General features: G+C 33.4%; 2 protein-coding genes across 2 annotated transcripts in view; one reads left to right on the forward strand and one right to left on the reverse strand.

Moving 5' to 3' along the window:
* Positions 1–14,796, forward strand: part of LOC105327153 (cathepsin Z) — a 16,449-nt gene extending 1,653 nt beyond the window's left edge. Inside the window, exons 2-7 of the mRNA XM_034481740.2 lie at positions 2,655–2,773; positions 4,804–5,028; positions 5,360–5,510; positions 11,842–11,917; positions 13,717–13,809; positions 14,183–14,796. Of these exons, the coding sequence (XP_034337631.2) occupies positions 2,655–2,773; positions 4,804–5,028; positions 5,360–5,510; positions 11,842–11,917; positions 13,717–13,809; positions 14,183–14,305 (787 nt within the window). The 3' untranslated portion in view covers positions 14,306–14,796. The remainder of the gene's footprint in view (positions 1–2,654; positions 2,774–4,803; positions 5,029–5,359; positions 5,511–11,841; positions 11,918–13,716; positions 13,810–14,182) is intronic.
* Positions 14,797–18,138: 3,342 nt separating this feature from the next.
* LOC105327154 (C-Maf-inducing protein) lies at positions 18,139–48,214 on the reverse strand. Its single transcript, XM_011427467.4, has 19 exons — positions 47,614–48,214; positions 43,945–44,073; positions 40,003–40,053; positions 33,572–33,643; positions 32,942–33,031; positions 30,743–30,850; positions 30,302–30,382; positions 30,011–30,114; positions 28,955–29,056; positions 28,325–28,411; positions 27,967–28,032; positions 27,475–27,501; positions 27,226–27,382; positions 26,632–26,745; positions 26,306–26,446; positions 25,906–26,100; positions 25,444–25,549; positions 24,329–24,399; positions 18,139–24,036 (listed from the first exon to the last, which is right to left on the reverse strand). The coding sequence occupies exons 1-19, from the start codon at positions 47,971–47,973 to the stop codon at positions 23,983–23,985; spliced, it is 2,115 nt and encodes a 704-aa protein (XP_011425769.1). The 5' UTR covers positions 47,974–48,214; the 3' UTR covers positions 18,139–23,982.
* Between the last annotated feature and the right edge of the window lie 23,875 nt (positions 48,215–72,089).

The raw sequence follows: 72,089 nt of genomic DNA on the forward strand, positions 1-72,089 counted from the left end.
CTTTATAAAGCTATTCAGAATAGCGTGATAAAGTTATTTAAGTTTTTCACGAAAATGTTTATTATATAAGAAATAAAAAAAATCACAATTTACTTACTACTCCCATTAGAACCCTCCCTGGACCATTAAAAAAGTAACCATACTTAAACTGTTAAAGATAGATCTAAGATTGCAGCTTTTAATCACGTTTAAGCAAAAGATATATTTCCATTGTTTGGGTAACTGTCCTCCACTATGTGCATTGAGGCATGGAATGGACACACTTTGATTTAGTAATCTTTTACATGCATTGTTTACAGAACAGTTCAAAGTTGAAAACTATCACTGCACTAAAGTGCGATTTTATTATACATGGTGAAAAAATTACTCATTAAGAAATATGTATGACAAAATAACTAAATCAAGCTACTCTGAATAGCTGAATAAAGCTATATTTCTATAGTCTAGCTGTCCAAAGCTATATATTGATCTATAGACTGTCCCAAGCTATATATCTATAGTCTGTCCAAAGACATTTGGACAATTTTTAATAAAAATACACATACCTGTGATAGTAGCTGCAATAATGTAGCCCTCTCCGATTTTTTATATCTGATGTTTACTGGAGAGGGCTACAATTCCACAGGATCTCCGTAATGGTGCAAAATTATTTTTTTAATGCGGCTGACTTCGGTCTGAAAAGATCGAATTTATATTTGACTTCCTTTAGATAAAATGATTTTTTAATTCAGGTTGAACAAATTAACCGTATATAAATCAAAACCAGATAAAACACATCAGCATGTTTACTAGTCGTCTTTTTCAGCAGCCATGACAGTTCTCGCGTGATTTTGTGGGATGTACGCTTGGACTTTTGAAGGGCTTGATAACGTGAATGTCAGTGTAAATAATTGATCTTACCTCGTTATATCACTAAAACATCATTTAAGGAAATGGTATGTAATGGAAAATTCATATTTACCGCGTTAAATACGTTTAAAATAGGGGAATTCCTGTATTCAGTTTAAGATCCGCTCCTGAATTCTCATTGGCTGTCCCAAAACCGGTCAAGGTCAGTAAACATGGCGGACAAATTCAACTTTCGTTGTTGACATACACGAAAAATAACCGATATATGGACTGTACTTGATATTTTTGGATTAATTTAAGCCATAGACATCTACAACGTTTGAGTTCAGGTAAAAAATACAAATGTTATTGTCATTTATAAACGATTTGAGACGAAATCGTTGCGGGAGTGAATCACTCCCGCACTTGCACCATTACGGAGATCCTATGGAGTTGTAGCCCTCTCCCAAAAAAAAAAAAAAAAAAAATCGGGAGAGGGCTACATTATTGCAGCTACTGTGATAGTAATGCAATTAAAATACATGAAAGGGAAAATACCCAAGATAAAATCATTCACATAGTATCACTTTTCACTCTGAAAAATTCACAAGAACATAAACAAATTTCTTACAGAGAATGAGAAGGGGAATGTTGATATCTTTTCTCCATTCGGAAGTCACTCGAAATACCTAGCACAAATTTTCAACATTATCATCTGGGTCTGTAGCGATGCAAAATCCCAATAGACATCACACTTTTTAGCTGTGTATTAAAACCTGATAAGCTAGAGAGGGCAACTCAAAGGAGAAATCTTCAAAATTTTTCCTACTTTTGAATGAACATCATTTACTTGAAACAGGGAGGTATTTACAAATATTGAGTAATTAAGCAAAATGTGAATCAAGGATATCTTTGGATAGAGTTTAATTCAAGCTATGTAGCTAAATGAAGAGATTGTGATAATGTACAGGACTGATAGAGATCTGAAATTATTCATATTTTAAAACAATTAATGCTATAAATATAATTATCATTTCTTCTTTCTTGCAGTCTAATGAGCAATGAATCTGTCCAGTCATATATTTACATTGTTTATAGGCTTAATCCTTTCCTAATACGGTTTACTTTTAAGTTAGAGAAGATATATACTGTGCTGTTTTCAACCCTGTGCAGTATAAACTGAAATCTCCCCTACCCATGTAATAGAAACCTCAAGAATGTAATGTAACTGAAAAGGAGAAATGATGATGGACCATACACAAATTTTAGAACCCGGGCCTGCTGGATCTCTAGTCAGGTGCTCAACCAAGCTGATTGAACTTGGCTCTGAGGTTGATGCAGCAATTTAGGGCTAGTATAGGATAAATATATATATGACTAATTTTTTGCGAGGGATGCTTTAGGACATTCAGGAATCTAATATTTTTTCATGCAAATTTGATTGATTAATTTTGATATAATCCATGTGAATTTAAGTATCAATTATCAATTGTACATATAGACAAAAAAAAAAAAGAAAAAAATAATAAAGAAATTAAAAAAGCTGATCAGGAACCTCGTCACTGAAATGAGGAAAAATCACATCAGGAAATCTTGAATTGTACCGGTATATGATCTTTGAAGTACTGGTACATCTATTTCCTCCATCTGACAAAAGTTCAATTTTGAGATTCTAGATATGTCAGCAAAAGGAAGTCATAAACAGGAAAGTTTTATTCACATGATCAAATAAAATAAGTTTTTTTTCTTTCATCGAGGTTTACTGTACAGTTCCTATGTATACAATTTATTCCTGTTATCTGATGATCAACACTGTGTTCTTGTAGCATGAGCCCACGCCCACATGAGTACATGGATTTGAGCACCCTACCCGAAAGCTGGGACTGGAGAAACATCAATGGGACCAATTACTGTAGCACCACCCGAAACCAACACATACCCCAGTGTAAGTCAAAAATCAGTCACAGGGGAAGATACCCCATCCCAATATCTATAGGGATGATGCATTGATGACTGTCAGTTTGGTTGACTACAAAAAAAAACAAAACATCTTTATGTACAAGCACAGAAGGTACATATACATGTTTTAAAAATTGGAAGATAAAATTTGGAAATTGTGACAATGCCAGTTTTAGATGATAATTTATGTGTGAAGTGCCCCTCACGCAATAAAGATGCCACAGTTTTCATCTGTGCCAGGCACGGGATGGTTCTAAACAAACACTTCTTCAAAAAATTAAAGTTTCATTGTAAGATAAAGAGGAAATTTATTGAAATCTGAATAAAATTTATGGATGTGCATGCTTTTGGAATATGAATAAAATTAACTTATGCAATTAAATCTAACTTTGAGATTCTTGTGAACTCACTAAAACAGTTTTAATTTCATGGAAAAATGTTGCAAATCATAATTTAAAGAAGTTTGCAATGTATTAGTATACATTCTCCTAATTTTTAGATAGATTTATACAATAAGTTTATTTCTGACTCTTAATTTAAAGGTTTTTTTGCTCACTGAGATTAAGTCACAGGGAGCTATTATGCTATACCCTCGGTGTTGATGTCAGCGTCGTGTCCAGACCTGGTAAAAGTTTTTAGAGCAGGTCCTGTATCTAAGTTATTACTTTTCCTACCTTTACCAAACTTGCATGGATGATGCACCTGGACCTACTTATGGACTTGAAAGACTTGGATGCTAAATCTGAGACATGAATTTCAGATGCTGGAGGAGGTTGAGGTTTTTGGAGCATGTTAAGTTTTTGGGGCAGATGCCCTTTGATGACCATATCAAACTTCTAGTCCTTACTTCACCAATCTTGTATGGATAGTGTGTCTTTTGAAACTTATGCATTTGACAGGCTTGAATACTGAATCAGAGACATAGGTTTTGGATGCTGGAGGAGGTTAAGATTTTTGAACTTGGTTAAATATTTTGGAGCAGGTGCCTTTTGATGACTATATCTTACTTACTACTGGTCCCAACTTTACCATGCTTGCATGGATGGTGTGTTTTATGATAATGATGCACTTGAAAGGCTTGAAAGCTGAATCTGAGCCAAAGGATTTGGATGCTGGAGGAGCTTAAGGTTTTTAGTGCAGGTGCCCTTTGATGGCCATAGCTTAGGCCACACCGATATAATTTCTTGTTCATTGGATCCCGCACGCTTGTATTCAAATAAAACTGTACAAATAATATTATATATAATATATATAATATCATATTAAATTAATTTTCCTCTTTTAGGAAATTCTGCTCTGTTTTCTGTTCCATTTCCGGTCTATTTTTCGTATTTTAAAATAGTTTTATTTTATAAATGAAAAACAAGTAGAAAAAATATAATAGTCCGCACAAATTTATTATTTGTTTGCTGCCTAAAAACTTAAAAATTTAATTTTATTATTAAATCCCTCGCCCGTTTGTATTATTTAAGGAATGAATTTAATATTTATTTGTTTTATACGATATAAAATGGTTTTGGGCAGTTTATGCTTTATAAACCGATAAGCGGTTCATAAAAAAGCGTAAACTGTTTCAAACCATTTAATATCGTATAAAACTAATAAATATTGAAATCATTGCTTAGAATTTAATTTTTTTTACTCTTCATTGTAGATAAAAACGGTCATTCGACCTTTAAATGACGTAAAATTGTACAAAATTCAAACGTAACGTCAAGCGTATTGATACGTTTTTGGCGTTAGTCTTACTATGACATAGTCAACATTCTACAATATAAAATAATTTTTTAGCCAATCAGAAAGCGCATTACAACCAGAATTAAATTATTTTTCATTTGATGCTTGACGAACAAGAAATTATATTGGTGTGGCCTTAGTTACTACTGGTCCAATCTTCATCATACTTGCATAATTGGTGCATCTAATATTGTCTCAGACATTACCTTGGGGCAATGAAATTATCAAAACATCCATAATAACATGAGTATAAGTAACTTCAACGCTTGACTATTGCAGACTGTGGTTCTTGCTGGGGAATGGGGTCCACTAGTGCCCTGGCTGACAGAATCAACATCAAGCGGAAAGGGGCGTGGCCCTCCGCCTACCTCTCGGTGCAGAATGTGATAGACTGTGGGAATGCTGGAAGCTGCGAGGGTGGTGACGATGTAGGAGTGTGGAAGTACGCTCACTCCCACGGAATCCCCGACGAAACCTGCAACAATTATCAGGCCAAAGATCAAAGTAAAAAGACTCAATTAATATCTGACAGCTGTCAAATTTGATCAAGGAAATGTCTTGCTACAATAATTTGGTATTCTAAAGGTGTTCTACAAAGTAATGTGTAACCTACTTGTAGAGGTAGCTTTAAATGAGGGTCTGATTTTGATATTTAGGGTGTTAGGGCAGGTTTGAGGGTTTTTTTTTGTAGTTTAAAGTGTGTCATATTTGATTTTCTTTGTGTAAATCTTTCAAATAGACTCACTTTCAGTGGCACTATAGTCTGAAATTATGGGCTTCTGAATTTTTTGGCCAAGATCAGCTAAGTATAAGAGCAATGTTTATTGAATTGTAGAATGTGATACATTCAACCAGTGTGGAACGTGTGTCACATTCGGCAAGTGTTTCCAGCTGAGCAACTACACCTTGTGGAAAGTGTCAGACTACGGAACTGTGAAAGGCAGGGATAAAATGATGGCAGAGATTTATAAAAATGGGCCAATCAGGTAAGGGAAGAAAAGTGCTGTAAACAACAAGTGTGGGAAAAACCTGAACAAAAACAAAACCCCTGCAGACTTAATCAAATGATGTAAATATCTAGCACTTCAACCTGCACTTGTTTGTGTAATTTATTTAATGACATTTCAATTTGTGCAAAGTCACTTTTGTTTATAGATATCGTATATCCTATGAATGTTAACAAGTGCAAAAATCTGATGATTACTCATGAACATAATAAAAATGGTGTCACATCAAATTTTATACGATATTGTATTGTAATCGGGTTTTTAGCTCACCTGAACCGAAGGTTCAAGTGAGCTTTTCTGATCACCCGTTGTCCGTCGTCCGTCCGTCCGTCCGTCCGTCTGTCTGTCTGTCCGTCCGTCTGTAAACTTTTCACATTTTCAACTTCTTCTCAAAAACCACCAGGCCAAATTTAACCAAATTTGGTACAAAGCATCCTTATGGAAAGGGGGTTATAAATTGTTAAAATAAAGGGCACAGCCCTTTTCAAAAGGGAGATAATTGCGAAACAGTAAGTATAGGGTGCATGTCTTTAAAAATCTTCTTCTCAAGAACCACTGCACCAGAAATGCCAATATTTACACAAAAGCTTGTATATATAGTGAAGATTCTAAATTGTAACAATCGTGACCCTCGGACCAAAACTGGGGCCCCAGGCGGGGTTCAAAGTTTAACATAGAAATACATAGGAAAATGTTTTAAAAATCTTCTTCTCAAGAACCACTGCACCAGAAATGCCAATATTTACACAAAAGCTTTTATATATAGTGAAGATTCTAAATTGTAACAATCGTGACCCTCGGACTAAAACTGGGGCCCCAGGCGGGGTTCAAAGTTTAACATAGAACTACATATGGAAAATGTTTAAAAAATCTTCTTCTCAAGAACCACTGCACCAGAAATGCCAATATTTACACAAAAGCTTTTATATATAGAGAAGATTCTAAATTGTTAAAATCGTGACCCTCGGACCAAAACTGGGGCCCAAGGTGGGGTTCAAAGTTTAACATAGAAATACATAGGAAAATGTTTAAAAAATCTTCTTCTCAAGAACCACTGCACCAGAAATGCCAATATTTACACAAAAGCTTTTATATATAGTGAAGATTCTAAATTGTAACAATCGTGACCCTCGGACTAAAACTGGGGCCCCAGGCGGGGTTCAAAGTTTAACATAGAACTACATATGGAAAATGTTAAAAAATCTTCTTCTCAAGAACCACTGCACCAGAAATGCCAATATTTACACAAAAGCTTGTATATATAGTGAAGATTCTAAATTGTAAAAATCGTGACCCTCGGACCAAAACTGGGGCCCCAGGCGGGGTTCAAAGTTTAACATAGAAATACATAGGAAAATGTTTAAAAAATCTTCTTCTCAAGAACCACTGCACCAGAAATGCCAATATTTACACAAAAGCTTTTATATATAGAGAAGATTCTAAATTGTTAAAATCGTGACCCTCGGACCAAAACTGGGGCCCAAGGTGGGGTTCAAAGTTTAACATAGAAATACATAGGAAAATGTTTAAAAAATCTTCTTCTCAAGAACCACTGCACCAGAAATGCCAATATTTACACATAAGCTTGTATACATAGTGAAGATTCTAAATTGTAAAAATCGTGACCCTCGGACCAAAAATGGGGCCCCAGGCGGGGTTCAAAGTTTAACATAGAAATACATAGGAAAATGTTTTAAAAATCTTCTTCTCAAGAACCACTTCACCAGAAATGCCAATATTTACACAAAAGCTTGTATATATAGTGAAGATTCTAAATTGTAACAATCGTGACCCTCGGACCAAAACTGGGGCCCCAGGCGGGGTTCAAAGTTTAAAATAGAAATACCTTAGGAAAATGTTTTAAAAATCTTCTTCTCAAGAACCACTGCACCAGAAATGCCAATATTTACACAAAAGCTTGTATGTATAATGAAGATTCTAAATTGTAGAAATCGTGACCCTCAGACCAAAACTGCAGCCCCAGGCGGGGTTCAAAGTTTAAATAGAACTACATATGAAAAATGTTTAAAAATTTTCTTCTCAAAAACCACTTCACCAAAAATGCCAATACATACACAAAAGGTTGTATATATAGTGAAGATTGTAAAAATTGTGACCCCCGAACAAAAAGTGGGGCCCCAGTAGGGGTTTAGATTTTAACATATATAGGAAAATGTTTTAAAATCTTCTTCTCAAGAACTATAGTGCAACTGTTTGGGATATTACTATGCATACATGTACATCCTTAAATAATGAAGATTCAAAAAATTGTACAGACCCTGAAACGTACTACTACACCACACGCTCGCTGCACGCTCGCTACACGCTCGCTAAACGGTTCACACGAAACGCTGAACGGTTTACACGAAACGCTGCACGCTTTGCCCGAAACGCTAAACGATTTACACGAAACGCTGAACGGTTTACACGAAACGATTCTCGCACGAAACGATTTGCTCGCTTTTCACACGCTTTGGACACGCTTTTATCCTGATCGATTCGGGTCCTCTCGGATTTTTACCCTGACTCTGTTAGTAAGAATTAATTTTAAGAAAACACGAAATAATAGAAATACTGATATTAGAAACATATATGTACATAAGTATTGAATTGATTTATTTAATTAATTTGGTACTTATATTTAAAGCAAAAAATTATTTATTCACAGAATTAGCCAAAATTATTACTTCTATAAATATTTTTATTGCTCAAAAGAAATATCGATGATTCTTGTTAGTACCGTAAATAATAAATATTTCAGAGAAAAAAGTTACCGTAACACAATATTCAATACCAAAAATAAAATCTGTATGATTACAAACTGATATCGGTTTTTTCAGTATTCAACGGGATTTGTTTTTTCTTCTCACATTAATATTTTTATTGGTTTCAGAGAATACAATGTAAAAATACTAACTGTAAATAAACCTGTGATTATTTACATTGATAATTTGGTTTCCCAGTATTCGGCGGGATTTGTTTTTTCTTCTCACATTAATATTTTTATTGGTTTCAGAGAATACGATGTAAAAATAATTACTGTAAATAAACCTGTAATTATTTACATTGATAATTTTGAAAGTTGTGTAAAATCTAATTAGTCACATAAGTTAGAAAAATGCTATAAAACAACCGACTAATTTTTTTTTATGTCGAATCATTCGCGTAAATAAATGTTCCGTAAATAATATCACAGAGAAAAAGCAATAGATTAAACACTAAAGAAAGTTGTCATTTCTATTTCGGATTTCGAAAAGAACAAAAAATAAAAAATGATTTAGATTTTTGTCTTAATATTCGTATACATAACCGGCACCCCGCATAACGGCGTAGAATATATCTATCATAATCTATTTGAATTTAGTACCATGCATATAGATTCCCATAATAATTAATTGCATGTGTACATTTTAGGAAAATTTCAGTGTGTTAATAACTTGTTGTTTTCCGTTATCAGTGTTTAAATAATTAAAATAATAACTTGTAGAAATATTTTTAATCGGGATTCAAAAGAATTTACTTCCCGCATTTCATAGAAATGAACGGTATATTTTCTTTCTACATGTATGTTTACATTTAATTTTGTTCAAATTAATGTTACATGTAAATAATCGATCATTGACATTGTGTGCATCAACAAATACTGATTCTGACTACCTTGAAGTCATTAAATTTCTATTGGCTATTGACAAAAAAAAAGAGACGCGTGACCATCCAATGAAAACGAATACACAGAGTTTGATTGACAGGTTCAGCCAGGTGCAGGTCTTACCCGATGTCCGAGGTTATGTGTACTGGTTGTACACAGCCGAATAGTCTCAGTGACTAGTCTTCTTTCAATACGCGTACTTTTCTTTTGTTTGTTATTTCAATTTTGTAAAAAGATAAGTATATCATTTCTTATAGATTTTTTTCACGAGAATATCTCAAAGGAGTTTTGCCAATCAGTTTAAAGTAATGTTTAACACGAGCGCTATTTTAAAACAATTAAATTTTCAGAGAGTTCCGAATGAAATCTGATGAACGTTTCACACGGTTCTCGCACGCTTTGCCCGAAACGATTTACACGCTTTGCCCGAAACGCTGCACGCTTTGCCCGAAACGCTAAACGGTTTACACGAAACGCTTCACGATTCACACGAAACGCTAAACGGTTTACACGAAACGTTTCTCGCACGAAAGTCGCACGCTTTTTTGGTGTAGTAGTACGTTTCAGGGTCTGTAACTCCCGGACAATTGATGGGCACCAAGAGGGGTTCAAAATTTAAACATTTTAAAAAACATAAAGGAAAAGTTTAAAAATTTTCTTCTCAAGAACTACAATGTTTTAGTTTGTGGAATTTCTATGCCTTCGCTTATGTAGATTCCTAATTGGTAAAATCGTGACCCCCGGACCAATACTGGGGCCCCAAGATGGGGTCAAAGTTTATTATAGAAATATAAAGGTAACATGTTAAAAAAATCTTCTTCTCGAGAACTACAATGCTTCAATTTGTGAGATAACTATCATGCATACAACCTTGGATAATGAAGGTTCAACAGTTTTAAAATAGTGACCCCTGGACTAATACTAGGGACCCAAGATGGGTTTAAAGTTAAATGTAGAAGTACCGGTATATATGGAAAATGTTTAAAAATCTTCTTTTCGAGAACTACAATGCATCAATTTGTCAGATAACTACGTAAGCACCCTCAAATGTGTAGATTCGAAATCATAAAAGCCATGACCTCAATCTGATACTGGGGCCCCAAGAGGTGTTCAAAGTTTAGCATAGAAATATAGAGGGAAAATATTGAAAGAACTATAATGCTTCAGCTTGTGAGATAACTATGCAAGCATCCTTAATAATGTAGATTCCAAATAATTAAAACTTTAGCCCTTGACTAATACTGTGGCCCCAAGAGGGGTTCAAAGTTTAACATAGAAAGATATATTGAAAATGTTTTTAATAAGTTTTTCTCGAGAACTATAATGCTACAGTTTGTGAGATTACTATGCAAGGATCCTCAAATTGTGTAAACTCTAATGTAGTGGAACCAAGAGTTATCTTTCTTGATGTTCTGTACAGTCTGAGAGTTATTCCTCTTGAAGTGGAACTCTGCTACATTCAGTTTTTCAGGTTGTGTACGTGCGGTCCCACCGCAGTGCTACACATTTTCATTCCTATGTTACTATTTATGTTGTTCAAGCCAACCATAAACCTCGGACCATAACTGGGTCCCCAGAAAGGGGTTCAATGTTTAAAATAGAAAAAGCATATGCTACGAAATGTAATGTTACAAGGAACTGCTGTTCAGGTGAGCGATGTGGCCCATGGGCCTCTTGTTTGCATTATCGGGTTCAAAGTCATGAATAATCTATTAAGTGGGATATCCCATGAATTTTCGAATTGTTTAGCTCACCAGAGCTGTTTGTCAGCCTGAGGAGTCTCTCTGTGTGTCTGTTCCTAAACATTTGACACTTTTAGCCTCTTCTTTAGAATCACTTGGCCATGCAATATTAACATAACTCGGCATAAAGCATCCTTCATTAAAATATTAGGCCAGTCCTCTTTAAAGGGGAGGTAATGGGGGGAGTTACCGTAATAAAGCGTGAGAGTTTAAATTTTTTTCTCACACCAAATAGCTTGCTGTCATATTAAAGCTTCTTCTTGATACTTGATATGGTAGAATTAAGTTCTTTCAAATTTTTATCCCAAATGGTTTAGAAGAGGAGGAGCCCTATTGGGGGGGGGGGGGGTGTTATACAAGAGATAATGAGAAAATTACTATTAAACTAAGAAACAAAACATTCACATATCTGTTAACTTTTCAAGCTGCATTGTGAGAAGTAGGAAATAGGTTTAATGTGGGAGATTTTAATTTTTTAAGCCATTTTGGCATGACTCTTCCGCAAGATGTGGGAAGGTTAACTGGAATGCATTGATTGTAATAATAAGTAAACCTACTTTTTGAAATTTAATCAATAGAAGTGGCATACTTAGAAAATACTAAGTGAATGTTGTAGCGAGATAGCAAGCAACGGCTATATCATTCGGACATCAATTTCAGCAATTGACAAACAAAATTTATATATGGAATTTATCGATCATGTATAAACCATATTAGGTCAACTACAAACCATGTAACTTATAATCCCATGACAAAGGGGCCATTTCAAAAGTAGATAAAAATTTGAAGCATTACATTTTCATGTCATGATTTTTTATTCTTTATTTTTTGCTGTTATTTTATTATTTGATTTATGATGTTTATACAATTGTGCTTTTTACTTCCACATAATTATAAACAGTGTTTTGCTTCATTGAAGTTGTGGCATTGATGCAACAGAAAAACTAGAGGCATATCAAGGTGGAATATACACAGAAAAGAAAATGCTCCCAGAGGTAAGAGAACTTTGAAATATGTTCCGGTTTATTTAATAATTTTATGCAAATACTTTCATATTCTATTATTTTATGTTTCATTTCCTTGCCCAAAAAGGGAACTTGAATGTGTTAAATTTGCCCTAATTTTTTTTTAAAGAAAGTATTTCAAGTATGATACTGTATATTATTTTGCTTTATTTAAAATAAGTTTAAATAAGACAATAGTATATACCAGTAGATGCAGCTTTTCTTGAAATTCATTTAAAGTTTACAAAAGTGTTACAGTACTTTTGCTTGAATATTTTATCATAAAAATCAATAAGCCCATCTTCAGTAATACTTGCCTAAGTTATGTACTGGTAGACCAAAAATTCACCTAAAATATGCCACTTTATAGCCAAATGAAAATATTAGGAAAAGGCAAGGTAACTTTATGATAGTTTTTAGTAAACTCAGGTGACGTATTGCTATTCGTTTTCGTCCGTCGTCATGCGACGTTCGTCGTTCTTCGTGCGCTAACAATTTTAACTTCTTAAAAACTACAAGGCTGATTGTTACCATTTTTAATGTGAGGCATCTCTTTGGTAAGAGGAATCTAATTGTGAGATCCGTGGCTCTACCACCCCCGGGGCACCACAAGTGGGGCCAAATATGCAAAAAAAGCCAAAATTTTCAAAAATCTTCTTCTCTACTCCCAAACATGTGAGGAAAAAACTGGTTGCATGGTTATGATGTCCATGAAGCCTTCTACCAAAATTGTGAAAATCATGGCCCCTGGGTCAGGGCTTTTGGCTCTAGGGTGGGGCCAATATGGCCATATAGTAAAAATGTATTAACTCTTAGAAAATCTTCTTCTCAACTCCCATATTTATTTGTTAAAAACTAAATGCATGATTATGATGTCCATGAAGCCCTCTACCAAAATTGTGAAATTCATGACCCCTGTGTCAGGGGTTCAGACTCTGGGGTGGGGCCAATATGGCCATAGAGTAAAAATGTATTAAATCTTAAAAAATCTTTTCTTTACTCCCAAACAAGTGGGCAAAAAACTAAATACATGGTTATGATGTCCACTAACTCCTCTACCTAAATTATGAAATTCATGACCCCTGGGTCAGGGGTTCAGGACAAGGGGGGGGGGGGGGGCAATATGGTTATATAGTGTTAATGCATATTATGTTTTAAAATCTTCTTCCCCATTCTCATACATCTGTATGAAAAACTGACTTCATAATTATGTTTACCAGGAAGTCCTCAACTAAAATTTTAAATTTCATGTTCTCTGGAGTATGGGTTTTGACTCTAGGGCAGGGCCAAAATGGATGTATAATTGTTAATGCATATAATGTTTAAACATTTTAAAAATTTTCTTTACTCCAACACCTGAAAGGAAAACTGAATTCATGATTTTGTAGACCAGATCTTTAAGTTTTTTGCGAAAATTATAGGTTTTATAGATTTTTTTTAAAGATTTCAGGCAGGGAGGTGGTCGTCATTACAAATTTATAATTTTTCTACTCCAGAATGAAACCAAATTAAATGAATATATGAGACTCCTAGACAAGTTTGTGCATGGGTTATGCTACTGGCCTCTTGTTTAGTAATTTAGGGTAGATGGATCAATTGAGAATCATGATATAACTTCACTATTATTTATACAAAGTATGATGTTGAATTATGACAGTCTTTATTAAGAGCAATTTTATGCCCCTGTCTTATAAAATCATGAAAGAAATTACCGGTAGTGAAAAGCCTGTTGTTTCATAAATAATACATGTACAATATGTCATCAGATATTTATTTTTTCTGTTTCCAAGGTAAATCATATTGTGTCAGTAGCTGGATGGGGAGTGGATCCCGCCACAAAAACCGAGTTTTGGATCGTGAGAAACTCCTGGGGAGATCCTTGGGTGAGTGAATCACTGATGTGATGTACCGTATGTGCATCATGTGAATAAATGAGCAAATCGGTGTAGTCAAGTGAGCACATGTAATTGACAAAGTGTAGTCAAGTAAATACCCATGTGAATCACTAAAAGTGTGTAGTCTTGTGAATAATAGGGTGAAATCAAGTGAAAAAATTAACCATATGTAGTCAGTTAATTAACTATGTAAAATCAAATGAATGCCGAGAAATGCCATTTCTCGACCTCGGAGGTTATTCTGCAGCATTCACGAAAAAATCGTACTTTATTTCTTTAAGTGAATACCAATTTTATGTTATCTATTTTAAAATTTTTGCTTGTGCTAATAACAACTGTTAAGGTTTTCTTTTTTGTGTAGGGAGAGCATGGATGGTTGAGAATTGTCACGAGTGCCTACAATGGAGGGAAAGGCAATGACTACAATCTGGCCATTGAGTCCAGGTGTGCCTATGGAGATCCCATCATTCCACCAGGATATTGAACCAGCAGAAAAACTTCCTCAATTATCTCTCAACAAGGAAAATGACTTGCAATTTTATCTCACTATTTGTCCAATTTCTAGTTTTTGTACTTTGCTATTTTTCTATACTTACAAAATCTGATAATTTATACCGGAACATTTTGATTTTTGGATTATGGATGTAACATGTTTATGGTGAATTTGTTTTAGTCTACATCCATGAAAAAAAAGCAAAATTGAAGTTATAGTACATAGAAATGCTTTTCATGGTACATGTACTCTTTTGTTTTTGTTTCATTACACGGTTGTACACATGCTAGATGCTTTTTAGTACACAGTTTGTGATGTAGATTATACCGGTTTACTCCATGGTAAGGTGAAGATTGTTAACCAGAAATTTATTTTCAAACTTTTGTCTGATCATTGCAAAATGAAAAATTATTGGTAAATTGTAAAAAGTATTTTATATACCGGTATATGTAAAAGTTAAAAATAAAGTTGGTATTTTTCAATGGTTCTTTGTTGTACATGCATTTCCAAAGTTTTTTAAGCCAGCTACTGTGTCATTTTAATCAAATTGCCAAAGAGCTATAGATCTGTACCTCTTCAGGAAAATTTTCTTATAGAGCTATAGATCTGCAGCGAATTGCCATACTGTCTGCTTATTTTTCCTTTCTTCTCCAAAACACAAAGCCAGTAAACTAAAATCACAGAAGTACATTACCCATAAAACAAATCAATTTTGCTCAGTCACTTACCAATTGCACAATAACTTGCCCACTTTATATAGTCATGTATATATGTATCTTTGAATGCAAGATTCAATTTTGTTCAATGGAAAGGGCCATACTCTTCTATGTGTCATACCTCTTGTTTTGTAAAAAAAAAATATTAACCTTTGTAAATCTTGGAGCCAATATCAAACTAAAACATAACATTTATTATAAGAAGTCTTTTCTGATGAGTAGTTTGTTTTAACTGCAACTAATATGTATTGAGTAAGTAATATAAGAGAAATACAGATATAGGCAAATTTTTGAAAATAACAATTACTCTTTACACCCCCCCCCCCCCCCCCCCCATATGAATTGGTAAATAAATTGTTTAATTAATCATAGGGAATCGAGTACCGATATTTCAAAGCTCACCGAGACGAGGCATCACCTTTCTGAGACTTGGAAGTATTTCATAAACAAGAGGCCCACGGGCCACATCGCTCACCTGAGCAACAATATGTATAATAAAATCAGCTTCATGGAGTCAAAATACAAAATATCTGAACAATGTGGTATAATACTTGTAGATCCTATACAAAAAATCTGTTTCCCCCTGGATACTCTTATTTTTATAATCAAGTCCCTTTTCTAACAGGATGATTTTATAGTCATATCACATTCAGCTTTGCAGTTCTCAAAAAGACCATTTACAATTGTTTATACACAGGATATAAACCTACATCAAACTCTGAACCCCTTGTGGGCCCCAATAATCGTCCAGGGGCCAAAGTTTAAACAATTTTAAAGAATCAGCAATATATAAAAATGCTTGCATATAAGTAAAAGCATATATAATGTTTCAGTTTTTGTGAATAATTAAAATGTTTTCCTTTGTACAACTGAATCCCCAATGTGGCCCCAAAGTACTCCTAAAGATTGTGAATTTAACAAATTTCAATCTACACTATCTGAAGTTGCATTACCTAAAGTTACAGCTTTTCTAGGCAAATGTTTTTTAGAAAAAGATTTAAAGATATTTTTCTATATATTCCTGTGTAAAAATTTGTCTCCCCCCCCCCCCCCCCCCCCCCCCCTTGTGACCCATCCTACCCCCCGGGAATCATGATTTGAATAAACTTGAAATCTCACTACCTGATGATGCTTCCAAACAAGTTTCAGCTTTCCTGCCCAAATGGTTCTTGAGAAGATTTTTAAAGATTTACACTATTCTGATGTGAAAAGTCCACCACCCCCCCCCCCCCCCCCAAATTGTTGCCCCACCGAACCCCTGAGGGTCATGATTTCACAACTTTGAATTTTCACTACCCGAGCATGCTTCCATACAAGTTTCAGCTTTCCTCAGCCAGGCCTAATGGTTTCTGAGAAGATTTTTAAAGATTTACTCTACATATTCCTGTTGTAAAAATTTGCCCTCTCCCCTCGTTGTGGCCCAACCCCACCCCTAAGGGTCATGATTTCCACACCTTTGAACCCTCACTACCTGAGAATGCTTCCACACAAGTTTCACCTTTCCTGGCCTAATGGTTTCTGAGAAGAAGATTTTTAAAGATTTACTTGTGTGGAAGCATCCTCGGATAGTTTAGATTCAAAGTTGTGAAAATCATGACCCTCGGGGGTAGGGTGGGGCTACAATGTGTGTGTGGGGGGGGGGGGGGGTCAACTTTTTACATATGAATATATAGAGTAAATTTTTAAAAATCTTCTTCTCAAGAACCATTTGGCAAAGAAAGTTGAAACTTATGTGGAAGCATCCTTAGCTGGCATAAATTCAAGGTTGTAAAAATCATGACCCTTGGGGGGTAGTGTGGGGCCACAATTGGTGGGGGGGGGGGGTCAAATATAATTATTTAAAAATCTTCTTCTTAAGAACCATTTGGCCAGGAAAGCTGAAACTTATATGGAAGCAACCTCAGGTAGATTTAAGGTTGTGAAAATCATGATTTTCCCTCCCTTGCATAAGTTTGTGACTCCCGAGGATAGGGTGGGGCCACAATGGGGGTCGAATTTTTACATAGGAATATATAGAGTAAATCTGTAAAAATCTTCTCAGAAACTTTTAGCAAGGGAAGCTGAAACTTGTGTGGAGGCATCCTCAGGTAGTGTAGATTCAAAGTTGTGAAAATCATGACCCCCAGGGGTAGGATGGGGCCACAATGAGGGATCAAATTTTTTACACTGGAATATATAGAGTAAATCTTTAGAAATCTTCTCAAAAACTTATCCGTATCAGCCGGGGGATTCTTTTAAATTGTGTTGACTTTGGCCCCTGTACAATTCTTGGGCTACAAAAGGGGTTCAAAGTTTGATGTAGGTTTATATCCCATATACATTAACAATTGTTTAAGATCTTTTTGAGCACTGCCTTGCTCAACATGTGTTATTACTATAAAATTATCCTGTTAGAAAAGGAACTAGTGATAATAAGAATTAGAAATGGATTTTTATTTACATAGGATCTACATGTATTATACAAAATTGTCCAGATAGTTTGTATTATAATTCCATTTATCTGATTTTATCATAGCTATTGTTTCTCAGGTTAGCAATGTGGCCCATGGGCCTCTTGTTATCATGTGATACACTATTCATCATAATATACAACAGGATATTGTAATCTGATTCAATAAAATATAGTATCATATGATATCATGGTAGCCTATATTATAATATTATATTAAACAATTATTTTCATAATTTTTAGTGGCTGAAAGTACATTCATGTGGTGTTCATCCTTTTCCAATATTGATGTGAAAGTGCATCTGTGGAATGTGATATCACATGACTCTGCAGTATCAACTAAATAGGTGTTGTAAAGACAAAATGCCAAGGGGAATTACTTAATTGCACCATACTGAAATTAATAATGAACAAAATGATGGCCATCAAAGGGCACCTGCTCCAAAAACTTTAACCTACTCCCAAAACCTTACCCCCCTCCAGAATCTGAAGTTCATGGCTCAGATTCAGCATCCAAGTCTTTTAAGTCCATAAGTAGGTCAAGATGCATCATACATGCAAGTTTGGTGAAGATAGAACAAGTTGTAACTTAGATACAGGACCTATTCCACGAGCTAAAAAGGCCAGTCTTTTGAAAATGAAAAAAGAAAATCACAAACTAAAGTTTTAACATTTATTATCAGATTTGACAATTAACATATGAAAAAGCACGCAACATTCAAGTAAAGCAAAGTAGCTATGACAATTCTATGTGGATTCTTATGTCTTAACTGCCTTTACTTGGTAACAATGACATGAAATTAAATATACTTGTTGAAAATTTAGAATCCTTGTAATTGAATATATTCTATGAATTGATTAGGCATGGTTAAACTGACCAATGTGTACTTTGCAGATGACCATTCCAACATACTCAAATGCTTCAGCAAAGATTAAAGCTATCAAATTATACTGTTATAGCCATTTCTAATATTTAAAAAAAAAAGACCAAAAAAAAAAATTCTGTCAAAAAGATATTACAAATGCATTGTTGGAGAAGGAAAAACTTCACGGCAACTATGTGTACTTACATATAGAAAATCTGCTTGTTGTGAAGAACATTACAGTCCATTTTAAAATTTGTTCATGAAGGAGCAATATTATATCTATCATCAGTCACCATAACTTAAAATTTACACTGCACTGGAATGGCTAAACAACAGTTATCACAGAAAAAAAACATTTAAACTTGATCATGGCACTCTCAGATGTACATAAATGAAAACACTGGGTAAAGGTCAATTCTTGTGCACCTACAACATTGTGTATCAGTGCAGTCAACACATGCGATTTTCCAGTCGTTTTTTATCCAATTTGCTTCAAATTTCTATCATACGTAGCCGGTGTTGAGATCAAAATAGAAAAGTCAAATAGAAACCAAAAATTAAAATTCAGCTTAAATTGCCAATTTCAAAGTTACCATCTCTAGGTCAACAAGACAAGAAATGTCTAAAAGGGTCTCAAAAATGTGGGTTTTTTTCCCTGTCAAATTAGTAGTAAACCAGCTTTATTTAAATGCTTGGACAAGTTGGATAAAATCAAATGAAACAATTGCTTTGTGTGGCCGCACCTTGTTGTTTGTCCCGACAGTTATACCAAATCTGAACTGACAGAATTTGAAGAGAAATTGCTGTAGTTCTAACTTTTTCAAATCTAATGCTGTTAACACTTGGTGGAAGTCTCAAGTTAATTTTTCATGACATGAAAATTCACACCACTTTTATGACTTTTATAAATGACCTTAGTACATTAGTTAGGAAAGCAGTTCTAGTATGAAAAACTATTACATTGCAAATTTTTGAAAGTTCAAATATTGATCATAAATATATGTATGAATATATTCGTAGTAGAAGCACTTTGCTATTAAATGACAAAAAAATTGAACTGACGTATGGATTAATTTACTTATATACATTTCATGTTGCATTTTGATTTTAAACTATATAAATAATGCAGATGCTCAAATTTACATATTCCCTTTTCATTGTAACAATGCAAATTTTGGAACAGTTTTTCCAAAAATCTACAAAAATTTCATTTGCTTAGACATAGATTAAGTAGGCATGGGATACTTCATTTTGTAACATACTGTCATAGAAATAACCCCAACTTTAATTTTTTTGTCCTCCATATATTTGTTGTGCTGCATGCTAAACCAAGCTAGTGTCAATTTGTAATCTAGAAAGAGTTAAAGTCCAGTAGGGGCTTTTTTCAATTTAAAACACTTTCATGATTTTTAAATTCATTTTATGGCAAAATATTGTAAAGAAGATGGTGAAATACAAAAGCACAAATGCCCATTAGTTTAATCATAAAATACAATTTAAATTTAATTTTTTCCATTTCTTTAAATCTATTGATAATTTTTTAATGTATAGTGGGTCATCTCTCCACGTTTTTTTGTTGATTGAAATGAGTTTGTTTTCCATTAAACCTTAAAAAGCTTACTTAGACTTGGAGCAGAAACAGTCTCTACAGGATAAAAGGCATTAAAGTTCTGAAAAAATGACACTTTTTTGAGGTTTTGATATGCATACGCATGCTGTTAAAATCAATATATTCCAAGTGCTGTAGATTCCTTATTTTTTTTATTTTAAAATTCTGCAATTCAACCATTTTGCATCAAATAGCAAGATTATAAAATCATGAAAAACGAAATTGTTATCATAGATTCATTTAGTTTACATCTGTCAGTAAAATAAAAGCGAGATTTTAAAATCTGCGAGATGTGCCTCTTGGGATTTTATGCGGACATTAATTCCTCGCGTTTAATTAGAAATTTACAGTAATAAGCATATTAAAGGGTTACAAATCGTTGTTATGTTTTGAACAATTTTTTATAAAATTTGCTGATATTTTCATTTTACAGTATCTTCCCCATCTTAATATATGCATTTTACATGCCTTATTTCCCCATCGTCTTTTGAGAATTCTGTTTTAATTATGATGTATTTTCTTCTATATTAATATCTCCATACCTCCTTAACTATGTAAAATGGGTTTCGCTGCATCAGTTGTATTTCTACAAGAAATTACAGCTTTTGCCCGTTAAATTGCTGTAGTTCCACAAAAAAGTAATAAAAATATAACGAGTTTCTAAAATAATCTGTCAATATACCTGTAAAAGTTTATGAACACAAGAAGCAGAAAAATGGATGGTCAAAATCTACACAGAATTATTTGAATGTGGAGATAAATACAGAATGAGAAAAACACTGGGTGGGATATATTATATACATAAATAAATGTTATGCTTTAATGATCTGTACATAAAAATTGCACTCAACTTGGGTTTCTAATCCAACTTTGTAACTACACATCAACTTGACATGTACAAACTACAGAGCCATACTGCTGGTACAGCACTTAATGGCCAACAAACAAATAAACACATTAATTTATTGCCCCCATCACAAAATATGACCACATTTCTCATCAACGCTCTAAAATCCAAACTTATTTACACTATAGAAATCATAAATATTCAAATTGGTACAGATAAATAAGGCACCATACCAACTGATGTAGAAATTTGTAGATTACAGAGAGAATGACTCGAAATGCAACATTTGACTTCATGCACGTGCCAGTAAAGATTACAATAATTCTATTCACATGGCTGGTCCTGTAAATTTAATGTAAGCCACTGTATAGAGAGCAATGCGCATTACTCTAGAAAAATTCTTATCATTTTATATAAAAAGTCAAAAACTGGAAAAATAGATTTTTTTGCCTTCAGGAGATCATGAACATTTTAAAGAATACATATAGTAGATATGAATAAGTTAAACAACTTTAAAATAAAACTAGAAAAAACAACTAAAAATTGCACATGTATGCATGTCACTGATGTAGATTTTGATGTTTCATTTACTTTTTTTTTTTTTTTGGGGGGGGGGGGCTCATAGAATCATAGAATACTTTGCGTAGTAAATTCTTCCACAAAACTTAAAATATTTGTATGATGCAAAGATTTCAACCTACCCTTTTAAACTCACCAGGAGCTGAAACAGAGGGTGCTGGTTTAAAATACATGTACATGTACACGAGTTGTAATACAAGCAGTGTACTGTAGTTGCACTAGCATCATGTTGCTGTAATCAAACAGGCACTAATTCAGAAAACTAGTTAAAACAAGTATATAAATAACTTTAAATAACATTATCTGTGTAACTATAATTAAAAACAAACAAATAAATGATCGACTAATCATACACACTAACAACACAAAAGGAAACCGTCAACTTTTGTATAGTGTTGAAAATACTGCATCTCTCACTGAATATACTTCAAGACTAGAATCACATATTAACAAAAATTTAAAACATGAGCAATTGAAGACAATATAGAGCAACGAACAGACATAATGCTTACAACAAGAGACTCATAGGCCCAACAGCTCACCAGACAAACCTCATATATCCAAGTCTGCACAACTCGTGAGCTTTCTCTGTCATAAAGATCTCACCCAAATGAACTTAATAGCAATTCAAATTCATTTAATACCCTTATTTTTCATTAATTATTTTAGAACTGTGTCTAATAAAAATTTGTTGGATTAATGCTAGTATTCATAAAAATGCTTGTTAGGCAGTGATAAAAACATAATATATGCATCATTAGTTTTACTGTAAAAGTTTTGATTAACATCCAATTGCTAGCTTCTGAAATACTGAAGAAAGAGTTTTTATTATTTAAGAAAGAGATTCAGACAGGGTAGGATTGAATAAAACCTCTCTGTGTGTAGGTTCTGGAGAAAGGAGGGAGGAACTTGACTGACATATAAACACACAGCAGACCATACTGATCAGAAGATCTCCTATAGCCATTGTGACTACAACAAGCCAACAAAGTGGTGGAGTCACAGCATGCTCTTATCTGAACCATTTCAAGATAAATTAATTGTACAAGATTAAACTGATTCATCACTTTAACAGTTACAATAGATACCATTTTCTGTTCAACAGACTTGCGTCAAGACAATGCATGACATGAAAAGTCCTGTTTAATTTGCTATGTCACTGATCTTACTATGCACCAGTACGTGGCGCCGTTATTTTCACTGCAGCTTTACCTATCTATTTCCCCCTGTACTGATCAGTAAACCAAGACATTCAATAAACAAACAAAACAAGCATAAAGCAAAAGAAAAATTCCCCCCCCCCCCGACTTTTCATCACATAATGATCGTTTAATGATCAGTGCATGAGGAACATGCTTTCAGGGCATTTTTTTTTTCTTCAAAGTTTCTGGTGAATGAAGGTAAATAATTCCTACTTAATTGATAATCCCTTAAATTCTTGATTTTATCAATAATGAGTGGTACAGTTAAGAAAGAAGTATTTGGCCCCATTATTAATTTCCTGTATAGGTCACTTTATGGAAATTGAATTCAGTAGATATCAAAAGTTTTCTTCTTTTTCTAAACAAAAAAATAAATAGATATATATATATATAGCACACCCAAAGTATCAGCACCAAAGAAGGAAATGTCTAATTTATCATATATCACAGAAGTAAAATTAGGTGTGTAAAAATGCTAGAGGGTTAATATATACAGCTCAAAAACATTACACACTTAACAAAATATTCTTCAACTAAAAACTTCCAAATAATTGTCATTAACAACAGGATGTATTGATATCCCCATAGCAGGAACAACTTCAAAAACAATTTAGTGCAAAGAAATTTAAACTATTTTTTAGGTTTTTAAGCCAGGGAAACCCTGAATGGAAAAAAAAACCCTTGTGGACTTTACCAGTTCAGACAGAAAAGATTGTATGACAGATAGACTTAAGACTTACACAGGGGGAGTTCCCTGTGATGGATTCACCTAATGGGCACCACTTCATGCATTCACACAGTATGATAACCACGAGACATTTTCCCCCTATTTTGCTTCTAAATATATATGGCAAAATAACAATTAACAAGCAGGAACAAATGACAACAATGGTTACTGAAAAAGCACATTATGCAAATAAGTAAAGACATTGTCGTTTTCTTTACCTCCATATAGAAGTACATGTGTATATATATAAAGATTTATAAAGTTGAACTTCTTCTCTCCATGAATATAACATGTGTAATGTAGAGGAGCATCCAATATACTTCCTGTTTGTTTTCCCCCGCTGTAGCAGCACAAGATGGAGCCAAACACAGAGTCTTTTTTCTCTTCTCCTTCAAGGCATACCATGGGTCCCTTGTTTTGTTCTGTATGAAAGTTTGACTGAAAATTGTTCAACATGCGCGAATCAATCCGAGAGCCACTTGCTCCTGCCGGCGCCAACATCTGATCATGTGACCTGTGTACGAGATGACAACCTTGCGGCTTGCTGCCTGCCACACTCTCACACAACAAAAGATGGTCACATGCAGCAATGATGAGAAAGGATGTTTGTTGTTTTTTGTTATTTTTGTTTTGTTTGTTTTGTATAACATAGACACCGCAGAGAAGAGCGTAATCACCAGGCGTCCGTGTATCTCACATCACACTCCTGTAATGCCGGCAGCTTTTCCTACAGAAAAGAAACATCAAAGTAATTTCCTTGATCTATTGCCTGACCTTTGTCACATGAGCCAGGCAGCTTAACCTGTGGAATCATCACCTATCCTAGGGGGCCATAATTCATCAATTGCGTTTGTAAACTCTTATCCCAGCAATGAATGTAAACACATGATTTTTACTTAGACAACAAATTTTTTTAAACCAAATTATTCATCCATTCTTATAGAATTAATGAAAACTAAGTGCCTAGATAATTGATTGCTGATAAAGTAATGAGTTTGAAGCCATCTTGATGATCTTACCACTAATCCTTCAAATGTTAACTTAGATAGGCTGGTGCTGTTCAGATTGAGTTTTCTGAGATTCTTCAATGCTACAATCAAAATACAGGTTCATAAATATATTTTACAACAATTGTTTGGCTACAATACCATACAAGTATAGCTATACTACCTCAATGTTCAATCTAATGTTCAGTCTATTTTTTCATTCATTCATTAACAAGTTCTCCTAAGTGTGTACCTATGTAACATTTCCAACTGATCATACACATGTTTTACTATTTTTCTGCCATTTAAAATGTTTTAAGAATTAATCCATCTTGAGTTTCTTCTGAATTGTTTTTTATGAATACATGTATATATACACACATAACATTTATAAAGGGAAAATAGGGTTAATATTATTTTCACGCTCATCCTAATGCTTAAAACTTAAAATTAGACTAAAAGAATTCTTCTGTATTTTAGTGTCAAGTACAGAGGTTGCCAGCAATATTTGCTCCTGTTATGTTGCCACCCATATGTATAACCAAAAAGTTTCAAGGTCTGTTCTCTTTACTAGGGAAAATTCTAATTTCTAATTATCTCCCCTTGAGAGACAGCGTGGCCCTTAAGTTTAACAAATTTGAATCCATTTAATCCAATGACGCTTTGTGCCAAGTTTGGTAAAATTGGCTCTGTGGTTCTGGAGAAGAAGTAAAAAATGTAAAAAGTTAACAGACAGACGAATGGATGGACAGACTGAGGCAGGACAAAAAGTGATCAGAATAGCTCACTTGAGCTTCAGCTCAGGTGAGCTAAAAAAAACAATGTTACATGTCTGATAATACTGAATTACAACAAATGTTCACTATGTGGTGCAAGTGTAGAAAGTTTCATTTCAATCTATCATTAGGGCTAGCTAAATTTTGTGAGCAGAATTTTAAAACTTATTTACATCATCTATCGCTATTAGCAACTAAAATAAATGCATATGAAAATGTGCATTTAAATGTGATCACAAAACAACAACATAAATGCACACAAATGCTGTCATAAAAAAAAACTCCAAAAATTAATGCACTTGACATGAAATCATTTTCAACAAATTAATTAAACAAGCAACAACATGTGAGTTGATCTGTTTGATTACTCACTGGCTAAGCAGGACAGCCCCTTGTCTGTGACAGGCGTCTCACACAGATTGAGAACTTGCAACTTCTGTAGATACTCCGATATCAACTGGAGACCATTGTCACCAAACTAATAATACAAAGGAAAATAACTCTAACTTTTCCTCAACAATGCATGGAGTATATGAATACGATAAATAAATTGCAATGATTGACAATCAGTTTCTTTTTTTAATGAAAGGTCCAAGGCAAACCAATATCAAGAAAAAATATAAAAATTATTTTTTCATAATAGGCAAACCAATATTGAGCACAAATATAAACATTATTTTTTCATAATGATTAAAACAGATATTAGAAAAAAAACCTGGTTTTAAACAGTGATTGCTTTTTTAAAAACTTTACTATCATACAATATTGTAGATTATTATCTAATTATCAATTTAATAAATTTTAATTATTTTTTAAATATGATATCAATCTTACCTGTGTGGACCAGAGGTTAAGGTAGCGGAGTGATGGTAGCTTGATCAGATCATTAGCACATGCACTCGTGACGTGTGTGAATGCTAGACTCAGACATTCCAGGTTGCCAAAGGATCCGGAACTCAACATCTTGGCCAGGTCTGAGTCTGTGGATTTGGATGGCAGGGTCAGTTTCTTTGGTCCTCCTTTTTGTTGCTGCAAAATAAAACACCCATAAACCCATATAGTGATTTCTATCCTATGACATAACGTGTCATGGCTTGTTAGATTCAAGATTCAAGATTTTGTCAGTTGTTAAAATGCCAAATAAAAATAGTAAGGCTAAATCAACCCAGCAAAATCCTGTGTCCTGCTTGAGTTTACAACATCCCAACTTGAACTTGCTGAGTGATGTACTTACTAGTTCTCGCAGAGCAATCTGTCGCTCACACAGCTGAGCGTACATCCGCTTGCCTTTACATGTGCTCTGTAGCGTGGTCACCATTTGTAGTTTGAGGTCCTCATTATCTACCACCTCCAACTCTAACATCGCACAGAGCACCTGTCAGGTAAACAAAATCAGAAATCACAAAACCGTCCTTAGCTAATCAGGAGTTACTTTCCTTTGCTTGTCAAATTCACAATCTACTGTCACCAAATATGATTTCAGAAAATTCTATAACAGGAGTTTTTTCACCTCACTCTTAAAACTCAGTTATAACAAGTTTTCCATTAAGCTTGACAAACCTCCATGGCTGCCTCATTTTCCCTTAATGCCAGTAACATCACTGGACCAATCATCTTGTTCAACTCTGTCAGAAACTTCTTCCTCTTGCAGCAACATCTGATCAGACTTTTCAACTAAAAATATCAAAATTTTAAGGTTGAAAAAAAACCCCATATACAATCCATTATTCTCAAGTAATTTAAATACACAATTGTTTTCGCTAGTTATAAAAAAGGTTTTTTTTTTTTTTATTAAAGGTACAGACTAGAAGGAAATCAATTTATAACAGGTGATAGGAATAAATAAACTTGAATGGAAATTCAAAATTTCTTTTGGATACCGGTACTTGTTAAACCATTAAGTTTCATTAAAACTTTATGACATCTAAATACATTGCTCATTTCAAGATCACATCCAATCTCATCAAATTGAGATATTCTGAATCTACCATTACTTCTAAAACATCATCAATGTTTTTTTTCATTAGTTAATTAAGAGGTCAGTCTGCCATAACCTGTAATTTTTTACAGCTGTACATTTAATATCGTTGGTGAATCGGATTTTATGATATCTCCATGTTATCAGAGTTAATCATCAGTGAATATGCTGTTTACCATGACCCCCCACAGCTCCCCCTCATCGTCACACCCTATCGTGCCCGGGGTGTACAGGTGGAACCAGCCCTCCTTGCCCTCGCGGATCCCCAGGATCGTCTGGTGGACGTCACACTTTTCATCAGATGCTATGTTTCTCAGCACACTCTTCATTTTGCTGTTAACAAAGTACAATTCATAAACTTATAAATGTTCAGAGTATTTCAAAATATCTTAAACAAAATAAAAAGATCATCAAACAATACTTACGATGTAAAAAGCTCATTTGCAAGTGCACTGAAATTGAACAAAAAAAACAGTGATAAGACTAGAATAGCAGAGAGGAAAAAAATCATAATACTTAGTTCTATTCTGCCTGCAGGAATAATCAATAAACTTATGAATTAAGGTAGTGCATTTCAAAAATAATCAACATCAGACTACATTACACATCCACAGATAACAGATGTCATGATCAAAATTTAATACCGGGTACTCCGACTTGAAACCCAATTTCAAAAACAAGTTGGCATTATCATGATCTTTTATACTGATTCCTTTTAAAATCCATTTAATATATTTAGGTGCTGTTTTTGCAGTTTCAATTAATGTTTCTTTTTCTAGAGTTACGCCATGATTACCAATAAAATCCTTGAATTTAAATAAAAGATATTCTGCTGTCATTTATTTCATCAAAAGTTTATTCCAGTTTATTTCAGTTGCATATCCAATCACAAAATATGGATTCAAAAGGTGCCTTACTCATTTGGGAAAGGAATTGGTTGAAGAAGACTGCCCAACACAAGACGCCAGTCTGCGAACGCTGACCTACAAAACACACACATACACATTCTACAGCTGTTCTTTTGGTATGACAATTTTACCTTCTACATGTAAATGCATATTTCATTACCTTTAAATCAGACATCCATTTGTTTTAGGGCAAAAAATTTAACCTAGCTTTTCAGGCCCCAAATTTCGAAACACAATGCAGCAGGCAGATACTTGTTATTATTGCTAGTTTTGCAAAGGGGAATAATTCAATTTTCTCATTTTTACAATTGAATAAATTTATGTTCCCATTTCATTTGTTAAGCCATTCTTGGCATTGTGGTCTTACATGGTGTCCAGCATGCCAATGTAACAACAAAGCTTATTTTCCCATTCCTGAATGTCTAAAACTGTATTGGTGTTGTCTTGCATGGCACTATTAAAAAAGGAAAAGACAACTATAAAAACATACAAACATTGACATCGATAAGACAATAGACTACTTGTAAGTTCAAGTAAACTAGTATAGACTTGATGAACTACTTAGTGCTGTGTGATAATACTGAATACCGGTTAGTTTAATTAAAACAAAGTACTGTGGTTTCATCAATATTCGTTGAATACCAATTTTCATGGATTTTGTTGTTAAGTTATTCCACGAAATAAAATGTTCATTGAAGTGCAATTTCTATTAACATTTAGTATTGATAGGGTCATTGGCCACGAATTTACGTATCCTTGAAACTGTGATTTTCACTTTAATTTATCCTAGGAAATTGAAACCCTTGAATATTAATGAAACCACAGTAACAATTGTCATAGTCACGTTCATGATTTTATTTCACTTTTACGGAAAAGGAATGAATTAATCTGAAGAAGCCTATTTAAATCTGAATGATGACTTCATGAGGGTTCAGAACTGCCAAAATATTTTCCAAAAATTTTAATGAATACAAATTAAAACTCAAATGAGACTTACTTTTTCTTCTCCTCAAAACAGGAATAGATGGCGGCCAGACAGACTGCGACCAGGTTAGGTAGAACACGTGGGTGGGGACAGGCGCTGGCCGGGCTGTGCATGCTGTCAAAACAACACAAAAAACACCTTTAGCAAACGGGTGTACAGAATTCCACAACCAAATTTCCATTCAAGTACAGCAATAGACTACCAGACTGTGAAATGAGGGTAAACTTGAATTAAATGTTAAATTCTGTTGAGCATGTGAAATTGTCCATTCCCTGTGAAATATTTAATTCAATCATAATTTTCCCTCCAAAAAATTGAATCAAAGATTTCAATCCCATACAATAATAGCCAAATACATATGTAGAAATTCCTTGGGGTCAAAGAAATGAAATATCTAATATGCGAACTTGCTTTCATTTTAATTTTACAAATTTTAGCTCCTTTGTTCATTATATGACGTTATTTATATCCATGTTAGTTGCTTTCTATGTATAGGTTTGTTTTGATCAACATCATATTAGCTGAATTCATAGAGTTTAATCAATTTTAGCTCCCTCTAGACCTAAAGGGGTGAAAGTTTAAACAAACTTGAATCTACTTTAATTGGTCAAATGGAAATACAAATTTTAAATGTACTATAATAACCCTTCAATAAAAGATTTTTGTTCCAGAATTGGGTTAAATATACGCTGTAAACCAACTTTTATTTGAAACGACTTTAATCCGCAATTTACTTCTGATACACTCTTTCACGACGAATAATGTTCACAACCAAGCTCTATCCAGACCCATAACATATGACAATGTTTCGCCGTGAGAAATATTCATGATGATGAAGCTCTCATGAACCTCAAGAAAATTTCTGGCACATGAAAAAAAGTTGGTTTAGCGTAAGCTGTGCTGGACAATCTTTGAAAAGAAAGCTCTTTAAAGCGAAGCCTTTTGCTCTTCTGAGTTATTCATCAGGGTTAAACATGGATATACAGTTAGAAGGAAAATATCTACATACATCAAAATACAGTTGATTTTATAATTACGTTTATTTGATAATTTTAAATGGAATCAAACCTTTTCACAAAATTCTGAACCACATCATAGCCACCATTTTGACAGTTTAAGGCCTGCACATATTCTTGTACAAATCCTCGCATTCTTGGATATTTCCCAAAGTCCTGAAATTTTTTTTAAAAATGCATTTTCAATGTATGAAGTTTGTTTATCATTCCAATTAAAAAGCTTTGTTATTCTTGAAAACAGTCAGAGAAGAGCTTTTATAATACTGCAGCATTTGTTACAGATGAGATGAGATGAGATGCGAGCGAGAGAGAGAGAGAGAGAGAGAGAGAGAGAGACACTCACTGTGTTGTGTTTTAGTATCCTCTGTACCACAGGTGTGAACAGCTCTATCACTATACTGGAGCGAGGGCTGTTTTTACAGTGCTGAAATCAGAATCAAATACAATCCTGAAGGACCCAGGTATAAACCTCAGCATAGGCATAATATGTCTCTATAACATATACACAGTAGTATATATCCTGGCATAGGCATAATATGTCTATGCATCTGCACAGCAAGAGAGACTAACATTTTGCTCAGTATGAATTAATTGACTCTGCTGTCAGTGAAGTACACTGATTTTAAAAATGTGTACATATAAGGTATTTTTATTTTGTTGATTACCTATTTCGACCTCTTGGGGATTCTGTTTTCTCAAACGACCAATAGTTTTCTCTTCCTTATTTATTTTAGAAAGGGAGGGGGGATGTTAATGGATAAACAGCTACTCAAATTCTACCAACCTTGCTGAAAAATTCACAGATCTCTTGTGTAGGATGGTTGTTTTCCAAAAGAGGTGCCAGGGCCACAATTATGTTTTCATGTGCTACCCTGGTTATGAAATCTGCATTCTGTAGACAAATAATGAAACAAAAAGTCAAATATGAATGAATTAAGAGAAAGTGAACAAGCTCACACTCTCTACACCCATCTTCCTTCATGATATTAATGGTTCTCTTGTCCTTCCACCCCGTAATAAACATTAAACACCAGATAACAAACAATAATTCATTAATTTTTTTCACATTTGCACTCACTGCAATGTGGAAAGTCAATCCATTGCAATCAACAAACTCACAAACCTTGCTTAAAAACTTTTGAAGTTTTCAATCTGACAAGCAGCTTATCATAACAGCTCAAGAGCCAATCCTTGTACAACTCTGTAAGCATCTTATCAAATACTAAAATTAACACTTATTAATAAACTGTTAAAATAAACTTTCTCTTGCAAAGTTTGAATGCCAGAATGAATACCATTCGAACCTAACTACCTGTCAAAACCGTCAAGCCCCGCCCCTAACTATTATTGGTGTTTCCACAAAAGAAAATAATTCCCTTACATTCAACTGAAATAAATTATGAGTAAATTTTCAGAATAAATGAAATACGGGTTTTAAACTGGCAGGCATCAATAATTCATTTATCTAAATGTTGGTGGAATGAAACTATGACCGACAATTTAATAAAAACAAGGAAATGAAATGAGAAAAAAATCAACTGTATGAAGTATACCATTACATCATCAAAAATTAAAAAAAAAAAAAAAAAAACAGAACCAAAGTTTACTCCTAGTGTAGGGCAATGACAGTTCAGTTTGACTGGGTGATCTTTCGTATCTGTTTGCTGTGCTTATACACAAATTGGAAGATTGTCAAGCACTTCAGCAATTTTTTTAAGTTTCACTTGTTTAAATAAGCACAGCATCTTCATGCTAAGTGATGCATTCCATCAAATATACAAAAAGTTTAAACTAAGAAAAAGAGCTTTTAAACCAGCAACAAAAATTTATAGGAGAAGCATAAAATTTGGATGGATGATTTTTTGGTACTTGAAGATAAATGTTTAGTGATTTAGTGATCGAGCTTTCTCTTTGTAACTCTATCAACATCAACAAACTAATACTAATGCACATTTATGAGATCAGTTTCATGTTTCTGTGTGTGTGTATGTGAGAGAGAGAGAGAGAGAGAGAGAGAGAGAGAGAGAGAGAGAGAGAGAGAGAATCAAAAACACACTGAAAACAACTGTTAATGTTTCAATATTCTATGGGAAAATCATCTTTCCACTATAGAACAATAATGCTGATTGTAGTTTTAAGTGCGTGTAAAAAAAACCATGGCCTTATTTTGAACTCTTAAACTTCTTATACTCTCAGTTTCAACAATTAAAACTTCATAGACCGGCGGGCCTCCACATACAGTATCACCCTCCTCCTACAATACAATCCCTTCACACCCCCACAACAAGTGGAGCATATACTTTGATACTCTTTAATTGTGTATAGGGGGGGGGGGTGGAGGGTGAACACCCTTTATAGCAATAAGTTGACTCTTTATCTTCAAAGTTTAATCAAAACAATCTCCTATAATCCTTTCCTTCTATCAACTACACAACACACAATTTAACTAAAAGAAAATTTATAATTTAGCATTATTATTGGAACAAGTTCAACAACCTGCTTCAGTACAGACACTCTGTTAATGAAGACAACAATTACAAAGCCTAACATCCTCAAATGAATACCCAGTATCATTTTACCACCTACATCACTTAAAACTACAAAGCAGCCATTAATAGTCTAAATAGACTTCCAAGAATTGGGCATCGTCAGTTGAATGCTTCCTGTTTATCTACAGATATACACAACAGCCACCTGGGGTAAAATGATGCCGAATATTGAAGGAAAAACTTAAATTACTTTGCTTCTGTCAGAGAGAGAGAGAGAGAGAGAGAGAGAGAGAGAGAGAGAGAGAGAGAGAGAGAGAGAGAGAAAACATGAAAACACATCTCATTTAATATCAATTTTGCCTACCGCAGTTGTTTTGTCTATGTGTTTTGTTTAATTTAATATCAGAGTAATGCAGGAGAAAATACCTCCTTTTTAAGGAGGTTCATCAACTAGCAAGAGTATAATCCCTTTAGAGATTGCTTGACATCATTACCTGCTGCAGGAGATCTGACACGAGGTCAAGGGGGAACTGATAAACGCTAGCATCCTGGATGTTGGTGGTCAGGGAGACATCTATCATGTTCTGCAAGAAGATCAATATATATACACAAGTGTTAAAGCCAGTTTCAGCAGGTGACTTCTCTAGCTTTGGACACACCACGAACAAAGCATTAAAATATTGGATTTGTTGCATACAACACTCTGGCTCTCAAACAGCTTATTCTAGCTGTGGAATAATTATAAATCATTCAATTTTCCACCTGTACTAGCAAATCTTCAAAGCTTTTGAGTCAAAAAATAATTTCTCTGTTCTTCTCTGACTTGGTGTTTAGACTTTGGGTTTATACGTTTTTTTTAACGGAAATTCTTTTTTTTAATTTTTGAAATCCTTTCATCTTTAAAAGTTGAGTGAAAATGTAAATCATTTCAAATCAAATAGGAAAAATATCAGCAAAAAACTGCTTTAAAAATTCAATGCAGATGCTCAGAATGTCAATGAAATATTTGTTGGAGTATTGAAATTCTTCATCAGTTGGTGGGGAAAAGGCAAATTTATTAAAGGTTGTGTGCCCCTGTCATTCAGTAATGTAAACAAACTAACAAAATGAATGTATCTGCTTACTTTGATTTCTTTGACTAGAACTTCTGGTCTTCTGGCATTCTTCAGTAGTTTCTCACATTTGTACATGTGTTTCTGAAAGAAGAGGTTGGATTGTACATGTAAATCTCAGGTTCTGCTTATTTGTAAGTAACAATAACATCTGACTTCTATTTTTACAAGAATTAGGTTGCAACTCTTAGAATGATAGTGCGCTTACAACTGCAAACAAGAGGCCCATGGGGCACATCGCCCACCTGAACAACAGTTCCTTGTAACATTCTTTTTCGTAGCATATGCTATTTCTATTTTAAATCTGGAACCCCATTATATATATTATATATTATAGTTGGCTTTAACAATTTCGAATCTACACTATCTTAGGATGCTTGCATAGTAATCTTTGTAGTTCTTGAGAAGAAAATTTTAAACATTTTCCATAACATTATTCCTATGTCAAACTTTGAACCCCTCTTGGGGCCCTAGTATTAGTCCAGGGTCACAAATTGTGAATTTCGAATCTACACTATCTTAGGATGCTTGCACAGTTATCTCACAAACTGTAGCTTTGTAGTTCTTGAAAAGAAAATTTTTAAACATTTTCCATAATATTATTTCTGTGTTAAACTTTGAACCCCTCTTGGGCCCCTAGTATTAGTCCAGGGTCACAGCTTTATTGATTTAGAATCAACATTATTTAAGGATGCTTGAATAGTAATCTCACAAATTGAAGCATTATATTTCTTGAGAAGAAGATTTTTAAACATTTTTTTCTGTATATTTTAAACTTTGAACCCCATCTTGGACCCCATTTTTGTCCAGGGGCCAACATATTTTCATTATATATTAAAGTTTAAACTAGCTTTTGGGTAAACGTTTTCCTATGTATTTCTATGTTAAACTTTGAACCCCGCCCGGGGCCCCAGTTTTGGTCTAAGGGTCACAATTTTTACAATTTAGAATCTTCACTATATATACAAGCTTTGGTGTAAATATTGGCATTTCTGGTACAGTGGTTCTTGAGAAAGAGATTTTTAAAACACTTTACTTACATATTTCAATGTTAAACTTTGAATCCTGCCTGGGGCCCCAGTTTTGGTCCAAGGGTCACGATTTTTACAAGTTAGAATCTGCGCTATATATACAAGCTTTGGTGTAAATATTGCTAAAAACAAAATGTCCGGAGAAAGGCAGCGGAACTAAGCACTACAATCATTTAATCCCCCTCCACCTGTATAAAACACACACCACAGTGAGCACTATTTTTAATCAGCACAAAGTGGTTTTTTTTAAAGTCCTCTTTGCTTCAATTCCCTTGAGAGAAGTTCGAGTTTTTGGATAATTAATTGGTCTGCAATCTGCATCAGGTATTATGATTGGTATATATTATATACACTGATTGGTGGGGGTTATTCGGGCAAAGTGCAGTACTTTAATATATATCCCAGTTTAGCTGTATGCAGGGGGTGGGGGGACTCATCATTACTGTTGTCTTTATGTGTGAAAAATAATGAATTTTATTACTCTTCACTGAGAAAGAAGTGAGAAAAAACAATGAAAGCCTCAGAATGAAAATAAAAAGTTGGCAAAAAAGTAGAATATATTGTTCAGCCTGATGATCTTTAATGTGCTAATCAGGCTTTCAACATATACGCGGCGACACACCAAAAAAAAAAAATAATGAACATGGGAAATCAATAGAATAATCTAACATGAAACAGTGAAACAGTACCCACAGCTAGAATAGCCTTTGCAACGTATACAGGTTTTTTAAACATCCATATGCATGCTGATCAAAATAGGATTTCTCTAATAATAGATAGATCATTTTTAAACAGGAGTTTTGAGTGTCATGGTGATTATATGTGGATCATATTAAAGTAAGTAAAAACATCATGAAAAAGTCTGACTTCTCCTTAAATTACAATCAATGAGAATTATCATAATGCCAATAGAACAAACCAGATTTTACATATGATATGTAACATGTATTGAAATATGAGTAAGAAGAAAATTTATATAATTTTATTTATAATGTGCAGAGAGCTTGGTTGCATTTTATACAACTGCATACTGACAGTGATAATAATGTCCACTAACAGCTGTACAGACCAGGCCCCATCAACCAAAACTCAAATTGTGCTTCTGTCTGTTGAGGAGAGTTTTCCATCATAAAGAAAAATTCAGTTATTTTTCTCAATACAACCAACAAGTTAAAGCATGCACTCAAAATTGATTGGAAATATAAGCCATGATGATACACTCCTGCGCAAATTGGTACTACATTGACTTTAAAAATGCAATGCAAATCAATTGCTAAATGACAGATCCTGTTAGATAAATTGATCCTGTGCTTTTAGTTCTGCCAATGGGGACATAATATACCCATCTACTTTTTAAAAAGTAATGGTAAACCTACACAGCACTGACAGCAGATGAAAAAAAGGAATTCCATAATATACCTTGCTTACAAGGTCTATGGCAACCTTGACCTAAAAATAAATAAGACTCATCCTCCCACCAAAAAAATCTATGTATCCGGAATTTTAGCTTTCCTTTATTGGTGCAGTCCTTCCTTGCTTACAATGTATCCAGTCTATGGTGACCTTGACCACTGACCTCTAACCTCAAAAAATAAGAGTTTCTCCCTTGCCATAAGTAACATGTGCACAACACATGATCATCTTATCTAAATCAGTTAAGTCAAACAGGTATCCAAAATGACCATCAATGAAGCACAGAAAAGAGGACAGATGCATTGTATAGTATACCACAACAAAGTAATGGTTATAGTATAATGCAAGAAGGTTGGTTCAATGACTTATGGCCACTCCTCTAGGAGTGATTCCGGTTGATCTGTCAAATCTGTTTTCTACCTAATAAACTTACATTTTACTGCAACCATCATTAAAAAAAATATACACAGTCGACAGAGTGTAAAATGTTGTTATATTGCAAATTTAAGTGGAAGAGAAAGAGACCAAGCTCATACATCCCACACTCCCTTAATACTTGGCACTGATACACATAATGAATGGCAAGGTATGCATTAAATACACAAAATAATTTGATAAAGGGCATAACTCGCAAAAAAAAAATTCCTGCAAATATGTACATCTATTCCCTTGTCTATAACAACTAAAATCAAAGGCCTGAAAGGCCACAATGGCATCAAGTTGAATTTAATTTAAAGAGTAAACCCCATAACAATTTTTTTTAAAAAATGGACAGACGGACGGACTGACTGATGGACAGATGGATTGATAGACTGACAAGTCAAAAACATTACGTAACAAAACAAACTTCGTTGCATGGGATATAATGAAGTCATGAGTTATCAATCACTCTACCACTCTGGTTGCCTCACCACTGATTGGGGAATATAAACAATAAGCAAAAATAAGTTTATGTTGCATGGAATGTTCACTAAGAAATAGGAAGTTTATGATTGCAAGTGAGCAACCTTTCTACATCAATATTTTCTTACTTATACATGTCTATGCAAACATCCCAATTTACAAAAAATATTGAAGCCATATTTACAGTCACATGATGGCTGATAACAAAAGAAACATGTAAGGAGTAAAAGAAAACTTTGTCACGTACCACACTTTAGCATTTTCTTTTTAATTAGAAGACTTTAATCAAACAACACTATGCAGGTTTCAATTGTCAAAGGACTTTGGACCTTAGATAAAGATCTGTGCACTGTATACTGTGGCCCTTCAGTCTTATTAAAACTTGACAGAATGGTGGTAATGATTTGTTTATGTCAATTCTCTGATGCCCATGTTGTCTGTAATCTTAGATCACTGCAAGCAGCAATCAGAGTGACAATGTGCGTGATACAGTGTTAGACTTCTCAAGTAACATATCTAGGGTTGATGAAAACTCATGTTCAATATACACTGATGGCATGCACAAATCAATTACTGCAAGGAGGAAGGAAAAATGAACCAATAAAACAATGAATTTTTGAACAATGAATTTAAAACTTCATTATATTTATTCATGTTGAGGGAAAAATATGATACATGAAATAACTAATCAAATCAATTAGATGACTTTCATTTATGGACAGCAAAAACTGCAAGAAAATTTTAGCTAGATACATGTACAAGTTTCCCAACATATTAATGCACATATGATCTGTTCTTAAAAAAATGTATCACTATGATAATGCAAGATAGAGACATGTTGTCTGCAATTACATGCAGTTTCCTTTATTGTAATAATACCAAGAGCTAGTACCAAATTATCTTTTTGCCAAAGTTTGAAAAAATCATCAACACATTTAGTAAGTCGGTAACCCTATGCTAAAAGCCAAATAATCTATTCAATGTTAGACAGCAAAAAGCAATCATTAGAAATAAGACTGAACATTTGGACATTGTTTGGAGTTAATATTTAGGTGAAAATTTGCTTTGGGGTAAAGACGACAGGCTTTTTGACAGCCTATCAAAAAACAACAGAAAAGCTATCAATGAGACAGCAAACTGGGTTTTCTTTTAGTATCCATAATCCATTTTTCAACCCTGAATTGATAAACACTACCTATCTGGAGAAACGGGGTACCCTATATGCAATATCCTGCGAGAAAATAACCAATTTCAACAGGTGGCATTTTTTTCATAATTAATCAAAAATCAAAATTCAAGTAATGTGCATATCTCTGATATATGTACAAATGATCTGCAAAATAACAACTTCCTATCTTAAAAACTGTAGGAGGAGTTATCCATACAATAGGGGTATCCTTTTGGCAGCTGCCCATCCATCCGCCTGCCCACCATTTTGCATTTTAGCCATTCCAATAACTGGATTTTTCCTTTAGAAAACTCAGTTAAAAAGTTTTTGAAAAAAACCCATGCAATCCCCCAAAAAACAGAGACTGAAACTCAAAATCATCAATAAATCACTTAATGAAAAGACCAATATTACAGTAAAACGGAGTTATTGCAGAGTACCAGTGATAAACAATTTTGATTTGTTATATTTGTTAACTTTCTTAAAAGTAAGGGGGAAATATTACTGCAAGTGTGAACTCATTATAAGAATGTCTGTGTTTGAGTTTTTTCTGTATATCTCAAAGTTAGCAACCAAATGCACAAAACTGCTTTGAGGGTCTCTTTTGCCCAAATTAAATTAACATTAAAAATCCCAAACTAATAAGATATGTAATAAACATAAAAGGACCATTGATGCTGGCCCAGTTTTGTTTTTTGGCTTTTTTTGCTCTTCGATTAAAACTCTTTCAACAAGCAATGCAATATGATGGAAACGGGAATCTATAGTTTACAGTAAGTTATAATCAGTATTAATATATCTTCAGTCAAGGGACCTGCCTATATGACAGCAGACCCGTTATCTCCACAAAAGTAAATATTGATGTGTATTAACAGTGACATTGAAGCATGTGAAGTTGCTGCATGGCTGTATTTTTCCACAACTCTTTCATTCTATAAGTTTAAGTGTGACCGCTACAGAAAAGGGGACAGTAGAAAAAAATTATCATCGTGCTGTTATTTTAAAAATCAAACAAAAAAATAACAAAGCCTGCCAAAACAATATAAGTTCACACCATGAGAATTGATAGAATTGATACTTGTACTGTTATAATCTACAAAAAATCAGATTATTGGGACTGGACGCTTATAGAGCTAACAAAATCACAGTGTATTAAAAATTGATATGAAGGAAGGAAATATGTGATGCAATTTAAAACGCTTCGTAAACTGTGAAGGGCTTATGTCTCCATGCTGAGAAAACAGTGAATTGGATTGTGATGTCAGAAAAAAATTAAAATAGCATAAACACAACCCCTTATTTTAACATCACTTTTGGCTTCAAAAATTTAAAAATATCGGAAACCCAAAATAAATTTGTAATACAATAAAATCTAAGGATCTTGAACTGCTCTCAGTGTTTCATTTTGACTTCAAATGCAAAAATACAAAATGTCCATCTAAAAGAGCCCTTGAAATAAAAAATTTTTGAAAGAAAAAGGACATAAAGCTAAATTAAACCACTTCTACATGGCTACTTCTTTTTTTCTATCTCAGTTTTCATCAATTTGCTTTTGCTCCATCGAACAATGGTTACTTGATATGCCAAGCCCACTGACATAGAGAAAACACTTCATGATCACAAGTTTCTCATCCACATAGTACAGCCATAGAGTATCCAAATAGTTTGGCTTCTTAATGCGACCAATTTAAGGTCCCATTCCCTCTCAAAACAGAAGTCTGCACCATCCAATGCACCAATGACCGCAACTATCAACAGTACTCCTCAGATCAAACTGGTCTTAATTTCATACAAGTTTACAATTCATGTTAGTTTATTAGTTGTTTGTTTTTTATATGGTATACTATTGTTCTATTTTCAATGGTTTTCCCCCTAGTTTCTTGGTGGGTAAGAGGGCAGAGGTGGGGGTGGGGGGTAAGTATACATACCTTCCATAGAACTGAATGCAACCACTGGTCTCGGATGTATGAGTTGTGAGCCTGCAAGAAAAAAATAGTTATTGCTACATAGTTATGAAACATAAAATATAAAGAAATAAATTACCATCCCTGTTCACAAACACTTGATACATCCTCACAGATTTTCCTTCATAGCTCAGATACAGTGTACACATATTTTATGGACCTCTAACATCCATACAAATCAACACCACTCTCTGAAGAACATCAGCTACAAACAAGCTTTAGCTAGCACTATTGACAACTCTTAATAATGTCTACCATTTAGCGAATTTTGATGTCTGTTTTTCATTCTTCAAAAATCAATTTGTTAGTACATGTACTACAAAATCATGCTTCATAGACAGACTTCATTATTCAAAGAGACACATACCAGTAAGGCCAAAGGAAAAAAAATGGTTTGTTTCTGCTTTCCAGACTGACCCTAGCGAACAACGCCTACTCAAAACTTTTTTAAAAGGATTTTTGGAATGAAGCTTGTCAATTTACATTTTTATCCCATTTGGAAAAAAATCTACCAACATTTTTGTAAAAAAATGTGTGTAGCCGTTCCTCTTTTCAAACCAGTGTAATTCAAACATTTCATTTGTCTGCAGACTAGATTTTATTATCAACCCTCTCATTGCTGCTATAAGATCGTTTTTTTGGGAGTTGATTTTAATCAACTCTCCTATGCAGTTACTCAGACAAACCGAAAGTGAAACAGTGTTTGGACCTCAGCACAAATCATTGCTGCTGACAAGACTTAGCTCTTGAAAATAATTGATAAATTCGAAGTAATGTATGCTAAAGCATTGTTTTTCAAGTAAACTTATTTATAAATACCTTGAAAATAGTCAGATCTTAAATGGTACGAGTAATTTAAATATTTTTTGTAGTCGTATGTATTCCTACGCCAAAGTTCAATATAGTATCGTTCAACTTGACGCTCGGCTGTCTCCGTAAATCCTTGTTGGAGATTTACGGTGTCAGCCGAGCATTTGGTTGAACGAGACTAGAGTTCAATATTGCTTGGATCCATACAATTTTCGAGAAATATTTCTATTACTGATACATAGTTTGATTAAATTAACTTTATCTTAAGATATTATTCAACATGATTATAAAATCGGGGTTTCTTGATATTCTTGTCGAAAAAGTCCAAAAATTCAAATTATAAAAATGTGCGTAATTCAAATTAGAAACTACATGTACTTGTCATGCAAAATAACATATCATTGATTTTAAAATAAATAAACATCAGCAAAATCAACTCCCGTCAGTTCTTCAGTACTTTGATTGTTTTTTGTTAGGCCAGTTAATAATCAAGTGACATCCATGAGAAGATATATTTATATTCATAGATAGGTCTCACTCTTGTATACGTTACACTTCTGCCAAATCTCATACATTGTTGGTCATTTCTACAAAATCCTCCGCCCTTGATCACTGTTACGGAAGATGGGTTATCGATATACAAAATCGCTGACATCATGACTCTCTCTTTTAAGCGGGATAACTGTGGTTATTTTTTTTAAAAGTGAAAGTATGCAATGGCTTCCCATAATATACTTCACTGGAACAAACAGCAATTATCTAAGTGAAAATAGGTATCAAAGAATTCAGCTATTGTTCAACTTATTATGAAAGATTAAAAGTATTTCTCATTTTATACCCCTGTGGATCAAACAGGCACGTATGCATACAACTAAATACACACTGCAAATGAAATTTGAGAGCAAGTCGTAGAGTTATAAGCAAGATACAGGGCTCAATTCTTTGTCAAGTAAACAAGGCTCTTGCCCTAGCTGTTTTTGTTAACCTAGATTCAGTATACATGTACCAGTAGAAAATCATTTTGAAGATAAATTGTCTATCTTATTCTTTTTAAGCATATATAAACAGTTCCTCAAGTTTAACACATTCATTACAGGTCTAAAACTGGAATTTTCACTTCAACATTCAAAATGTAAACAAAAGCTCTTTGTTTATATAGCAAAGAATTGTAAGCTATGCAACTCGGATATAACTTAATGAATGACATTCAAATTTTGAATTTTAAAATGCTTTACTGAAGCATTGTAAACATTAAAATGAGAAAATAATTTTTTACCAAAATCTTGACCATGCCCCCTTTAAACCAAGGATGGACAACCTCACAAGGTAATTAACAAACTCATCCAAATTGTTTATTTTATGTATTTCAAGTAAAACTAACTCAAACTTGTAATATGTTCATCTACAAATAATGCACTGACGGCATGTCTACAAATCTCCAGACAAAACTTTTACATTCATACGTATTGCCAAAGCCAACAAATTAAGTTGAAGAATGTTAAGTCTTTGAAGGGACTGTTGATAGCAAATTCGGCTTTGCATCGCCATCTATAAGATTTATCAACCTGATATATTTTCTTAGTCAGTCAGTAATGAATCCAAAATCTTGAATTAGAAGATTTTAATTGTGATAAACTACATGTACTCATATGATGAGACATGATCAGGGTTTTTTTTTTTTTTTTTTTAGAATTTATTAAAATTCTTTGAAAAAAAAGAAGAGAAAATAACAGTAATACATGTCAGGCACTTCTTCCTCCTCAATTACACAATTTTCTGTCCTTTTTTAGCCTCATTATAATTTGCAGTGAAGAAAATATTCAAAGTAATTTTTTTTTTCTCACTAATGAACATAAAAAATTATTCTGGAAACTGAGAGCATTTTAAATAGTAAACATCAAATGATGTCTGCAGATTTCAATTAATGCAAACTTTGGGAATATCGGACACAGATGCCATTACATAAATAATCATAACATGTTAAAATTCAAACTCTGGCTGATTGCTGTCATATTTAATGAGCAGGGCAAAAAATTTGTTTATTATACAACTCACTCATAATAAAAATTGTCAGCATAGTTTAATGGAAAAATAAATCCACTTATGCAGGGGCCATGACGAGAGATCGGCTTCTGACATTTTCCCTTATTTTGAATCACATGTGGCAGTCAAATGTATATTTCTAATACCACAACAACTCAGGTGTTCTAATACAATGTTTACACACTCTTTACGTCAAAAACAAATCTTATCAACTAGGGGTGTAAAAAATTTTCCAACCTGAATAAGACTTTCCTACCAAATTATGAAAGTGCAGATATACGCACGCACACACACTTGTATTTATTAAAGGCCAAACATTTTACAAACGCCCCCTTTTTTTACTGTACAAACTTCAAAATGATGCCGCTTGTAGGTGTTACAAGCAGTATCAATACCAGTAATTTCCCACCATCCTTGGTAGGGCTGGGACAATTCAAGGTTCATTCGATTCAGTTCGATTTTGATTCAAAATGCTACGGTTCCAATTCAATTCAATTAAACAAAGATTGGTTTTAACATTTCTCATTTTAAATAAAAATCATGATCTTTACCTTGTAGATTTCTTTACTTATGGATAAAAAACAAAAATTCATAAAAGCATATTTAAATTCTGATGTAAAAACAAAAATTCATAAAAGCATATTTAAATTCTGATGTACACAACGTACAAACATTTCTTGATTTATCTTCTTTCCCATCAACTGATAGGAATTAAAATGTTTCTACACTTCTGAGCGTCTACTGATGGCCATTTCTGTTTATACATGCAGTTGAACTTCGATATCTCGAACACTGATATCTCAAATACAATGGATATGTTGAAGTCCCAACTACTTATCTTTTAAGTATTCTACTCTCGACATCTCGAATACTCGGATATCTTGAAGTTTTCAAATGTGTACCGCACAGTCCTAGTCCTGGGAAATATGAGTTATTTCCCACATTTTTGCTAACCCTGAATTAGTGACAAATTCCTCAAAATTCACCCCACCCAAAAGTAATACTCAACATCAACCCAACAATTCTGACACGTAAATTCAACATCTGACCTACCTGAATGAGAAGGGAGCCATCAGGTACAGTAATTCTTATACAGAACTTCTGGCCTGCATCCCATCGCGAAATGATGTGTACATCTTCGATGCTGGAGTAAGGTATAGGATTTTCCATCATGCCACATTCCTAAAAACCCAAACAATTTAGATCAAGACATTGCCCTGATTAAACTATGCTTCACATATATATCAAACACCTATTTTTTTATGCTTGTGTTGAAATTGTTTTATTCATTTGAACAACATATACTAGTGTTGAACAGATTATTTAATTTTGACCACTTTCGTACAAATTCTTAGTTTATTATCAAGATCTGACACTACTCAAATGCCCTGAACTACCGGTACAAATCTCTGTTAGTCAAATTGTACTAGAAATAATGTATATTAACAAACTAATTCTATTATCAAAAAATTACCATTGAAATACTGAGGAAATACAAAGTAGAATCAAATTACATGCACTGGTAAGTGAACATAAGAATTTTATTTCCTCTTGTAATTAAGGTTTAAATAAGGTCAAATATAAAGTCAAAATACCTTACCTAATGAACAAAAGTTTGCATTTGATCACAGTCACGTGTCATCGTTTTTTTTTTATTAGCATATAGGGCCAAATTTTTTGTTTTATCAAGCTAAAAGTTAGAAATACTTCACATGTACAAAATACAGTGTCTTATTTGACCTTATTTAAACCTTAATTACAAGAGGAAATAAAAATTCTTATGTTCACTGCACTTACCAGTGCATGTAATTTGATTCTACTTTGATCAAATGCAAACTTTTGATCATTAGGTAAGGAAACCTTTTTATCAAACTGCGCAAAAATTATATAAAGAAAAAGGTCTGCAAACATTAACAACTGGATTTCAAAATCAAGAAAAAACTATGCTCAGAAATTTAAGGTGGAATAACACACCTGGAAAACGTCACTCAAATTAACAGTAAATTATTTGATTATGGAGATATAAAGATACATAAACTGTACATATGTCAAATACCATAATGCCGCGTGTATAACACACACTTTTTTTTCACCCAAAATTTTATCAAATGTGGGGGGTGCGTATTGTACATAGGACTTAAATTTTTACCCCATTTTTTCAGGCTGTGATTCTCGATACCACGGAAGTAATGACTGCCGATATAGCGTGTTATGCAAGTTGTTTGAGTGTTTACAGCATAAGAAATACCTTATTCTTAGTTTTTTTTTCCATGTATTATTATTATCCTCTCTAAACATCAAACAAGTTTAAATATTGCCAGTGTATTCGCCATTACGTAAGCAGCCATCTGTTGACTCGGCGCGTCACGGCGGCGTGGTCAATGTTTAACAATTTCCGATGTCAGAAGCATGCACCTGTCTTGTGTCGGACTTCACAGGGTGTTTTTAAGTGCATGAAGATAAGCAATTATTCTGATTTCATTAAACTTAATTACTTTGTGTCCAGTTATGCAGTTAAACATTATATATGACATACGTACATTTCTTCACAATGTTTATTTAACAACATTTTCAATCAAAGATTTTTACTTAAATTAATCAATTAAATCATTTCTTTGGACGTTTTGGTTTATATCTGCAAACATTATTACTTTTAAGCAATAAGCTCTGTTGCCGTTCTTCTCTAGGTATGGTGATCTTCAACTTCTCTGCTATTGTATAAGAAAACTCTTTACGAAGTGTCAAATGATATTTGATACTGCCCATGTAAATCATGCCGTCCTTTTTAAGTAAAATAGTAAGAACTTTGACTCTAATATCGCTTGGGCCATGATCCGATCACGAAATTACAGTAGTTGCGCTTGAGTTATGAAATTATCATTTAACATCGATTGTCAAATGGAAAAATGGAGGCCGTCGATTTTCATCTTCTGTGCTATGTTCCGATCACAAAATCAAAGAAATTGCGGATGGATTATAAAATTACTATGAAACATTGATAACTTGGGGGGAAATGGCGGCCGTTGATTTCACCATTTTTTAATTAATTGTGTATTACATAGGACTTGCTGTTTTTTGCAATCAAATTTTTTTTTGGTCAACTTTGGGGGTGCGTATTATACATGAGTGTGTATTATACACGATACTTTACGGTAAGCAAAACATTTGCAGTTTGGGGATAAAAAACAAATATCTAAAAATTTCAATTCAATAAGTTACAACAAAACCCATGCAGGATTCAAACTCGGGATGTACGAATCACAAGCCTGATAATTATTCACTCGTCTATGGAGTAAGTTACATGTTGCTGTCGATAAAATTTTGTTTAATAAAACGAAATGTCGTTTCAATCGGAGGTCAGCCATTTTGTGATGATATGTTATTCCACCTTAATAAAAAATATCTTGAGTCAGGTACATCAACTTTTTATCAGTCAGTTCGGAGAGAACAAACAAAACATTTTTTTTAGAAACGGCCTCAATGAGATACATTCAATTCAAAAAGCCCAGAACTATATTCAAGGCAGTCTGCTATTTTATGTACCTCATCATATATTACATAACATCACAATCATCTCCATATACAGAGTTCTACTCAGATAATTAAATAAATATTTTATGGAAGAATAAATTATCTATCAATTTTTGTTGGAACAGTTTGATGATATTCTGAAGAGAAAGATAAATAGTGAGTTTACCATTTCAAACTGGAAAAAAATGTCATCAAAATTTGGCAAGTCAGATTTATGTAACGGTAGTTCTGCTCCTTGTGAAACATTTCAAATATACTGAACAGAGATTTATTGTTTATTATAGACAACTTCAATATTTTTTTTAAACTCAGAAGCCACGTCACTTTATTAAAAACTTTCAATCTGGAACCAAAAACGGATACTTCTGGAGATAAATGTCCATTGTTAAAAAATGTCATTTACAAGGATAAGTTAGGAAATCTACAAGTAAACGCTTTAACTAATGGCCTGATCTCATATAGATGACCACCGAGATATCTTATAAAGATTCAAGAATATCTGTATATGCTCCACTTTAAAATTTTTAGCTTATAAGATTTTTTTTTTGGGGGGGGGGGATGAAAGAAGGGAGCCATAACAATAGTAGAAAGGAAAAAATGAATATTGCATCTTAAAACATTGATGACATAAAACATGTGTTATCTTCAAAATAAATTTCCTGAGATGCAATACTGAAGAATATAATGTGTACTCTTGTGGGAAGTATTCATAGTATAAATATAATAGACATGATAAATTCAGTCCATTGAACTCTAGAGCAACACATGAAGTGGAGAGACTTGCCAGTATCCTTATATATAGTACTATACATCTCATATCCTGAACTGAGAATATTCACCACATATAATCTTTTCTCTGAAAAAAAGCCTAAATTCACACAAATCATTGCTGTATTCAATGGCAGGAAGTATACTTCTTAATAATGAACTTTGTCGCCTTTACAGCCAGCCACTGATCTATCATCAGTCATTCTTGAACTGTAGAGCATTGACTATAAAGCAAGTAATTTGCTTTTAATTTTTTCTTGTTTACAAAGCCTAATCAATCATAACAAGGCAGAAAAAAATCACTATCACACAGTGTTATTACAGTATTTATGACCAGTGTCACTCCCTAATGTTGTTCAGAGTCTAACGTAAAATATGACTGCATACAAAACACACAATATTCTTTGTTTACATTTTACTTACAGTGCAGGAACGGATCTCGTTTTTGTCCAAAACAATTCGGTGGCTCTCCCATCGCCGCAGATATTTAGAGTTCATTATTTTACTGACAATAGTTCTGGTGTGATTAAGACGACAAATTTGTATATCTCCTTCATTAATTAGCTTGAATCGAGGTCCCTGGAAAGGTCGGGCCGAGATGGATGACAGTTTCAGACTATTTAAACTTGCACCACTGTCGTTCCGTATGAATGGCGCTGGTAAGGGGGGCGTCTCCACCGTCAATTCATCGCCAGAATCCTGCAAATAACCATTGACCTGATCATTAGATATGAATGGATCGGTACTGCTGCTTTCTACACAAACGTCCTCTATCGTCGCCATGTTGCAGTAACGATCGGCTCTCGTCTCTTCACTTTGACGTTTTCCGCCAACCTCGAGAAACACTACCCCAGTTCTACAGTAATTGTAAATACACGCCAGTTTGATTCTTGTTCATTTAAAACACACAACAAAAATCTATAAGGCTTATAATCCTATTATTTGTAAGGAATATCGATGACAAAAGAGCTGAGGATTCCATTAAAATATAGTCACGTGACTTTTTTTTCCATGGTGCTCTTCGCTTCCGGAAAGAGACCGTGACGTTACACGACGTCATTAATATTTTTCCATATTTCAAATGCCGCAGCTATTTTACTATCCCAGTTACTATACCAGATAATGACAAAAATATAATAGTAAAAATAGAAAAATAATAATTAAACAAACAAATTATATTACACATATATTATGATGTTGTCAATAGGCCTACAAGTAATATAGGTTTCCTAAAAGCTTGCCTGACTACACAATGGAAGCAAGCATGTAACAATTTAGGCTATTTATTAAATAATTTAATTAATTGAAATGATTTTGATTTTCGCTGCTGATGATAAATTCATGAACGGAACGTGCAGATTAAAGAAGATATTCAGTCTCTTTTTCGATCTAGTGCCATGATATCACTTGAAATTAAATTATTTCATGAAATCAAATTATTTCAAGAACGTACATTCAGACATATATTCAAATAATTGCATGTAAGCTTGAAGGCGGAAGATAAAACAGTCAAAATTTTGAATTGTATTTGTTATAGGCTATTAAGATGCAATTAATCAAGTTAAAGGCAATTTAAAAAAGGGGGGGGGGGTGTGAATTCTCAAAATCATGAAAAAAATCCTAAAAATAATTTCTATTTAATTCAATTTGAATTCCTCATTTTAAGTTTCATTTATTACATAATCCGACTAATCTGATTAAAATCAGCCGTTCTGATACGCTACCGCTCTCGAAAGTGGTAGAATATCTAAATATTTTTTAGTCAAAGCTAAATACAACAAGAACTTATACTAATATATATTTGATCATATTAAAACTGTACGTGGATAAACTTGCAATAGAAAGTAATAGATCAATATAAATGTATGAAAGATAGTGTAATGCATAGGTTATATACTGGTCAGTTATTATATAACACACGAGAAATATATATATTTTATAACCAATAAAAATATTAATCCAGGCCGGAAAGAAAATCCACAGTTCGCTAAAAATTGTGATTGTTTTAACGTCGATTATATCGTATTTTATTACATACTTGGTAACAAATACAGGTTTTTGCATATGTGATACAGATGAAATCACACAAAATTCGTATCGGCCTCCGGGGCTGATACTGGTTATCAGCACTGTAGGGCTGATACGGATCCGTATCCAACCACTTGCTATCATAATAAAAAACAAATATTTACATTCTACTGTGTTTTTCCATTAAATTCCGTGATGTTTATCACTGCGTATGAATTTACGAGTAATTTACATAAATAGTTCTCAAACAGTGATTTCTATGTTATCGGTTAAAAAATGCATTTCATGAATGTTGTTAAAACACCATGTTTTAAATTATTCAACAAAAAAGTTGACTTTATTGTTAAAAGCAACATTTCAAGAATTATTTATTATGGATTATATTTTCATGCTCGTCGATCTCATCTCAACAGTCTATGTGAAAACCAGTTTAAACCGGTTTTACAAAACAGCTGTTCTTGCTGTTACTTATTCACTCCCTCCGTGATCTGCACTTTATATCGATTTATTTAAGTAAACAATTGATTTCTTCAGTAAGAGAATGTAAATATAAGCATTAAATGATTTATTTTTGACGTCGTCGTGTCAATAACTGCCGTCAGATGAGTAGACAAACTATCATAACGCGCTAACGCGCGTTATTCAATTTGTCTGCTCACCTGACGGCAGTTATTGACACGACGACGTCAAAAATAAATCATTCAATGCTATAGTGAAAAGCTGTCAATGTGTCAGCAAACCGGGTTTTCTTTTATGTGAACTGTATCCATAATCCATGTCAACCCTGAATTGATAAACACTACCTCCTTATCCAGTGAAATGGAGTACCCTATATGCAATATTTTGCCAAAATATGACTAAGTTCAAAAGCTGGTATTTATTAATAAATTATTAAAAATCAAAATCCTACCATTATGCATACCTCTGATCTGATACATGTTCAATTGATCTGCAAAAGAACAACTTGCTATCTTGAAAACTGTAGGAGGAGTTATCGGTACAATAAGGGTACCCTTTTCACGTATAAATAAATTTTCTGTTCAATTTCGTTGTTCAAATTTTGATGTTTTGTCTATTGTTTGTTTTTATTTGTTTTAGTTTTTTTTATCAATATGTTTCGCTTTTAAACGGTAAATTTATCAATGCAAGTAAGATTTTACTATTTAAAGGAAAATTTGTACGTGTACAAACTATGAATTAAAGTTTGTGTTATCTATTAAAGAATGACAAGATATACATATACATATACATGCATGTGTACAGGTACATTCAAGTACTTTACAAATCAAATGATAGCATGTATGGATGTATGTAGAATAAAAGCCAACAAAAATAATTGAATTGAGAATTGTATGAAAACAAAGCAATGAAAAACAAAATCAATTACCATATTATAAAACGCCACACTTAATCGGAATAGAATTTTTAGGAGTTGATTTTAATCAACTCTCCTCTGCAGTTACTCTGGCAAACCGAAAGTGAAACAGTGTTTGGACCTAAGCACAAATCATCACCGCTGACAAGACTTAGGTCTTAAAAATATTAGATAAATTCTGTGTACTGTTTGCTGAACCATTAATGTTCAAGGAAACGTATTTATAAATACCTTGAAAATAGTCAGATTTTAAATAGTAGGATAGATTTAGATATATTTTGTAGTCGTACGTATTCCTACGCCAGAGTTCAATTTAGTCTCGTTCAACCAGACGCTCGGCTGTGTCCGTAAATCTCCGACAAACAGTGAGTCTCTCTTGGTAGTCGGAGATTAACGGAGACAGCCGAGCGTCTGGTTGAACGTTCAATATTGCTTGGATCCAGACATGTGTACAATTTTTAGAAATATTTCGATTACTGATACATAGTTTGATGGAATTAATTCTATCTTTAAATATTACACAACATGATTCATATGGGGTTTTCTCGAAATTCTTGTCGGAAAAGTTCGAGAATTCATATTATAAAAATGTGCGTAATTCAAATACAGATTAGAAACTACTTGCCATGCAAAATAACATATCGTTGATTTTGAAATTAATGATAATTGATAAAATCAACTCCCGTCAGTACTTCAGTACTTTGATTTTAGTAAGGGACGATATAAAGGATGTTTAGACCGCGGAACATTAACTGGCAAGTTTGATAATATACAGCTTACGTTAGTTTCACCTGTTGCAGTCAAAACAGGACGTTTGAGAAAACATTGGATCGAAACTGTATTTAAAAGAAGTATATTTTCAATCCACCTCAGCGTTCCTAACTTGCTATATATAAGTTAAAGCGATCGAAAGACATTTTATTTAATATCAGCAAAGCAATTGAAAAATATTTCATTTCATCGATAAGTTTATATTCAGAAAATATTAGATGATCCCAATGCAGGAAAGATTATACGCAAGGCAAAGGATTGTCCGATGACTTCAGAGAATCAGTCATCACATGTTTGTGTATATTCTATAGATAAACAATGAAAGCGCATATCTATTTTTATACATTCACTAAGCGAAAAAGGGAATTTTTTTTATCTGGGAATAAATCAGAATTTGAATTTTTCTTTTCTAGGAATAAACCCTGGTTTAACAATGGTCCACTTGATTTCAGACTTGTCACTCTCTGCATGGACGCTTCCCAGCTAATTTTGACGAACGATATCTATTTATATCTATATGTCTACCCTCTATACAATAAAATCAATCTTATAATCAAAAACAGTTGGTTTTACAGTATAGAGGGTAGACATAGATATCGTTCGTCATTTACAAAATTAGCTGGCGAGCGCCTATGATTCTCTGAAGACATCGGACAATGCTTTGCCTTGCGTATAATCTCTCCCGAATAGTGTGCTTGTCTGATGTTTATTTACTTATTGATGAAATAATAAAGTTTCAATAATGTTCGCGTAATTTGTCCCCGCCAATTCAAATGTTTTGACTGTAACAGGTGAAAATGACGTAAGCTTATCAATCTTCCTAGTTAATGTTCCGCGGTCTTATCTTTTTTCCTTTCTTGTATTCCATAGAATTATAACAAGAAGATTGTATGGCATGCCAAATTTACAAAAATGAGCTAAACATAGTTAGAGCAATAGTTTATGTTTCAGACGTGTAAACTAATCATAATTAACACTGAAAACAATCATTTGCGATTGCAAAACATGGTTTATCTGATTATGGTTACTATAGCATTGAATGATTTATTTTTGACGTCGTCGTGTCAATAACTGCCGTCAGGTGAGCAGACAAATTGAATAACGCGCGTTAGCGCGTTATGATAGTTTATCTACTCATCTGACGGCAGTTATTGACACGACGACGTCAAAAATAAATCATTTAATGCTTATATTTACATTCTCTTACTGAAGAAATCAATTGTTTACTTAAATAAATCGATATAAAGTGCAGATCACGGAGGGAGTGAATAAGTAACAGCAAGAACAGCTGTTTTGTAAAACCGGTTTAAACTGGTTTTCACATAGACTGTTGAGATGAGATCGACGAGCATGAAAATATAATCCATAATAAATAATTCTTGAAATGTTGCTTTTAACAATAAAGTCAACTTTTTTGTTGAATAATTTAAAACATGGTGTTTTAACAACATTCATGAAATGCATTTTTTAACCGATAACATAGAAATCACTGTTTGAGAACTATTTATGTAAATTACTCGTAAATTCATACGCAGTGAATAGGTGTTGCATTTAGAGGCATTTAAACATCACGGAATTTAATGGAAAAACACAGTAGAATGTAAATATATTGAAAATAATGTTAAAACGGGCTTGGCCCCTGTGCTCGAAAACTAAAGTATACAGCCGTTACATATGGTTTTAAGATGAAAACTATAGATAACGAACATCGTTAATTAACTATAGTTTTGGCTCGTAAATTATAGCTAGTTTACAGTCGATATACACATGTACTTAATTTCACTGTAATTGTGAAACAATTTTGAATTAATATTTACACATAAAAGGTGTGTAAATGAATGTGTTTATAATGACTTGCAGAGGGTATCTCTATCTCAAGTATCCATTGGTTATGACATCACTAAATGATTAGACCCGGATTAGAATTTTATGAGGAAAAACTGACAGGAACACTGAGAGATATGGAATACCAACCCTCCACCAAGTTTTCCCCGGGTTGAAGAGTGTTATGTGTCTCAACACCCATTAGCTGCTCAAAAAGATTTTTACCACAGTATTAAATATTGATCTCCTTTATAAAAAAAATGTAGAAACATGACTATATATTTAATTTCATTCATACATGCGCAGGTAACTCTCCCATGTACTTTTCTCACATCAGCAACAATGTCTTACTTATTTGCTAAAAATAAAAGGAATTTTACGCAAATAAAGCTAGTTCTTTATAGTTAGCTTGCTTTTTGCCATCATTATGCACATTTGAATGTTGTCTAAGTATTTTTATAGGTTTTGACACCTCTCTCTCTCTCTCTCTCTCTCTCTCTCTCTCTCTCTCTCTCATTATATTACATCATTTATTTAGTAGGATATCTGGACAAAGCGAGTCATAATTCATTCTTTCTTAAATTAAACGCAACGATCGTTAAAACGCAAAAGCAATACATGTATTGCATTTCAACGTGATAATGTTTTGCGATTAAAGGCAATAATCTTTGCGATTAAACGCGTTAACACATTCTTCTTCTAGTTTAATTAAACGAATAATCCCTTGCGATTAAGCGCAAAAGATTGCGTTCAAACGCAATAGAAAATAATTTTTCCACTAAATTGGCCTCAATGAGCTTCTCTAGAAGGGAGAGTGAGACATTTTTTTAAATAATCAATATAACCTGTACAAGTTTTACCTTCCGTTTAAATTAGCTAAATATTGTTCTTTGTCCCAAGAAAAATATCACATTGTTACTTGTGTTACATTAAAGTTTTAAAATTCAGAGAATTTAAAGATAGTTTTAAATTCTCTGAATTTTAAAACTTCGATGTAACACATGTACTTTCATTGCGAGTTACTGCCCGTATCGCGGACTACTGAGTATAGATTCAGGCGACTCTTTGTAAAAAAAAAAAGAGAGATTACTTTGTTTTCTAATGACCTTCAATATTTCTGTTTTTGTCAACGGTTTAATTAGTATGTTCTCCTTTTATGACGTATGTTATTATTACATATATAAATTCAACAAATAATGTTGTACATTTTCTTTGTTGTCAATACATATCTTATCTCATTTAAAATGATTATATGCATCTGTTCGAATGCAATATCGGAGGCCAATTTTCGGGAATTTAAAGTACTTTTAAATTTGAATATTCTTGGGGGGGGGGGACTCTAGATCCGCGCATGACGAGGACGTTACGACAATTGGAAAATTCGATCATTTTATTCAACCTTAATGTGCATCATCATGTTTAATTGATATCTGTTGAACACCAAAAATGTCGCATGTATATGTTGGCAAGATAAGCATGGCTAATGTAGCTTAATTGGCAAGTTTAGCTTGGCTAGTCGGTGGAAATCTAAAATAAATTGAATTATTTACTTTTTGTTGATATTTTATTCAAAGGAATCTCTATTGGTCGGTTGTCGTACTAATGATGCGACCTTAAAGTTTGTCAGTGACCTCAAATCAGAGTCATGACATAGCCTAAGGTCTCAGGCACCGGACGTGACATTAATACCTGTTTATTTTTTTTCTCATAATAAACAATAATTAAATACTGATCAAATTCTCATAAAAAAAACATACTAATTATTAGGTAAGAAATATAGGTATATTTTTGAGCATGCAAAAATATTTAATGTCAGGTGCCTTTGTATTGATTGAAAATTGAAAAATTGTATACTGTTTTAATGTCTCTTGATGTAAAACACTGATAAAATAAAAATGCTGTTAACAGTGTTCTGATATCAAGTTGTTCATTACAAATTTTAATCGTCGTGTTATGATAAACAGTAATTTTATAACTGACTGAAATTTGGCATAATCAAAAACCAGGCCTGGCCTAGTCTGACCTCATTGGCCTGGCTTGGCCTGGCCTCAAAATTGGCCTGGTCTCACTTTTGGCCTCAAATTGGGCCTGCCCCAAATTGGCCTGGCCCCAAATTTGGTCTCTTCAAAAATGTTTGGCCTCAAATCTTAAAACTCCTTGCAAGAAAATTATCGAAATCGTTAAAAAAAAGGCAGGATTTCTTGCGGGTAAAAATATCAAAATGTTTTTTTTTAAGCTAGGAAAACGTCAGATACTTCGGACTATATTACAGGTGCACATCTTTTATTATAAATTTAAAATACCGGTATACACATTTTTGGAAACATCCATGTACAATAATTTTTTTTATCGTTTGCAGGGGAGCGGGGATACTTAGCCTGTAAGTCACGGCATACCAATATGTCACTTCTTTCCTCTTCCTGTGTAATATCATAATAACGATTCTCAGCTATGATATTGAAATAATATAAGCCTAAGTATTTACACATCTTCTCATAATATGAAAACATGATACTGGACATTCTTAGCTTTGCATTCTCTGAAAGAGAAACTGCAGAAATGTTAATAAAGCGATCTTTAATAGGACTAAGAAACACATACAGAAAGACTTAAAACACTTCTTAAGTCTAAGGGGTGCTGTTCTCGAAAGTATCCTAATTTAAGAATGTTCCTCTGAATTATCTTAATCTTAAGACAACTTCTGACATATCTTTAAGTCAACTGTTGCCAAGGATTTTCCCTTTACCTTCTTCTATGTTGGCCCAAATATATTACAAACAACACGTATAATGGAGAATTACACTGCGACATGACACTGTTAATTACTGCCACTTGAACATACAAACTGTTTATAAGTTAGCAATTTTTTAAAATTTATTTATCCTATTAAAATATTCTTTATTTTATTAATAATCAATGACGGATACAAACTTTCACCATTGCTACCAAGACCTAGAATGAATATATTACAATGCACACACAGGGGCCAAGTCCGTTTTAACATTAATTTCAATATAACCATAAATAAAGTATATTGAAATTAATGTTAAAACGGGCTTGGCCCCTGTGAATGCACATATCTCCTATTCATACACAAACACAGAATAAACAAGACTTAGTGTCCAAGTATCTAGGAAGCTTTCAACGGACTTTCGTTTTAAGCTACGATTGTATGAAATTCTCTAATGATATGTATATATCTATTTTATTTTCCACTTCGTTGTTTACATTTTTAGTTCAAATTATCTAGATATTTCAGGGAGTATTTAAGATAGAATCGTTTCCTTTGCCGATCCTTTTCCGATATCCTTGATAAACATAAACATATAACAACTACACTGTACTAGTACTTAAAACGCCTTATATGGTTTTTAAGCGTTGTGTACCTCTATGTAATACTGAATTAAGACATCTTGGTTTGGGATATTTCTAGGTTGATTTTCATGTCTAAGTTTGACTTAGGATGGACCTATAAATTTTTCCTGATTGTCTCAAGAACTTTCATAAAAAGGGCATTGAAACTTGTCTTATACTGGTAGCCAGTTGTCAATAAAATATTGTGGAAGACGATTTCCGCATATACTGTGGTCAGCGCAGTAAATCTGGGTTTCTGTTCGTCTCAAGGGGGAGACTTAATTTATTTAAAGCCACACATATATCAAGCGTTTTTCAGTTTTAATGGCAATATCATTTTTTTTTCATGCCCGTCTTTCTAAGTCGTGTCTGAATTAATTCTTCGCTTGCAACACGCGAGTTCAAAATACTCTATACATGCGTCATCCGCCTTACAGGAAAGTTTATTTACATGCTTAGATAATAAAAAAAACCATATCAGATACATAGTACCGATAATAACTTGTTTTATTAACACAGTGGTATCGGATTTAGAATAACTCATATTTATGTAATCACAGTTTCATTTATGGACAAAATATATATCATATGATATCCATAAACCACAGGCTAGTGAAATATATTGCATCAAACATTCACTTCAGCTTCCACAGATCGTGATGAACTCATCACGTTCTTTGTGTGTTTCATTTTGTTGAAGAAAAAACGTTCAGAGTATATTGCCGTAGAAATTGTACTTTAGAGTAGGAGAGAGATTCTCGTTTTTCCTCATTATTGTTGTGATCGAAACGGTTCGGCCAGACTAGATCTTGTTTTTCTGTCGAACACCGCACTCTTATAAACAAGACTTGTAAAACGTGTGTGTTGACAATCAGACATAATGTTCGCAATTAAGACTATCTAAGAATATCCATTCTTTGGGAAATCAAAGTTTCCTTTTTGAATTCAGGTACTTTAGGGTGACTCGTTTATGGGTTGTTATTGTTCTCCAAATGTCTACCAACTTTACTCTCGTCCATACCTGGTTATAGAGACTGATACAGTAAAACTCGTTTAGTACGAACACGAATACGCCGAAATCTCGGTTAAAGCAAAGTTTTATAGACTCCCCTAGCTCGAGAAAAATCTTTAATAAACCTTTGCATAGTTTGCAGTTTTAACGAATTCGGATATATCGAATTTACTGATTTAGTAAAATAATTGTGAGTCCCGTAGAGTTGATGCAATTTAAAATGCTTATAACTTTAAAGCTTTAAAAGTGAGCGATGCTTATTAACATAAAAGTTTGAATGATTTTATTTACACATGAATTCTCCAAATTTAATTCCGAATCTTTTAGGTATTGAAAGAATGTATTTTTTTATGCCTGAAATAGCATAAACTGTAGAGTTGTAATCGAAATCATTTCAATGGAACTATTGATTGAACAGTTTCAGTTTGGGAGATATGTTTTTTAATGTTCTTAGAATCCATATAAAACTTGCAAAAGGTTCATGTGGGTGTGAATAATATATATATATAAATCATATTTGTAATCACAAGCCCTTATACGTATTACTTTAAATTTAATCTAAACTGGATGTTCATAGTCGTTATATACAGCTAAAGCCGGACGCGTGAAAGCATTGCTCTATCTTAATCATTTGTTGTGGTTAAATACGCAATTACAGCGATTGAAGCTTTGTGGTTTGTAGCACACTTTGAATTTTATTTTAAAAAAGTGGGATGCGCCGATGCGGTTTATAAAATGTAATATTCGTAATGAAATTGCATTGTTTATAGAAGTGCAGATGAACATACCTCATCTTACTTGCGAGCTGTATGCCACGATAGGATATAAAACCTAACATCTGATATTCTTGCATAAATATACATACGTATATTGATATTTTTCTTTAACTAGTAATACTAACAAAATTGACGATCACTACCGGTATATCAAGTTATACACTGTCCCAAGATATTTTGCTTAATTACTCCATAATTATAAATGCCTCAGGGTTCAAACGATGTTTATTCAAAAGTATGAAAAATTTCCAAGATTTCTCCGTTGAAATGCTCCCCTTAGCTCACCAGGATTCAAAACATGGCTAAAAAATGTGATTACTACAGGTATTTCGTACTGCAACAGACCCGGATCATAACGTTGAAAATTTGCGCGAGGTATTCCGAGTGACTTCCGAATGGAGAAAAGATGTAATAAAACATTCCCCATTATAGATCGCTGTAGGAAATTTCCCATTTCATCAATCCATATACAAACTGGTAAAGCAACGTAAACGTTTATATATACTAGTATACATTTTCTACATGTTATTGAAATACGATTTCTCATTTGTTTTTAGCATGGTATTAAAAAAGTATTTGAGGCAAGATCAAACACTTTGTCAAACGGTGTCTTTTTTATGATCTATAAATTTACTCTTTATGGATATTACCATGGCGATCGAACTATAAAAACTCCACTTTCCAATATCATTATACACTAGTTTAATTTCATTGGAAACTTCGGAGTTTCTCCCTGATGAAATTATAGACATGCTTCTGACCTTTACATACTTTTTGATACATTATGATAAGAGATTTTCGAACAGTATGGTAGCCTATTTCTGTCCCCTACATCCTTATTTTGCCGGAAAAATGATATGATATCTATAACTTATATTTCTGTTCTGATATGTGTCATTGCTCCCACAGTTTTTGACCAAATATAAATATAATTGAATAAGAGGATTATCAATAGTGATACATGTATCTCTGTTTTATGGTGGCATATTTCTGCCCTCTACATGCAAGAAAATTATATCAACATGCAAGATAATTATGTCAACATGTAAGCTTATATAAGCTTTGGATACGCCAGTGTGGAGAGGGGGGGGGGTTACGGTTGAAGACCATCCAGTCCAGGGAAGGGGAGCTCTCTTCCATGATCTTTGCCTATAAAGTCAGATGGAAAAATCCTTTCGAGAGGAAGCTTAGGGTGATTGAAAGGGCAATGGCTGTGGCAATACTTTAATTATCTCTCTCTTTTCAATTTCACAGGTTCAATCTAGTTATATATAGAATTCAAGACACCGAGGTATACTAGTTCAAATCAATTAACCAATGAATACTTTTTTTTTTAATATCGCCGGTCCAATAACACACAAGCCGTGCAAACAAAAATAATAAAACACAGCCTGGTGTGTTGTAGGACCAACGATATCCATAAAAGAGAAGTAAATTTATTTTAATGTTTATTTGCATGAAATATGTTTGTATCGTCGCTTTAAAGGCATTAGAACCATTTTAACAAAACCTTGGCCTTTTGGTTGGACTTAGCTACCTATTTCTTGCGTCAAAACAAGTTAAAACTGACGCGGTTTCAAGCGAAATATGCACCGATTGCGTAGTCTTAGCTCAAAAGGCAGACAAAGTTTGTTGATCTCAAAGAGCCATGGCTGAGTGGCCAGGCCTACCTCACATTGCTGTTTGACGCATATACCCAAAGTCCAAGCTCTTACTATAGTATTAAATTGGTTCTAAATACACTCTTCCTCGTAAATATGAATAATATACATGTACATGTAACAGATTGAACAGCTTATCTAAACATGAAATACCAGAAACTTTGCCAAGAACAGTCTTTTTTTTAGATAGGATATATGTGATTTAACAATTAATTTCAAAGTCCATATCAAATTAGTTTAGTAAGTTTGAACTATTTATTAAATCGAACAATAATATATATTTATTCAAACGCGTGATGACGTTTACTTTTGTTATAGGCCGCGATGAGGCTTGGCGTGTGTTACTAAACATTAAACCTCAGAGATTTCTGTTGCAAACATAAAAGGAAATATACACTAAATGTAAATATTACATCTTAAATATTGACCTATTGAGTGATATAAACCGATGTTTTGTTAAATATATATCTGATGGAACATATTTTTAAAAGAGTTGCCAAGTATGTTGATATTTCTTATTTTTCAGTAATCTTATCCATTACAATATAGGCATTTAACCCGCCTTATCCACCCATCCTATTCAAACTTATTAAATTCATATTGTAAAGTTATGGAAAAAAGGTCAAAGACACCCCCCCCCCCCCGACCGCAAACAAATTCGTCCCTTAATTCATATTGTAAAGTTATGGAAAAAAGGTCAAAGACACACCCCCACCCCCGACCGCAAACAAATTCGTCCCTGAGACTTTTAGGAATTTTTTTGATCCGCGTTTGCCAAAAAATCGCTTATATTTCAAGACAGCGACCATGGAGTCTGTATAAAAAAAGTAGTGTTTACCACATTCATCTTCATGGTTATTACATGTAGTTTCTATTAATTTTCTCTTACTTAAGACGAATCCCAATACTGGCATTATGTACATTTATATATAATCTATGCATTTCTCCAATTTCTTAATTTCACCGATAGGTTAATAACACGTTGAGTTTCTTAGAACCATTTTAACAAGACCTTGGACATTCGGTAGGACGTAGCTCTCTATTTCTTGCGTCAAAACAAGTTAAAACGCGGTTACAAGCGAAATATACAAAGAATGGCTAGTCTTGGTTCAAAAGCCAGACAAATCTGGTTGATATCAAAGAGCCATGACTGAGTGGCCCACAATGAGATAGACAGGCCTACGTCACATTGCTGTTTGATACAACAGTCCGAGCTTTTGTTAAAATAGTTCTAAAACCACACTAAATGATCATAGTAGTTGATACACTTATACATAGAATTTAATATTATCTGAAAATCAATCTAGCAATTTAGGGACAAAGCACCGAAGCTTGAATTCACGATTTGCATATTTAGAAAATTGCGCATCAGGTTGTGTGACATCATAGGTTTCAACTACTTATACTAAATGTAATAATTAAATCCCGTTTTTACATATTCATGACTATCATAGCGTGTTTATGCTTTCATGTATACAAAGCAAGCAAATACGTCATTCTCAGACGTCCTAAAGACGTCACATTCATGTATAAAAACAAACAAATAAAAAATACCTGTACATTTTTATCAAAGCGAACCCAATGCACGTCTGAGACTCGAAACCTTTCGATAAATAAACGTAGAGAGGTGAGTAGTGCGTCTGTAATACACATCATGTACGCAAGCTGCGCGGGTATTTCCGTAGAGCTACTACTTTTAATACCAGATTAAACATGATAGTACATTTAGTTACTTACCACTAAAATTTGGATGAATCAATCAAATCTACATATGTAGCCATTTTCTTTTCTAATTGATGAAGTCTGGTCGTAAATAAGTCTCAAATTCATTTTTATTGCACGATAGAACCATTTTAACAGAAGCTTGGACTTTGAGTAGTTGTGTCAAACAGCAACAATATGACGTAAACCTGTCTATTTCATTGCTGGCCACTCAGCCAGGGTGATTTGAAATCAACAAAATTTGTCAGGCTTTTGATCTAAGACCACGCAATCAATGTATGTTTCACTCGAAACTAGCGTCATTTTAACTTGGTTTGATGCAAGAAAAAGAAGATAGTTACGTCATACCGAAAGTCCAAGGACTTGTTAAAATGGTTCCATCATGCAATAAAAATGAATTTGAGACTTATATTCAAATGGAGAAATTGTTTTGACAACAGTTTTTCCTTTATTGGTAACCCATCAAGCAAGCAAGAAATATCTTTGTTAATGATTTTTGATATTTGACGTCATGTAATTTGGACCAGGTGCACGGGTGTTTGGGTCAAGTACATAATGAATAAAAACACAATTGTAGCTACTAGTATATCATAATGTTGAAACATTAAATAAGTTCCTGACTTTGGAACCGAAAAACAGTTAAAAAAAATAAAAATCTTGAGATTCATGATTTGGCATATTTAGATATTGAATGTTTATATTGACTGTATTGTCCAGTCGGTGGGAACAGAAATCCGAAATTTTGATGGAAATCTTTATTTATTTTCTTTAATTGGATAGATATTATTTGATTATTTAAACAAGTGGCCAACAGGCTTTAACGGTCACCTGGGTAGCATAGACAATACACGAACATGTCGCGGAGTCTCATATATATGCATTTAATTAAGTTTCAATCTGGAGAGGAAAAATTATAATATTGTTTAATGAAGTATACATCCCTGCCTAAAGTCTTTGAGAAAGGAATATGAAATCTATAATTTCAGTGAAAAACTTAAAGATCATAATAAAGTGCATGAACTGATGTTTAAAAGGTGCAAGACTCTGAGAGAATTTTTTAATACGTTCGGGGGGGGGGGGGGCAGAAATATGCCACAATACTATTTCTGTTCTACGATGGCATATTCCTGTCCCTACTTGCAGGATAAATTATGTCAACATGCAAGAAAATTTTGTCATCATGCACGATAATTATGTCAACATGCAAAATGATAGTGCCTACATGCAAGATAATTATGTTGATGTTCAAGTTACACATTTTTTCAGAGAATCTTATTTTTATATGGGGAAAATGACTTATTAATGCCGGACTCAGATGTCATAGATGCAAGATGCAACATAATTATGACAACATGCGACTTATTTATGTGAAGAGGCAAGTTAACTCTGTTAACATGCAAGATATTTATGTCAGCAATAGAGATAATTATGTTGACATGCAATATATTTATGTTGACATACGAATTAATAATGTCAACATACGAGTTTATTATGTTAACATGCAAGATATTTATGTTATTATGCAAGTTACACGTATCTCGCATGTTGTTTTAGATATATTGCATGTAAACATACATTAAACATATATTAAAATCAGGCTTTCTTAAAAGGTTTGCAATATGCATGTAAACATAATTATCTTGCATGTTGACATCATTTATTCACTGGCGTCGGAAGCAAATTTAAAAGGGGGGGGGGGGGGGGGGCTAGACTGATCCTCAGAAATATTGAGAGAGAAAAACCTAATTCCCAAAGTTATGAAAATCCTAATCCGGGGGTGGGGGGTAAACCTATACTTCCAAAACAAAAAAACTTTCCGGCCATAACATTTTCCCCCAAATCATGAAAAACCTATTCCGGGGGGGGGGGGGCTTATATGCCTTTGACTCCAACTTCTCCATCTTTCAAAAACGTAAAATACGGAACAATGATGTTTCCTGCGAAATAAGTGGGGAAGGGGGGGGGGGGCTGAACCCTCTATTCTGCTATGTGCCTAATGGCTAGGTCTAACTTAGCCAAAAAAGTGGGTTTCATGTAATGGGCTCTTAAATAACATAATTTATCCCTCACCAAAGTCATGCGGGTGACATATAAAAATGCTCTCTTCAAAAGAAGTTACATTTTATTATATACAATATATTTCATTACCAAATGAAAACCAATTTTTTTCTGTTTAAATCCAAAACACGCTTGGAAGAAGAATAGGAATAAGTATTATTCTCCGAAAGTTCTGTTTCATTTAAGGAAGGGGTCTTCTCGTTATCAAACATACTTCCTATAATAAGAAATTCATGAAATTTTGCCACAGTAAAGCATATCATATAACCAAATGATTCTATCAGTTTAATTAAATTTGATCTCCTTGTTTTTGCATAAAGGTCAGGTCAATGGCATTACCCTTTTCCTCAACTTGAGGGATGATAAAAATAAATGTTTAAGATATGAAGATTCTATTCTTCAATGAAATGATAGAATATCAGAATGTCCATCAGCTTATACTTTTAAACTGGAATAAATATTGAAACTAAAATTGCTATTGCTTAGCCCGCATTTCCTCTAATTTTCTGAAATTTTGAAGATATTTCATTATTTTTTTATGCTTGCAATATTAAAATATTTCTGGTTTTACGTATTATGAAGACTTTATATAAAGATATAAATTGACAGAAAAGCTGATATATTGGCCATCTAATAAGAGAGAAAAACTTATTTTTGTGATTTTTTCACACAAATCAATGTATAGAATGGGTGCTTTTAAAAGCTTATAAAAATGTAATTTGACAGGCAAATCTTTTTTTCAAAAACAAATTATGAAACCAAAGTGTCATATCATTAGTTCACATTAGTTAAAAAATCCAACATTAATGTTATTGTTTTTAAAATGCTAAAACAGACTTATTATTCTACAGCAATTCTGAATATGCGAAACGTGATATTTTCTTACGCCAATATTCCGACAAAAATAAAGTCCTTGTTAAATTCTAAACATTGATTACTTTTTCTATGCCAAGTTGTATGATAGTGAATAAGAAAGAAAAATATACTATTTTAATTTCCTTTCGTCGATCTTGATTTAATGGACAATTAATCAAATTGACGTTTGACGAGTCGAAAACAAGAAAAGACTTCTTCCTTAATCAATCTGTGAAGAAAAAAACGAGTCCTGAAATTTTGAAATCCACAGGCAATATGTTAGTTCAGTTGTTCTTTACTTTTTTTTTTATATAAAAATACAAAATACACATGGGCCACATCGCTCACATGAGCATGAACTATACCCACCGTGACTAATTAGTTTTATAGCTTTATCATATTTTCAAAGTCAAAAAATCCCATGGAGAGTAAACAAAATTCACTTATTTCCTCAATCTCACAAACCCAACCTCTAATTTACTCATCCCGTTCTAGAAAATACATTACTGTGTAAAAATGAAAACTCCTACACTTGTCAATAGGGGCTCGTTTTTGACTCCGTTGCCCATAGAAAATGAACAAATCTCTAAACCAAAGTTTAAATTTCCCGATCAAAGGGTATGTGCAGCTAGATTAGAGAAAACAATTACTTACATCAGTACAGGAAGTAGCATCAGGGTCTAAAAACTCTAGTCGAAGGGATTCGCACGATTTGGAGATCTCTTCGTTCGGGTTTCGTAGCCGAATTTCGATGAATTGTCCATACATGGATTTTCCTCTATTTTGATTAAACATAACTCTTTGAGTTGAAAAAACAAGTTGACTGTCCACGGGTCCAAGCTCTGAGCTCTCTGTGGTTATAACTGTTAAACAGCTATATCCAGTATTGATTCTGCAGTCACGATCTGCTTTTTTACTTTAGCACGTCTCACAGTTATCGGAAATATACATGTATACTGTGGTCTTTATAGGAAGAAATGAACCCATGATAATAAAAAATAGAAAAATATAACAATAACGACCACTAACAAACGAGGGCGCAGTCATGCGTCACATAGTTACATGGTAAATGTTTGTAATTTCATATGAAATAAAATGTAAAGAAAGTGTTTTTTATGTCTATGAATTATCTTACATGAATCACATTGTATCCCCTTATATTTTTTTCTTTTGCTTTATTGATATTCTAGTATTATCGGTCAAAGTGTAAATATCTTACATTTGAGAGCCTTTTATTTTCAATTAAATAATCTCAAAAGGATCCCGTAAGCTTGTTTATATGCACATAAACAAGCTTACAGAAGCACTGATTTTGAATTTTAGCCACTGGAAGTTTATAGAAATCTTGTGGAATGAGTTTTGTGTCTGTCATTGAAGACAGCAAAGCGAATGAAGCCGTGAAGCGTTACGTACATTTTTGTTGTTGTTGATATCGTGACAATTAAAAGTTCTACAATTTGGCATTCTGTACAAATTAAGTTTGTTATATAAATTTATAAAACGTCTATATACTAACTATTCATGCAGTAGCAAGTTACTAAAGTAAGTGCCCCAAAGCCAAGAAATAGTTGCTTTATATGTATACACTTATTTAAAAAAAACTTCTAAGTATTCACCATGCTGAATAGAATAATTTAAAAATTACGAAATACAGTGTGAAATTTTCAACAATTCGTAACTGATATGTCTTCTCATCAACAGCACAGATAAAATAAAACAATATCGCTTAAAATCAATTACCAATGACGAAACCTCTAAACATTAATTGCTATTTTTCTTCGCATGCTTAATATTACTGGCAATTTTTGCATTTGATATTAGTCTTCAGTGGTAGTGTCAAAAGAAAAAACACTTAATATGACCAAAATGATCATTGAGAAAACAACCAGAGCCGTTGGAATATTAGTTTCTATAATGTTCCTACCACAGATTCTACTCACTTTAAATCCGCTGGTTTTTTTTTGTCCTCGACATTGTTTTTGATATTGAGCAATCCAAAGGAAACGTTATTTTGATATAACCCCCCCCCATAATTATGTGTAACGTCATTTCCATTGGCAACCTAAATTCAACCAAACCGGAAGTGTTTGTGATATTTTCGCAAAGGTCAAGGTCTCGGGAAACAACCAGAGGTCAAGTTCAATGCATTTAGAACTTTTGTTTGTGTATACCTTTTTGTGTCATAACTTTAAAAGAACTGTAAAATGTCAAACAATGTTTCCTACTTTACATTTAGAGAAAATAATTAACATATGTAGTGACTATGTACGATACTTATTAATGCAAATGGTTAATTAAACCATAAAGGGAGATAGCGATCTAAGCGACAGAACTCCTGTCCGATTCCAATGGTATTATTCATTGCAAAAGTATTATTTTAAACAATTTCTTTTAGTCAAAACTTTTAAGAATCGTGAAACGAAAAAAGGTTATCCCATCTAGCATATCGATTGGTTAAAGATCATTTGTTCATTCGCCATTTCATGCTTTAAACAATTATATTGTTTTATAATGGTTCATGCAAATTGATGGACTTTGAAGCAGACGGTCTTCATAATAATGGTCGGTCATACTATACAATACATGAAATACTTGTCTTCGATGTAATAAGGCGTTGACTTTGGCGATAAGACAAATAAACGTCTTATCTAATTACAATTTTACCCTGATCATGAATGACCCTCGTCAAGTCCAAACTTATTCGACTCAACATGGGACGAATATTCTAACTGATTGATATGTCTCTGCCTCAACCGCTAACGCATTCGGTTGAGACGCATAGACGCAATTGACGCAAGAGTGTCCTTAGTGGACGCTTAACTATTTACAACCTGATGGTATATATGTTAAGGCTGGATCGAAAGCAGCCTTATTTATCCATACATCGTTCTTCATTCGATCTAAAGTGGCTTTGGTTTGCTTTCTTTTATTTCATCGCAGTGCAAACGTTGTCTAACATTTGTTTATTCCAAACCATATACTACTACTACAGACTAAGTACTTACATTATCAAGATCAATACTTCCGCCTACATGTAAGAGAAAAAGGTGGCATCGACGTTTAGTATTGCGTATATCTGATGCATTGTTTTAAAATATTTATTACAAATTGATTTATTTTTGATACAGAAAGCAGGCAAATAAATACTTAAAGGTGACAAATTAATTGACAACTTCGGAAACAAAACAGTCAATACCATGATTTGATTAAGCATTCAGCTGATCTACATGTATTTCAAATGAAACAGATAATATTCTATTATCCTACCCCCCCCCCCCCCCTTCCCCTTTAGATCTGAGATGCACTTCCTATCCTTTACTATTACACATTATTGTAAGTCTTGCAGAATTTATTGTCCATGCGTTTGACACTTTACTACTTTGAATGTATTGCTTATTCAAGAAATAATTAGTAGGTAAACCTTCACTACTTAGGTAAGGAGAGATACATGATCACCCTGGTTTTCACTGAAATTAGATGTTGATGAGAAATTCGCTTTCTATCGATCATCTGCAGTGTGGTTTTTTTTTTCTCGGGTGACCGCTGAGGTCTTTGAACCTGTTGTTGGTAACTGACCGCGATGTATCATTATACCCAATTCAAGACGTAAATTAAGAAATTCAGATGACGTCATATTCTATTTTTTCTTGCGTGGTATTGTATGGCTAGGATTATTGCATCATGTACCTATCTATGAAGTCCTATTTATCATATCCGTGATAATGTATTTGCAATTCATAAGATATGCAAGTATCTTCGAAAAAAGAGGCACCCAGTACTTCTGAAATTGGAAGGACTCGAAGAAATATATTTACTTTTATCTTATTGCATGTAGAGGCTGAGGTATCGAATGTCACAGACGTAACATTTCCCGATCAAAATTCTCTATATGTGTTGATTTTAATATATAGATATATCTCTTTTCATTTTGATATGATTTAACAAACTTAAGGAACAAAATGGATGAAGAGAAGAACAGTGCTTTCTAGCTGCTAGTTATTTACTGCTTGTTGCAAAATGTGTACTTGCTTTTGCGCATATGCGAAAAAAGGTTATAAAGCAGCGGCATTGACAATCAATACACAAATTTTAAGTATTGGAAATATAACACAGAAAGAGTATGTTCAAAAACTATTTCTAGCAAACCAGGTATATCAACGGTTTGAATATTTTGACAGATGGCACAAACGTTTTAGTATGCATTTAGCAAAAAAAAAAAAAAAAATCAGTTGACTAAGTTGCAACTTGTAGATGAGTTTCTATCACAGACTAATGAAGTTGTTTAATGATGGACAGGTCACTGTATTTAACCTTGCATAAGTGAAAAATGCACTGAATGCAGACGGTATGTCGGTGTTTTCAATTTCTTTTAAACCAAATACTTCAAATCACGGATTGTTATAAAGCAATGTACTTAGTATACGATAATTTCATGTTTCATGCTAACTGACATGCACGAGGGTATGTCTCAAAATTACGAAGTAATACTGGATAGAAGTGTAGAAAAAATGACCAATTAAATTGAATTAGTATAACAAGCGTTTTCAGAACAAACTAACAGATTAAAAAAACTGCAAAGAAATCAATCAAATCAAGAAAACGATCAAAAAATTATATTTTATTTTTGGAGGGGGAGGGAAAGTAATATGCTTAATATTATCAATACTATTTTATAAAACTTTTTTCATACTTTTACTCAAACTCGTACTACGTGGGCGCCTGTAAAGTGCGAAACGAAATCGAAACGAAACGAAACGAAATCAAACGAAACGAAACGAAACAAATCGAAACGAAACGAAATCAAACGAAACGAAATCAAAAATCGAAACGAAACGAAACGGAATTTAAACAAAACTAATATCAATTTTGACTACATAAAAGTGAAAATAAATTCATTGAAATAAATTTTTGAACCATAAAATATAACTACCTGTATGCATTCAGTTTTTAACAAATATATATGGGAGTAGACAAGAAGATTTTCTAAGATTTAATACATTTTTACTATTTGGCCACATTGGCCCCACCCTAGAGCCTAAACCCCTGACCCAGGGGTCATGAATTTCACAATTTTGATAGAGGGCCTCATGGACATCATAATCATGCATTTAGTTTTTAAAAAATATATATGGGAGTAGAGAAGAAGATTTTCTAAGTATTAATACATTTTTATTATTTGGTGACATTGGCCCCACCCTAGAGCATGAACACCTGACCCAGGGGTTATGAATTTCACAATTTTGATAGAGGGCCTCATGGACATCATAATCATGCATTTAGTTTTTAACAAATATATATGGGAGTAGAGAAGAAGATTTTCTAAGATTTAATACATTTTTATTATTTGGCCATATGACCCCACCCTAGATCCTGAACCCCTGACCCAGGGGTCATAAATTTCACAATTTAGGTAGAGGGCTTCATGGACATTATAATCATGCATTTAGTTTTTAAAAAATATATATGGGAGTAGAGAAGAAGATTTTCTAAGTATTTATACATTTTTATTATTTGGTGACATTGGCCCCACCCTAGAGCATGAACCCCTGACCCTAGGGCCATAAATTTCACAATTTTGGTAGAGGGCTTCATGGACATCATAACCATGCAACCGGTTTTTTCGTCACATGCGTGGGAGTAGAGAAGAAGATTTTTGAAAATTTGGCTTTTTTTGCATATTTGGCCCCGCCCGTGGCACCCCAAGGGTGGTAGAGCCATGAATTTCACAATTTATATTCTTCTTACCATAGAAATGCTTCACATCAAAAATGGTAACGATTGGCCTAGTAGTTTTCAAGAAGTTAAAAATATAAAATTGTTAACGCACGACGCACAGACGCACGACGCACGACGACGGACGAAGACCAATTGCAATAGGTCACCTGATGTAAATAAGTGAAATTTCGGATAATTGGCTTAAAAATTTACAGCGCCAATCTGAAACATACACTACAGGTAGTTATATCTTATGGTTCAAAAATTTATTTTAATGAATTTATTTTCACTTTTATGTAGTCAAAATTGATATTAGTTTTGTTTAAATTCCGTTTCGTTTCGTTTCGATTTTTGGTTTCGTTTCGTTTGATTTTGTTTCGTTTCGATTGATTTCGTTTCGTTTCGATTGCTTTCGTTTCGTTTCGTTTGATTTCGTTTCGTTTCGATTTCGTTTCGCACTTTACAGGCGCCCGTACTCCGTACCTCGAGAACGTGCTCCACTAAGTACGAAAGCGAGGTTACATAAGTTTTGGAGTACGTTATCCGCAGATAACTATAGAATGTGCTCCAAAAACCGGTAGAGAAAATCTAGACTATTCTAGAAAAGTTTAGAGTAATAAAGGCTAGGGTAAAAGACAGGTCATTTTGTAATTTACATGTACATTTAAACAATAAAATGCTTTCTTTGGTGATTCATTCGGGATATGAAGGTAGCGGCATTGCAGAAAAATTACATAACCCGCGATGTACATTAACAGTAATACAGTCAATATAATTAATTTTTTCCAATCAATTTATTAATTAGTTAAAAGAGAGATGTAAACATAAATAATAAAATGCTTTCTTTGATGATTCATGCAGATTATGAAGGTAGCGATGTCGCCACCTTCATATCCCGCATTAATCACCAAAGACAGCATTTTATTGTTTAAATAACTACATCTGTACACATGTAAATTGATAAAAAAAAAGTTTCCATTTTATTAATAAAATATTCATATTTTTGGAGGTAACACATTTTTTATCATGACATTCTCTTGGTCTTTTAACATTTAAAGTATATATTCAATTTGTAGTAAGGTGTGACAGTTACAGCAAGCAGTTATCTGTTATTAACAGTTAAGTATTACGGTTAGAAGTTACAATGAGCATTAATCTGTTAGTAATTACAGTATGAGCAGTTGGTAGTAATCCGTTAACAGTTACATTTTAAAAGAAGTTGGCAGTAAGTTGCTGATATTTATATCAAACAGTTACAGTAGCAGTATGCTGCTAATATTTACAGTGGGTTGTTGATAGTAGCTATTAACGGTTTTAGTAACTTGTTAAACATCTATCAGTTGGTTGTCGTATGAAAGGAATTACTAATTTTTCGAATTTCCTTTTTTTTTACAGTACATTTTTTCTGTGGTCTGCACAAGACACGAAAATGCACTAAAGTTCTACTATAAAACTTCTCTTGTTACAAATAGTTTTGAGCGTGTACAAACATGTACATAAAAAACGACAAAATCATCACGTATTCGTGCTACGTTAATTATACGTGTATATAAACATTATCACGATTTCAGTAAGAAAATGGTCAAATGATTAAATTGTCGATAGTCTCCCGCTAATGCTTTGACAATGATTTTGCTTTGTTCTGAAAAACGTGTATAATATAAGAATAAAGAAAGAAAAAAATCCGAAGCTCTTCTTCCGTGTTTCTTTGCGCTATAAGAAATACCTTAGCTATTGAAGGATCGTGA

The sequence above is a fragment of the Magallana gigas genome, chromosome 3 (genome assembly GCF_963853765.1).
Source record: "Magallana gigas chromosome 3, xbMagGiga1.1, whole genome shotgun sequence".
Classification (NCBI taxonomy): Eukaryota; Metazoa; Mollusca; class Bivalvia; order Ostreida; family Ostreidae; genus Magallana; species Magallana gigas.

What these genes read in the sequence shown, in the direction of transcription:
- LOC105327154 (XM_011427467.4), bottom strand. Translation starts at nt 47,973, where the DNA reads ATGGCGACGATAGAGGACGTTTGTGTAGAAAGCAGCAGTACCGATCCA. An exon ending in TGCATTCAGTTCTATGGAAG is followed by an intron (nt 33,644 to 40,002) that starts GTATGTATACTT and finishes CTCTTCTTTCAG; the next exon opens with AAACACATGTACAAATGTGA. An exon ending in GGGAGCTGTGGGGGGTCATG is followed by an intron (nt 26,746 to 27,225) that starts GTAAACAGCATA and finishes TGATATTTTTAG; the next exon opens with TTGAAAAGTCTGATCAGATG.